The following is a 72089-nucleotide window of genomic DNA, read 5'->3' on the forward strand; positions in this document are numbered from 1 at the left end:
AACTGCTTAGTCACCAAAATCCACTGCTATGAAATACGATGCTCCTCTAGATCAATAAGGAGATGTGTCAAACTTAATTGAGCGAATTATTTCGGATGTCAAAATTGGTTCTGATGAAACCAAAGGTATTTTAAATATTTCATATCCTGATTTCAAACAAGTGTGAAGAGGAATAGAAAGCCATGTTCCTCTAACCCAACACATCCACAATTCTCTAAAACATACTTTAAAAGATATCTTCTGATGATAGTACGACCAACAGAGATCATACCTCACCCCAAAAGCAGACTTGAGCCAGCTCTTCATCGTGTTAAGTCAGCGCAGGTTATCGCACATAGCAAATAACTTAGATAATGTAGAGAGTCATGCTATTACATCTAAACCTGATAAAGAAAAGGAAGAGAACTGGGACTGTGTAACAACCCTACTTTTTTCATTACATCTATTTAACTTTCTGATTGTTAATCTTAACGGTGTTTACTTGAATTTTATGTGTTTAGCTTAATAGATACATATTTAATCCTTTGAGGGTTAATATAATTAATATGATTACATATTAATTGATTAACTTATTTCAGATATTGAAATACGAATAAAACGATACGGTTTTGATCACTACAAAAGTTATTTTTCGGATTAACCAAACATTCGGAGTAAATATTAATAATTAGTTTAATAATTATTAACTTAGTAAAATATTATTAGTTTATTAATTGTTTTAATAAATCAAACTTATTAATTGTTTATTAAACGATTCGGTTCGCGTTTTTGGCTAATGACACTTAATAAGTACACTTGGGAAACTTGACTAGCAAGTTTTGTGAGCCCAAGGAGCCCTTTTTCAGCCCTTGGTCGAAATCCACAAGAGGGGGATCTCCCTTGATTGAATTTTGGGTCATTACTTGGTTACTAGTGGTCCATTAGCTTAATTAGGCCCTAACCAATTTAATTAAAAGACCACCACATGCTCATAACCTAATTAGATAACTCAACACAGCCGTGATTTCTTCTCCTTCTCTCTCCAACTAGTCATTCATCAACATTCATCAATTCATCATCAATTTTTGTGATTTTGCTTATGCCTTCTTCATCAAAGTTGTTCCCCGCATCTTTCTCTACACATTGATATAAACAACTTGATTGTTGAGGTATAAAACATGTAACCCTAGCTTTCTAATTCAGTTTTATTGATGATTACATATGTATTTAGTGTCTATTGCTCAAGTCCACGTTTGTATGTATGATTTTAGTCGATAATTTGTTCGGTTGGTGTGTTAGGGTTAAATCCCGAATTTGAATCTTGACAAAACAGAAACTTGGACTTAGAATTTGTAAAATATTATTACATATTTTAAAAGCCCTCAAAAAATTATTAGTTTTAGGCTCTAGAATCATGGACTTTCATTATGTTATGCTCACGTTATGATTAGTTAAATTTTTGACTTGTTTAGACTAAAATATCACTTGAATTGGATTTGTAAATCTCGTTTTCTGCTCAAATGATTATTTATGACAACGGTTGTCGTTTGTGACTTTAAATAGACTTGTATGATTAAATGTTTTAATTTATGGAGTATATGCTTTTGCGATTTGGAAAATATGGTTTTAGTACTTCACTTTTCATGACGATATTGCATGCTAATTGTTCTTAGATGTCTAGATATATGCATTCGAAAATGGCCACCAGAATATGACCAAATCTGTCTCATGTGCACATAGAATGGCCTAACATAAAATAGAAGTTGTTTTGAGACTTAGCCTTCTGATATATTAATATTTGGATATTAAGAAACAAATCACATTTGTATCTCAACATGTAAAATCTTATGCATTTTGTGTACATGCGTCGTAGAATGCTATGTCTAGATCCTGTCCAAATCAGAACATCCTACTTTCATTACAAAACTGTACAAATTGGCTAAACCAAAATCTTAGATCTTTTTACCACTGAAACTTTGAGAATTTAGTGATCATCTCCCATTGTCCATGCATCGTTTTCATTTTTCTAGAATAAATGATAAATGATATAAAACTGGTGCGTGAGCAGAGACTGTTGTGTGCAAATTGGACTATATATACAAATCTATAAATGATAAGATATGATGGCTTACTTTTGTGAATATTTAATTAAATGATCTAAACATGTACCAAGTTCCATGTTTCCAGGTTGTATGAATTTTGACTTGTGTGCAATATTTTGAGCAACTTTAACATGAAACCGTAGGACAATTATTCTAGAAATAATTTAACAATGAATTGAGGTCTGAAACTTGTATATTGACCTTGGTTTGACTTCATGACCTTTATAACATGACCCACTAATGTGTTTGACTTAGGTTGACCATCATTGACCAAGTTTGATGTTTGTTGACTTGCATGTACTTGTTGACTTGTGTTGACTTTTTACTACTTAATCGAGTTGATCTGAGCAATAGGACATCTAATACTATGGATCAACATCTATTTTACATAGACTTATGTGATAACCTATATATGTATCTAGGTTTCTTTTTACGGGTTTAAGTATCTTCCTTACTTGTGCTTACCGCGTCATTTGTTAAGCACTAAAGGTGAGTCTACAGTCCCATTTTCACTTATATTTTTGGGATGAGATAACATGTTGTTTTCTTAAAATGTTTTGTAATTTAGTCATGAGTACTTCAACTTATAAAGATGAGTTAATTTTTAGAAAGCCCTTAGCTTGAATACTTTAATTGCCTTTTGGTAAGCGCGAACTAGATGGATGGATCCATTAGGTTAGACAAGCCTCACCCTAATTAACTTGGGTGCATGTTCTTTGTACAATTTTACACTCGAATAAGTGTATGCTGTATATGGGGTAAAGGATAAGCGTAGTTCTAAACTACTCGTGGTGTTAATCTAGTATTCAAGTGCTCATTTTGTTGTATATACTAGCGGAGTCACGTGGTCACATACGTTACATATGGTTACTTAAACTTGTGGCTTACAAGCAGGAGAAACAAAATATTTTGATGTCTTACATAGTTAAAACTTGACATTGTTGTTTACAAACAGTTTAAAGAACTTGACATTCGTTGTGTACAAACTTTTGATACTAAACCTCTGTGGTCTTACGCTAATAAATATTTTCTAAAAACTATTTCTTAAACATACTGTGATGTTTACTTAAACCTATAGATTCACTCAACATTATTGTTGACCCGTTTTGCATGTTTATTCTCAGGTATTTATTGCTTCAGCTGTAGAACTTTGTTGTTACATAGAAGTCAAGCCATGCACTGAGACCAGAGATAACATCACCGTTAATGGACTTTGATGGGGTGTTAAAGTTGGTATCAGAGCCTCGGTTATAGGGAACTAGGATGCATTAGTGTGGTTAACCGTAGGGCGCATTAGTGGGTCCAGTCTATAACTGCATACTTAATGGATTATTATACGCCATGCTTACACTGTTTGCTTGATACCGTGTTGAATGTACATCTACATATTATATCATTTACATGTACACACCTATATCCCTAATGATCTAGACTTAGACTAAACATACTATATCACGAATCATACATACGCATGACACAAGACCTAAAGTGTATTAAGTTGATCACGCTATCTTGAACTTATAGTGTAATGTCAAATGGAAATATGAGTTAGGGTAATATAATGACTAGGATTATATTACGATAACTCATATAGAAGTTCTGACATCGCAATATAAGGTATTGGAAGCGAGTCAAGTAGTTTATTTGGATAAATACCGCTTAGAACATAAATCTGATAATCTCAAATATGATTAGAAATATACACTGTGAGAATTAATTGTTATTATAACCTATTGATAGCACGTATACATGTCACAACTCGTCACTACTAGACACTGTCTGTCACCACCGATCACTACTTGGCACTACGAAGACACTTATTGGGCATACTCATCATCTCATACCATTACTCGTTACTACTCGTTGCTAACTATTACTCAACACCGCTTCTCACTGCTAGTCACGACTGATCACTACTTCTCACTCCTTATCATTACTAGTTACTACTTAATGCTACTTATTACTACTTACCACTACAAAGTACTACTCATTACTACTAGAATCTCTACGATCTAGTACTACTTATTATGTATCACTACTCGTTACTGGTATATTTTTAGAAGTTGAATCTCCTGTAACAACCGGCGCCACCCATAGTAGATATCCTCTGCTTTGACCTCCGACTTACTTATCATTCAGCCATCTGTGGTCTCAGGGTTAACCTTTCTAATACATGTCTACTAAGAGAGGTATCCACACTCCACCCTCATAAAGGGTATTTCGTTTTTCTACCCCACCGATGCGGGAAAAGTCTTATAACTCACCCCGTTTTCAACATCAACTTCAATGAAGCTCGTGATGACCCTAAGCTAGTCATGGGTACATTCTTACTCAACGATCATAATGTCTATGTACTATTTGACGCTGGTGCTGATAGAAGCTTTTAGCTAGAGATTTTTGTCATAACATTAAGAACCCTATATCTTCCTTAGACAACGTGTACTCGATAGAACTATTAACCGAAAGTTTTGACCTTGTGGTTGGAATGGACTGGTTATCTGACAATAAAGCTGAGGTTAAAAGGCTATTCGAATTCCTCTTGTCGACGGAGAATCTATGATGGTGTACGATAAGAAGAACAGTACACCGTTGCATTTCATTAATTGCTTGAAGGTCTAGACATACATGAGAAAAGGTTGTCTCGCAATTCTGACACATGTGAGCAAAGTTGAATCAGAAATTAAGAGACCCAAAAATGTCCCAATTGTTTGAGATTTTCTTGAGGTCTTTCTGGAAGAGTTACCTGGTCTTCCACCTTATCGTGAGGTTGAATTTCAGATTGCTTTGGTGTCAGGAGCTGCACCAGTTACACGCGCACCTTACAGATTTGCACCTCAAGAACTACAAGAATTATCCATTCAATTGTAGGAACTTTTGGACAAGGGTTTTATATGACCGAGTTCTTCACCATGAGAAGCTTCGATCTTGTTTGGGAAAAAGAATGATGGATCTATGAGACTTTGCATCGACTACAGACAGTTGAACAAGTTGACTGTAAAGAATAGCTATCCACTTCCAAGGATCAATGATTTGCTTGATCAGTTATAAGGGTCCAGCTGCTACTCCAAGGTTGACCTGAGATCATGTTATCATCAGTTGAGAGTGAAGGATGTTGATATACCCAAAATATTGTTTAGAACCGCTGTGGGCATTATAAATTTACAGTGATGCCATTTGGTTTGATGAACGCACTGACAGTGTTCATGGATCTCATGAACTGTGTATGTAAGCCATACCTTGATAAATTCTTTATTTTATTCATTGACGACATTTTGGTGTATTCAAAGAATAGAGTAGAGCACGAACAACATCTGCGTTTGGTTTTGAAAATGCTCAAGGACGAGTAGTTGTACGTGAAGTTTTCCAAGTGTGACTTTTGGTTACAGGAAGTCCAATTCATGGGCCATATTGTAGATATCAATGGTATTCAAGTTGATCCTGCAATGATAGAGACAGTCAAAAACTGGGAAACTCCTTAGTCATCGATGCAAATCCGGTAGTTTCTTGGTCTAGTCGGTTACTACAAGAGATTTATTGAGGGTTTTTCTACTATTGCACCACCATTTACCGCATTGACTCACATGGGTAAGAAATATAAATGGACCGAGCAAAATGAGTCCGCGTTTCAGATGTTGAAGCAAAAATTGACTACTGCTCCAATTCTATCTTTACCTGAGGGAAACGAAGATTTTGTGAAATATTGTGATGCTTCAAGGGAAGGGTTTGGTTGCGTGCTGATGCAACGAAACAAAGTAATTGCTTATGGCTCAAGACAATTAAAGATTCACGAGCAAAACTATACGACACATGATCTAGAACATGGTGTCGTGGTCTTTGCACTAAACATTTGGAGACAATACTTGTACGGTACTAAGTATACAATCTACAACGACCATAAGAGTTTACAACATATTTTCAATTAGAAACAACTCAACATGAGGCAGAGACGTTGGGTTGAGCTATTGAATGACTACGATTGTGAAATTCGCTACCATCCTGGTAAGGAGAATATTGTAACTAATGCTCTGAGCAGGAAAGACAGAGTTAAGCCTCTCAGGGTTAGAGCGCTGAATATGACTGTACGTATGAATCTTACTTCTCAGATACGTGATGCACAACTTGATGCCATGAAACCCGAGAACATTGTCACCGAATCTATCAAGGGGTTAGATAAATAATTTGTCACAAGAGAAGATGGAACTTGGAACTTTGCTGATAGACTCTGGGTGCCTAAGTTTGGCGGATTAAGGAAACTTATGCTAGATGAGGCGCACAAATCAAGATATTCGATTCACCCTGATTCCGACAAGATGTACCAAGATCGTAAGGCGCTGTATTGGTGGCCTAATCTGAAGGCCGACATTGCAACTTCTAAAGTCAAGGCTAGACATCAAATACAGTCAAGGCTACTAACATAATCGGAAATTCCCCTATAGAAGTTGGAATGTATTGCCATGGATTTCATCACTAAGCTACCTAAAATGGTGGGAGGTTATGACACCATCTGGGTTGTTATAGATCATCTCACTAAATCTGTTCATTTTTTTTCCGAATCAGAAAAACATACAAGATGGAAAAGTTGGCACAGACTTATCTGAAGGAGGTGATTTCTCGACACGGTGTGCTTGTATCCATTTTTTCCAACCATGACAGCCGGTTTACTTCTACATTTTGGCAAACATTGCAACAGGCAATGGGAACTCGCCTCGATTTGAGTATCACGTATCATCAACAGATAAATGGTCAGAGTGAAAGGACCATACAGACTTTAGAAGAGATGTTGAGAGCATGTGAGATTGACTTTGGAAACGGATGGGATCATCATCTACCACTGGCAGAGTTCTTGTATAATAACAGATATCATACGAGTATAAAAGATGCACCTTTTGAAGCATTGTTCGGAAGGAAGTGTAGATATCCCCTATGTTAGAGTGAACTGGGGGTAGTCAATTGACAGGTCCAGAAATTATTTAAGAAACCACAGAGAAAGTAGAGCAACATACCTATCGTGAAAATTTGGTGGAACGCCCATAGAGGGCCAGAGTTCACGTGAGAATAGGAAGATCACATGAGACAGAAGTATCTGTAACTGCTTTCCGACGAAACGACTTTAGCGGTCGTACACTAAAATTTTGGGACGAAATTTTTGTTAACAGGTAGTTAATGTAACAACCCTACTTTTTTCGGTTACTTCTATTTAAGTTTCTGTTAGTTAATCTTAACGGTGTTTACTTGAATTTTATGTGTTTAGCTTAATAAATACATATTTAATCCTTTGAGGGTTACTATAATTAATATGATTAAATATTAATTGATTAACTTATTGCGGATATTGAGATACGAATAAAAAGATACGGTTTTGATCACTACAAAAGTTGTTTTTTAGATTAACGAAACACTTGGAGTAAATATTAATAATTAATTTAATAATTATTAATCTTGTAAAATATAATTAATTTATTAATTGTTTTAATAATTAAACTTATTGGATTTGTTTAAACGTCTGGTTAACATTTCGGGATTTCGGTTTCGGTTAACAGCAACTAGAATCGAACCACACTTAGTGTATTAGCAAGCCAAAACGTAATATAATTCACTTTTAATAATTATACTATATAATTATTATGTTTTAAGACACTTTCAATTTATTAGAATTTTTATAGACTAAAAACGCGAGAAATAAACGTTTAGCGATTCAGTTCGCATTTTCGGCTAACGAAACTTACTGGGTCCACTTAGGAAACTCGACTAGCAACTTTTGTGAGCCCAAGGAGCCCTTTTTCTAGTCCTTGGTAGAAATCGACAAGAGGGAGATCTCCCTTGATTGAATTATGGGCCATTACTTGGTTACTAGTAGTCCATTAGCTTAATTGGCCCTAACCAATTTAATTAAAAGACCACCACATGCTCATAACCTAATTAGATAACTAAACACAGCGGTGATTTCTTCTCCTTCTCTCTCCAACTCGTCATTCATCATCATCCATCAATTCATCATCATTTTTTGTGATTTTGCTTATACCTTCTTGAGTTATAAAACATGTAACCCTAGCTTTCTAATTCAGTGTTATTAATGATTACATATGTATTTAGTGTCTATTGCTCAAGTCCATGTTTGTGTGTATGATTTTAGTCGATAATTTGTTCGGTTTGTATGTCAGGGTTAAATCCTGAATTTGATCTTGACCTAACAGAAATTTGGACTTAGAATTTGTTAAATATTATTACATATTTTAAAAGCTCTCAAAAAATTATTAATTTCGGGCTCAAGTATCATGGATTTTCGTTATGTTATGCTCACGTTATGATTAGTTGAATTTTTGACTTGTGTATTGCATGAATCTGAAATCTGGGAAAATTTTGTTATGATATGGAACATGTATGCATTACCATCATATAGATAATTAAATGTTACACAATTTAGACTAAGATATCACTAGAATTGGATTTGTAAAACGTGTTTTATACTCAAATGATTATTTGTGACAACAGTTGTCATTTGTGACTTTAAACAGACTTGTATGATTAAATGCTTTTATTTTTGGAGTATATGCTTTTGATATTTGGAAAATAAGGCTTTAGTACTTCACTTTACATGTAGATATTGCATGCTAATTGTTTTTAGATGTCTAGATATATGCATCCTAAAATGACCACCTGAATAGGACCAAATCCGTTTCGTGTGCACATAGAATGGCCTAACATGAAACAGATGTTGTTTTGAGACTTGGTCTTCTGATATGATAATATTTGGATATTAAGAAACAAATCACATTTGTATGTCAACATGTAAAACATTATGCATTTTGTGCTACATGTGTCGTAAAATGCTATGTCTAGATTCTATCCAAATCAGAACATCCGACTTTCACTGCAAAACTGTACAAATTGGCAAAACCAAAAGCTTAGATCTTTTTACCACTTAAACTTCGTGATTTTAGTGATCATCTCCCACTGGCCATGTGTCTTAATCATTTTTTTAGAATTAATGATAAATAATATAAAACTGGTGCGTGAGCAGAAGCTATTGTGTGAAAATTGGACTATATATACAAACTGATACGTTTGTGAAAAGTTAATTGAATGATCTAAACATGTACCAAGTGTCATGTTTCCAGGTTGTATGCATTTTGACTTGCGTGCAATCGTTTGAGCAACGTTAACATGAAACCGTAGGACAATTATGCTAGAAATAATATAACGATGAACTGAGGTCTGAAACTTATATATTGACCTTGGTTTGACTCCATGACCTTTATAACACGACCCACTGATGTGTTTGAATTAGGTTGACCATCATTGACAAAGTTTGACTTTTGTTGACTTGGATGTACTTGTTGACTTGTGTTGACTTTTTACTACTTAATTGAGTCGATCTGAGCAATAGGATAGCCAATACTAGGGATCAACATCTATTTTACATAGACTTATGTGATAAACTATACATGTATCTAGGTTGCTTTGTACGGTTTTAACTATCTTCTTTACTTGTGTTTACCGTATCATTTATTGAGCACTCAAGGTAAGTCTACAGTCCTATTTTTACTTATATTTTTGGATTGAGATAACATGTTGATTTCTTAAAATGTTTTGCAATTTAGTCACGAGTACTTCAACTTATACAGATGACTTATTATTCAGAAAGCCCTTAGCTTGAATACTTTAATTGTCTTTTGGTAAGCGCGACCTAGATGGACTGATCTGTTAGGTTAGACAAGCCTTACCTTACTTAACTTAGGTGCATGTTCTTCGTACAATTTTGCACTCGAACAAGTGTATGCTGTATATGGGGTAAAGGCCTACTGTGAGGATCTAGCCGTTGCTTCATGCTCACCTTCCTTCAAATAGGCTAGTTGCTTGTACTTCTCTTTTTTTGTCGAGATCAACGTTTTCGTTTGAGGACCCCGTTAGACTTACCAGCCCTTGACATAAGTCAATCATTAGTGATAGGGTTGGGACGATAGACCTAGTGCTTCCTAAAATCGAAGAAGTCAATTTGGAATGAGAAAATTGGTTTATGGTTAGTTCTAAACTACTCGTGGTGTTAAGCTAGTATTCAAGTGCTCATTGTGTTGTATATACTAGCGGAGTCTCGTGGTCTCATACGTTACATTTGGTTACGTAAACTTGTGGCTTACAAGCAGGGGAAAAAAAACATTTTGATGTTTTACATAGTTAAAACTTGACTTTGTTGTTTACAAACATTTTAAAACTTGTCACTTGCTGTCTAAAAACTTTTGATACTAAACTTTTGTGGTCTTATGCTAATAAATGTTTTCTAAAAACCGTTTCTTAAACATACTGTAATGTTTACTTAAACCTGTAGATTCACTCAACATTATTTTTGACAAATTTTGCATGTTTATTCTCAGGTATTTATTGCTTCCGCTGTAGAACTTTGATGTTACATAGAAGTCACGCCATGCACTGGGACCAGAATTAATATCGCCGTTAATCGACTTTGACGGGGTGTTAAAGACTGGCACCACATTCACCAGAAGAGAACCAAGCATATTGCCACCTAAGATACCTAAGCTAAGATTGGAAGATCTCTCAGAACTCTTCCCAGATATTAAAATATAGTAAGAAGAGGAATGGTTCTAAAATTTTAACTATTTTATGGTATTTTATCATGTAATAGTATACAATCTCTTGTACTCTGTATGAATGTATATTATTGTTGAGTTAATCTTCAAAAGTATATCAGTCTATAAGATATAGATAACTCTACAAAAGATCCCAGAAAAATTAACCTAAGGGGCATTTTTTATTGTTTATTTTTTAAGTCCTTTCGTACGGAGCTTTAGTGCTGCCTTTTCATGCTGCGGTTTTGCAATCATTAAATATGGGGAGATTATCGAGTCCCCTACAAAATCAATGATTTAATTATGACAAAACCACCAACAGCACTAAGTTGTTTCACAGTCAGGATAGGTTATTTTATGTAACCATCAATTATGTGAGTCGGTCCTTAGTGTTAGAAGTGTGTTGTCTTAACTATTAGCTCAAGATAAGTTAAGTATAAGAGTTCTTCATAGCTAGCATGAGGGATAAATGCTGACCCAGCAGAAGACCGAAGAAGAACCGGTGAAAGATGCAGAAGCAGAACAAAACACTTAGTCAATTTATGCTGTTTAGAAGCATAAATGTTTCCAGTGTTGTCCACATCACAAACATGCTATTCAAATGACATTGAAGACTAAGTTAAAGAGAAAATGACACCAGTCGGCGGTTGACTAGGGACCTTACAAGACAACGTGGAATGCAGAGGTATACCCCATGCACATTTCATGGTTATACCGAATGTCAACGCCTTGGGAACTCAACATTCTATTTGTTTATTCAAATAGTATGTATGACTAAATAAGTCAGTTCCAGATGTAGCTTATAAACAAAAGATAGCCACGTGCTTTTTTACAGTGTTGTCTGCAAAAGTACAAGCATTCCTTTAACCAACAGAAAATAGCTCCATATATTACACGGTTATTAGACTTTTTATAAATAGACAACTCCGCTCATATTTTATATTCTAGTGTAGGATTATAAATCACTAGAGTCTGTAACCTGTATATGCTTAATAGTTTTGCAAGCTATCAAGGTGTAACCGATTATTTTTTCCGCTATAAGATAACCATGATTCTTAGAGATTATATCAATAAAAGAATAGTTGAAAATTAACTTTGACTCTGTTTTATATTATTCGCTTACTATATGCTTAACAGTTTAAAATATTTTAATTAGAAAAACAATTGTATTCACAACCCCCTCCTCAACAATACTTCCATACTTCCGTTGTTATTTTGAGACTAACGATAATTTTCGTTTTATTAGTGATCACTATATTAGGGCACATTCTATTTCATTCAATCAAAACACACTTTTTATAATTTTTCTTTGCTTGTCTTATGGTCGTGTCCTACACACGACACCATCATATCATTTCAAAATTCTTCATCTTTAGCAAGAACTAGTGTTCGAACCCTCGCTTCGCGCCGGGGCTCGGTTTTCAATGTATTGTATTGCGTTTAGTTTGTAAAATTATTTCGTGGCTAACGATGATATCGTTGAAGCGCAACTCGAGTCGAACTAAAAGGTATAATCCGTGAAAGATTTAAATGTTATTTTAAATTAACAATATATGTACATCTCCGCGTTTCACTATGGAATTGTCGACTTTTAAAAATTTAACGCAAAATTGACGTGTATGAGAAGTACCTCAAATATTTAGCGTTTTTTAAAAAGCGTCCGATTTGCTTATAGTTAGTGACAGTGTGCTCCTAAAATTGTTTCGAGTTTAACGATGGTGTCAGAAAAATTTAACTCGGTGCGAGCGAGAAGATATGGCCCGTTGAATATTTGGGTGTAGTTTTTTTAAATTTTTTTATGAAAATGAGTATTTGACACTTTACCCCCTGTTTGGGGGTCGATTTTAATATTTGAACAAACAATGGGGGCTTTTTAAAAAAAAGGTGGAAAAGGGGGAAAAAAGTGAAAGAACGAAAGCACCCCTGGTGACTGTTAATCGTTTTTGTCTATTAGGTAGTATATAAAGTATGTAGTCGATTTATAATGAATAAGAAGTTTAATGGTTAAAGTATAAAATCTTAAAAGTTTGGGATAAGGTTGTAAAAAACCATAAAGTTAACTATTATATGTTTTTTTGGGTCTAAAATGTAAGTAAAAGAGTGGGGGTAGTTTGTGAAAATTTTGGGGTTACTATTCACTTGGACGATGCATTTAGATATAAGGTATAATTAGACCTCGTTTCATCAATTGATCGTATCCATACATCTCTAGTTGCTACAATTCTGCGATTTCTTGCATATATGTAAGGGTGACATAAACCTTAATTTTAAATTTATGTGTATTATCATTTATTTATATTACAATCGTGATTATTTCTCAAGTTATGTTAGATATATGTGCGGATCGTAGTTAGATTTACGTTATGTTTAATTTCATAATTTTCGAATTTGTATATGATGATTTCTTCCATTAAATTCTGATAAGTTAATATTTAAATTCCTTATGTCGATTAGATGAATTTTTATGTATAATATGTAATTTTTCGATGAACGGTTTGCAAGTTATGGTCAAAACAAATTTTGTACATGTTGCTGAAACTGAATTTGACCTTCGGGTGCGTTTGTTGCTGCTGCAATTTTTCTAGGTCAAGTCAAGTTATGAGAATTTTTTCTATAGGTTCTTGACTTAAGAAAGAAACTTTTCCAATTGGCCTCTACTAATTTGGAGCTATTGTGATTTTTCTATAAAATTCGAACATTGCTACTGTTATGCTGAATTTAAACAGGATTCAGTTGTGAACAAAATGTGACTTGAAAATACTGTTATATAGTAAAGGTCTGATTATTATTTTTTTACATGGAACTTAAATCTAAACTAATCCAATTGGATTCATGTCATTTGGAGTTGTATTGATTTAATTATTTATTTTACAATAATAGTGTTTTGAAATCGACTCGAATTCTAAAGTCTTTAGAACTTGAATTTACTACACTAATAAGTAACCCTTCTGAATCAAATGAACTTTTAGAGAGTTGCCTCCCTCGCGTTTCTTCGGTTATATTGGTTTTCGGTGTATTATCTATCGTTTTGTTACTTCGTGGCTAGATATGAAAGCATCGTGTATACAAATACCAATTAAGATTGTATAGTTAAACATATTGTTTGCCAAATTTTAACATACAATGACCATTGTTTAAGACATAAACATAGTCTGTCATAATGGCCATGTTTCATGTTCCATAATAGATGGATGTGCATACAAAATAAAGCCTAATAAATATGTAGACTATTTAATTATGCAAATAATACCTTCAGACAAAGGTGTTATGATAGGAACGTTTAAACTGTTTAATCTGTTACTGAAACTAAAAGCATGGCGTAATTAAGGGCTTTTGGTCCAGCGGTATCGTGGTTGCCCTCTAACCAAGAGGTTGAGGGTTCAAGTCCCACCTGGGACATATACGTGATTGTAAATATTCGTGTTAATGAGTGTTGTGAATTTGCCTTTCAAAAAAAATAACAATACAAACAACAAATACAATAAAGATAGCAAGCAAAATATAAAAATATGAAGTATCAATTATATTAGGAAGCAAAGTAACAATCTATAGTTTATATTGAAATCCTATAATGATAATTTCATTATTAGGCTAATTTCTTTGTTAAAAAAAAAAAAAATCTAAGCATGGTGGATAATGTCATTAATCTAATTAATTAGAATTAAAATTAAATCTTATTAATTAATTATTAATATTAAATCTTATTAACAATTATTTAATTATTAAAATTTAATAATTTTAAATTATTTTAATTAATTATTTTGAATTGAGTACGAGAAGTTATAAAAACTAGGCATAAGGAAACCAATTTTTAAGTTTATATTTTAATTTACACTTTTAAAACAAAAACCCTAACCCTAATATTACCAAACTCAATTCTTCTTCCAATCTCATTTATAATCACTTTAAGCAACGAGAATCTGCGAGAAATCTCATCAACCAATTTGGTAACATGAACCCTAACACACCTGCACCTCTTAAACCGATTGATAAGAACCGTATTACCTCTTATTTGTTCTATAATTTCCCTGATAATTGGTCTTCCGTGGATCTTTGGACTGTTTTTAAAAGATATGGAAATATACATGAGGTTTACATCCCAAAGAAAACCCTAAAAAATGGAAAAAGATTTGGTTTCGTTCGATTCATAGACGTTCCTGAGTATCATAAGGAATCCTTGGCCAGAAGACTCAACCTTGTAGTTGCTGGCGATTATCTTCTTAAGGTATACAAAGCATGGGATAAGAAACCGAGTGACACCTCTAAACCTTCTCCTCAGCAAACACCCATACAAAATAACACCCATGCTCCTAATTCTAATATCTCCAAAACCATTGATGATCGAAGTTTTATGAAGGCATTTTCGAATAAGAAATCAAACGGTTCAAAAATTCCATCTATTATGGTAAATCCGAATGAACCTTTACTTGATTTACTTGGTCATGCTGTCATCGGTAAGGTGAAGGACCTTGAATACCTCAAATATTTTCATGAGATATGCCGAAGCGAAAACCTTGAAGGATTCACGATCAAATATCTTGGTGGTCACGACATTATGCTTATCTATGATGACAAAAGACCGGCCCTCGAGATGCTTAACAACCAAAGCCATCCTTTATGGAATTGGCTCGATGATATCAACCCATGGGACCCTGAAGAATATTCTTCTTCAGGTCGTTTAGCTTACGTTAACATCTTCGGGGTTCCGATAACATGTTGGTTAGACTCTACCTTCCGTGATATTGCAAACAATTGGGGTCAAGTTATCGATACTTTTAATTGCTCAATCACCAACGATGATAACCAAGACCTATCACATGGTTCGGTAATCATTAAAACCAATGATTTTAAACCCATTGACTCGCATGCTTTGATTTGTCACGATGTTTCTAAGCAAACATTGGTATTTATTAAAGAGGTCCAAAATTTCTCATTGTTTAATTGTCATGATATCACACCCTCTGATTACTCCACAAGCGATGTTTCGGATAACGATGATCCGATCTCGGATGAAGAATCTAACATAGACGACGAGGAGTTGATTGAAGGCAACCCTCCTAAAGATCACTTGCAACAAAACCGCAACACTTCAAACAACGTTAACATGTCTGATCAAAACTCCTCGTATCCTAAACCTGGCAACTCCAAACGTATGGAATCCAAATGTTTTGACACTAATGACAATCCTAATTGTGGCAACGGATCGAAAAATACATATAATTATGGCTACGATTCTAGGGAAGTTGTCCCCGATTCTCCTTTTGTCGAACCCTCTCCATCTCCCACTGTACAACCGGCCCCAAATGACTCTATTGACCCTCCTGACCAAACAGCAAACTCAGATTCACCACCTGTTCAACTCGCAAACTTATTTTCACCTCCTGATCAACACACGGCTGGCCCATCATCTCCCCAGCCCAACACCTTTTCCAACCCGGTAACAGCAAGCCCAGCTCATAACAGCCCGATCACTTGCCCAACAACTCAGCAGCCTGTTAACCTTGGTTTAGCAGATTCTGACTCGACTCCTAATTCCCCACATTCGAACAGACCAATTTCCCCCATGAACCTCATGCCTGACCCACCCCCACCCCATAACACAACCGCATCCTCAGACCCTTTCAACCTCAACGACCTCCTCCATATCGGCAAGAACAAACCCAAAACAAAACGTAAAACCACCTCTGAATTTAAACCGAAACTGATTCCTAAAGAAAAAGAGCATCCTTTTAAGAGAAGCTCGAAAGATGATCTTTTAAAACCTAAACCCTCTTCCCGAAGCTCTACCGAGGTCCCTATCCCTATTCCGAAAAACAGGCCAAGATCTAACATGCTATATATCAAACATCTAGCAAGGAGTGGCCAAAAACTACGTTTTTCACAACTCTCTAAATGTGACAAAACATCGTATTTAAATGATGAAAATGCATCAAATCATTCTCATGTTTCTGCCGCGGCTATTGGACGAGGTATTAATAAGAAAAAATCAAGCTCATCTAAAGATAAAAGCTTGGACACACAGGAACTTGGACAAAGCATCGGCATCCAGTGGAATACCCGGTAACATCCTTCCTTTTACCTCGTTTTTATCTTATCTTTATAATGTGTACGATATCTCTTAACATTCGGGGTCTTGGGCAATTGGGTAAAATTTCTTGGCTTAAACGTATTTGTAGTAAAGAGAGACCAACAATACTTGGTTTACAAGAAACTAAAAGTGAACAAACTCAAGACAACATCATTGAATCATTCTGGGGAAATTCTAATTTCAAATTCGTTCAAAAAGACTCGGTTGGGGCATCTGGGGGAATCATCACTATTTGGGACTGTAATTCATTCATCTTCGAGCACGCCATTGAAGGTGAATTTTTTCTTGCAATTTGCGGATCATGGGCGGGTTATGATTCTCAGATTACTTTCATAAATGTATACGGTCCACACTCCTCCTCCAAAAAACTAAGACTTTGGTCTGAGTTATCATCCCTTATAAACTCCCTCACAACTCCTTTCATCTTATTCGGTGACTTTAATGAAGTTAGAAATGCCTCAGAACGCATGAATTGTGAGTTCAACCAACAGTGGGCTACTAATTTTAATAACTTCATTAACAACTTCGGATTAATTGACATCCCCCTAGGCGGTAAAAAATTCACTAGAATCTGCATTAAAAGAATGAAATTCAGTAAATTAGATAGATTCCTTGTTTCTGATGATATTCTAAAATTATGGCCTAACATCTCCTCCAAAACACTCGATCGTGACCTGTCTGATCATTGTCCCATACTCCTTAGGAACACCTATTTCAATTCTGGACCTAAACCCATTCGTGTATTTAACACTTGGCTTGAACTCAAAGACGCTGATTCGATCATCAATCGGGCCTGGTCTATCCCCATGACTGGAAATCGCCCTGATTGTATCCTCCGTAACAAACTGAAAAATGTTAAATTGGAACTTAAAAAACATAGTGCACAACTCGATAATCTTGACACTCAAATTCTAGAACACCTAAATAAGATTAACGAATGGGAAGCTTTAGCTGAAACTAGACCTCTCTCCGAATCCGAGAAAAACAAATGGCTTGATGATAAATTCTCACACCTTGATAAAGAAAAAAAGAAAGCTAACATGTTAAAACAAAAATCCAGAATAAAATGGGCGCTAGAAGGTGACGAAAACTCGAAATATTTCCATAACTTCATTAAAAACGTAATAGTAAAAATAACTTACACGGTTTGTCACTTAATGGAACATGGATTGAAGACCCCGACATCATAAAACAGGAAACATATTTATACTTCAAAAATCTATTTAAATCCAACAAACTTAACAATCACTGTCCCTTCGATAATGCACCTCACCTTGAATACATTTCCACACAAGACAACCTCTTCCTTGAATCCAAATTCCTAGAAAAGGAAATTTGGGATGCTATTCATGACTGCGAAAGTTCGAAAGCACCTGGCCCTGATGGTTTTAACATGAAATTCTTCAAAAAATACTGGGACCTCATAAAACACGATCTTATCAAAGCACTAGATTGGTTTTGGTCCAACTCCGAAATCTCCAAAGGCTGTAACGCTTCCTTCTTCACACTCATCCCCAAAAAATCTAACCCTATTGGCTTGAACGAATATCGCCCTATATGTCTAATTGGTAGCTACTATAAAATCCTCACCAAAATCCTCTCTAACCGTCTTGCCAAAGTTATTCATAAGGTCATTGGGGCTGAACAATCAGCCTTTCTCAAAGGACGCAACATCCTAGATAGCGTGCTAATCGCAAATGAAATCATAGATGAACTTAAACGAGAAAAAAAAGTAAAGGCCTCATTTTCAAAGTAGATTTCGAAAAAGCTTTTGACTGTATCGAATGGGACTTCCTATTTAATACCATGCACTACATGGGGTTCGGTAATAAATGGATTAGCTTCATTCGTGCTTGTCTTTCCTCCTCATCTATTTCCGTTCTAATCAATGGCTCTCCCACTGACGAATTCTACCCCGAAAGGGGTATTCGCCAAGGTGACCCAATCTCACCTTTTCTTTTCATCATTGCCGCAGAAGGTCTTAACATCCTCACCAAACGTGCCTTATCTAATGGTCATCTGCGGGGCATTAACGTTGGCAATGACAATATCTCTATCACTCACCTGCAGTACGCTGACGACACAATCTTTTTCGGGGAATGGAGTAAAAGAAATGCTAAACACATTTCCAAACTCCTCAAATGCTTCGAGAAAATCTCTGGTCTCAAAGTTAACTTCCAAAAAAGTAAACTATACGGTGTCGGCACTTCTCCCCAAGAGACTGAAGACATGGCTAACTATATTAGCTGTTCTTCTGGCACCTTTCCATTCACTTATCTTGGTCTTCCCATCGGTGTACCTTCATCTCACCCTTCCTCCTGGCAACCTATTGTCGAAAAATTTGACAAAAGGCTTTCTGATTGGGCTGCTAAATCGATCTCTTTTGGAGGCCGGCTTACACTAATTAAATCTATCCTAAGTAGCATACCACTCTATTATTTTTCTCTCTTTCATGCTCCCTCCTCCATTCTTTGCCTCCTTGAATCTAAAAGACGAAAAAAATTTTGGGGCGGGTCATCAAATGAAAATAAAATTAATTGGATAAAATGGGATCAAATTATTTTACCCTACGAGAAAGGCGGTCTAAATGTTGGTTCTCTTTTTAGTAAAAACATCGCGCTACTATGTAAATGGTGGTGGAGATTCAAAAATGAGAAACACGCACTCTGGGTTAAAATTATTACTAGTATTTACGGGGGGGATGGGGGGTTGGACTCTAACGTTTCTTGCAGGAATATCTCAGGTCGGACGGTTTGGAAAGAAATTATTAAAGCCGGAAAAATTGCAGATAAGACAGGTGCCGCATTCTCCTCTTCCATCTCAAAATGTCTCGGAAATGGCACGTCCATTAAATTTTGGAATGATACATGGTTTGGCTCGGAACGTTTTAGCACACTTTTCCACAGATTATACATGCTTGAGACAAATAAAGATGCTTCTGTCGCTGAAAGAATTACACATTGCAATGGGTCCTCATTTGGTAATTGGTGTTGGTTAAGACCTCCCAGTGGTCGGGCTACCAACGAACTTAGGGAAGTAAATAACATTATATCTTCCATAACTTTATCCGACAGACAAGACTCCTGGAAATACAGTCTTGACCGCACAGGAATTTTCACTACCAAATCCTTGACATTCTTGATTAACTCTCTAAAGCTTGGGAGCAACGCTTTAAGCTTATCGATTCCCCGTAACAAACTTATCCCTCAAAAAGTATATATATTCATCTGGCGAGCAATTCAATATAAGATCCCGGTTCGATTTGAAATCGATAAAAGGGGCATTGATCTCGATTCTACTTTATGCCCCCTATGTGAATCGGCTCTCGAAACCACCGAACATATCCTATGTTTATGTCCAAAAGCTGCACTCATATGGAAACTTGTTCTTGATTGGTGGGCCCAAGACGCCTCGTTAATTTCCAATCTCGGAGATGCCATCATCAATAAGCAACCATTCGCACTCAGCAATTTCGGCTCTTCAATATGGCAAGCTACCAAATGGGTAACTTGCTACATAATTTGGAAACATAGGAATCAGAAAGTCTTCTCCAAAAAAACGTGGTCTCCTGGTTCGATTTTATCCGAAATTCAAACCCAAAGCTACTGTTGGATTTCTAAAAGATCACGCAAAAAGAAAATAATCGAATGGCATCAATGGCTAATAAATCCTTCTTTCTTCGTTGTAGATTCTCCCCAGCGTGTTGGGATTGGCTAATCTTCTACAGGCTCACACACGTAACTTACGTGTAACCCATGGATTCCATTTTCTCTATTGAGGGTTTGATTAATCGGGCTAGTTTGTGTAACTTTGTAGGCGCTAGATCGTCACTGTTATCCTCTCTAGTCCGGCTTGTTTATTTCAAGTTCTTATTCTCTCTTTAGTTTCTATTGGAATTCGTTGGTTACTCGCAACCTTATAGTTTACTTGTAACTCCGTTACCTTAATGTATAGATTTGTATAGGGCCTTGTAACTCCTCCTTATTATTAATAATACATCATCTTGCTTTTCAAAAAAATAAAATAAAATGACAACTAATATTATCTCTATAATTAGATGTGGATTATTTAATATGCATTTTAGGTGTTTGATGAAATGTTCAGCTGACGAGTTTCTTAGTCGGACTCTTCGATTCCATGGGTCATTAAACTAAATGACTTTAGCATTTACGTTCACTTAATAACTAAAACATATCTTTAAACTGTTTCGTTTAAACAAACCATTGGTTTCACGGGTCATTTCACTAGTAGATAACTAAACGTATGATGTATTGTTGTATTCAAAAAGCGACTGCGTTACGAACACCGCATTTGGAAAAACGATTATCCATAATAATAATAAGTAATAATAAGTTCGACAAATGTTTTTTGAATCAACCTAACGCATACCGGAATTTCACATTTTGGATCAATATTATTATACAGTTCAAGGTGAACATCTTACCCCAAATGCCCAAATGACATCAAAGGAGTCGGAGCATATTCGAATTCAGGTGTATACACTTCCTTCTTGACAATAATCATCTCGCAATTACCATATCCTACACTTGTTGAAGCTTTGTTTTCATGGCTAGACATCATAACACAATAATAACAGACAACAAACAAAATTAACACTATTACCAATTGAATTATTTTATATTTAAGTTTAAAATTAAAAGCTTACACTGAATTCCCAAATGACATCAAAGGATTCAAACTTAAATTCGTATCCAGGTACTTTCACTTCCTTCTTCACAGTCTCATCGATGGCTGCAATTGTTAAGATTCCAGATGCAGTATTTTCATTTTCCTCTGCATCAATTATACAAATATCTCACTGATACATACTTAACATAATCATAATATACAAATATGTCACTGATGAACTGTTCGAATACATCTAAAACTGGTATACCTCCTCTTTTGCCATAAATGTTTTCACATTCTTGACATGCACATTTATTTTTGCATCTGGCTTTAGTCCAAAAACACATGCATCGACCTTTAACACACTTTGTCGACCTACACTTACAACCCTGTTTTTTTTTGCTACAATACTTGTCAATTGATAGATACCCTCCTGTTAACAAAAGAATCATTATTCAAAGTTGATTCTATAGATTGATGGATATAGCACACTATTGGGTGAAAACGCATGCCGGTTTCGTATTAGTTTATAATTCGGATTTTGAAGATGATGAATCACGGGATACGTACACCCATTTTACAAATGCGATTTAGGTGCCAGCAAAATCCACAATAGGTGATGGCAGCGAAGCGAAGCGAAGCATACGAAAACACATACAAAAATAGACAAACAAATGTCAAATCCATCTTATAACCTTTGGTTGAAAAAAATCAACAACTTCAATAAGTAAAAACATACCACTATTTGGTGATGAATGTTGAATCGAGCTGAGCAGAAGTATACTTACAACATTCAGCAGGATCTGAAAACACACACAAAAATAAACAAAGGAATTTGCCAAATCCATCTAATAACCTTTGGTTGAAAAAAAAAATCAACAAACTCAATAAGCAAAAACATATCACTTTAATATTAGTTAAATGTGTTCTTAATCACTTACAATAAAGATTAATTTAACATACCTGGGATCATTTTTATTCATTCTCACAAACTGATTCTTGTATCGAAGTTTCTCAACACGGCAACCATCCTTGTATGTAACTACTACTATTCATACTTGGCCCTGCCCATGCTCTTTGATACCTAAAATTCAAGTGCAACATTAAATCACAATTTTAACCGTTCGTTTAAATACGTATAGGACAAAATTTGCACGTTTAAGGTTGTACTTACAGTGACAGTTTCAACGAAATAATAGACTCGGTCGACGTAATCCCTCATAAATAAGTAATTTGTATCCGGGCACTTCCATGGCGTTAAAGATGTACAGTATATTAATATAATTATTCCGTATAAATAAAATAATAAAAAAAATGCAAGAACACTATTATAAAATGTGCTCATTCTCTTAATCAAATCCTTATTAATATTTATGCAAATGTAACGGCAAAGTATTACCTTTCCTCTTCAGTCTTCAAAACAGATATAAATTGTTTCAGTTTGAGCTGGAAAATAAGAACGACCACCTTCGAAGCAACGTTTAAAGTTCAGGCTGTTAGTAGTTGATCTTAGCCGTTCTTCATGCCATAAAACAACAACGCAATAATGGCAGGCACGACTACGGTCACCAATATCGTTATAAACATGTGTGTGGAACACCTGAAAAAAATAAACAAAATATACTAAAAATAGCAGTCGTAAAGAACTTGTACGAACATTATTCCAAAAATAAAAACAATACATGACAACCACTTCGGAGATTACCAAGCATGTGAAGTGTGGTTCTGAAGAGTGGCTGCTTCATAACATCATGAACCCTATTGAAATGTAAAAATGAGATACACATGCAATCACCATCGTCGTGCTAAGAATGTGATACACCTGCAATCACCATCACCGTGGTAAAAATACGATACAACTGGTAAATGACTAACATGTGTAGCAAAATTTTGATAGGTGTGTAGTAAAGTAAATTAGCACTCTCAATATACCTCAGGGAAATAAGAGTTTCTTCTTGGCAATCTGATTAGCAAGTTTCCATCATCATGATTACAATTACTAAATCGGTGAAACAAATAGATGCACCAAATGAATTTTGTAAGAAATTTATCGAATACATACAGTGTTGGATGTGAAGGGTATCAAAATAAAGGATTCGGACGAACAGGGGAGCCGCACCGCGGCCTTGGAAGGCGCGACACGGCTAGCGTGTGATCAGAGCATCAAATTTGGGAACCTACTGTCCGGAAAATAGCCATTGAGGCGCGCCGCAGAGCCTTGTGGAGCGGCGCGGCTTCGTCTGGCGAGAAGTTTTCAAATTTAAGTTTTTTCTTGTTCTCCAAGGTGTTTTGGCCTATATAAAGCATCCTAATGTAACCCTCGGTTGTATCTACGAATTATATCAATAAAAATCTCTCTAGTTGGTCCGTGGATTAAAGTAATCGACATTCGATTGCATATAACCACGTTAAATCTCGTATTCTTTAATTTTTCTTGTTTTATTGTCTTTCGTTTGTCGAAGTGGGTGATTAATCTCAGTGATTAATCTTATGGTTTGGGTCCTATAATCCTTACAATTGGTATCTAGAGCTCAAGGTTCGAGTTGGGAACGATGGCGGAAGACGGTAAATTAAAGATCGAGCGGTTTGATGGTAAAGACTTCGCCTTTTGGAAGATGCAAATAGAAGACTACTTGTATCTAAAGAAACTTCACCAACCTTTGTTGGAGACCAAACCCGAAGGCATGAATGATGCCGATTGGATGCTCTTGGATCGTCAAGCTTTGGGTGCGATTCGTCTTGCACTCGCTAAGAACGTTGTAGGTAATATCATGAATGAAAAGACAACGTTTAATTGTTTGAAGGCGCTCTCCAACATGTATGAGAAACCTACGGCGGCGAATAAGGTTTTTCTCATGCGACAATTGTTCAACACAAAGATGAAGGAAGGTATGAGTGCAATGGATCATATCAATGAATTCAACAATCTTGTCTCAAGATTAGAGTCGGTTGAAATCAAATTTGATGATGAACTAAAAGCACTAATCTTGCTTTCATCATTACCGGAAAGTTGGTCGGGTACGGTTATCGCGGTTAGTAGCTCTACCGATACTACTAAGCTTGCGTATGAAGGAATAAGGGATTTAATTCTCGGTGAAGACACTCGTAGGAGAAGTTCGGGAGAATTGTTATCCGGTTCTTTGTTAAGTACCGACAACCGTGGTAGGAAAATTGATCGCGGTGTGAAGAAGGGTAAAGGGAAGTTCAAGAAGAGGTATCCATCGAAAGACCGAAGTGACGTTATTTGTTGGGGTTGCAATCAAAAGGGGCATTATCAAAGATATTGTAAGAATGCTCCGGTTAAAGATGTTAAATTGACCGCGGAAGATACGGAGGATGCACTACTATGTAGTATTGAAAGTTCGGTGGAGTCTTGGGTCTTGGATTTAGGAGCCTCGTTTCACGCTACTCCCACTAAGAGCGTGATGAGGAATTTTCGAGGGTATCAAGGTAAAGTTAGATTGGCAAACAACAAAAGTCTCGAGATTAAAGGTATAGGACATGTTATATTGAAGACTACTCTTGGTTCTAATTGGACTTTGAAGAACGTGAGGTTTATTCCTAAGTTAAAGAGGAAGTTAATCTCGGTTGGTCAATTAGATGAAGAAGGTAATGGGGTTACTTTCAAGAATCGCCAATGGGATGTGATTAAGGGTAGTAGTGTCGTAGCTCGTGGACATAAAAGGGGAACTCTTTATATGGTTGAGGTGTTTGAAGAAGACACGGTGATTGCTACGGTTGACGTTGAGGCTAGTTCTACTCTATGGCACCGAAGACTCGGGCATATGGGTGAGAAGGGTATGAAGGTTCTTAGTTCGAGTGGTAGGATTCCGGATTTGAAAAAGATAGAGCTTGGGTTTTGCGAACCATGTACTTATGGGAAGCAAAAGAAGGTAACTTTTGTTAAATCGGGGAATTCACCAAAGTTGAAGAAATTGGAGCTAGTTCATACTGACGTTTTTGGGCCAACGAATGTAGAATCACATGGAGGTTCTCGTTATTATGTCACCTTCATTGACGACGCCACTCGAAAGGTATGGGTTTACTTTCTTAAAGCTAAATCCGAAGTTTTTGGTACTTTTGTGAAGTGAAAAGCTATGGTTGAGAATGAGACCAATTTAAAGGTCAAGTGCTTAAGGTCGGACAATGGAGGAGAATATGGTAGTCTTGAGTTTAAAGACCATTGTGCAAAGTTCAGTATTAGAAGGTTAAAAACGGTACCGGAGACACCGCAACACAATGGGGTCGTCGAACGTATGAATCGTACGTTGAATGAAAGAGCTAGGAGTATGAGACTACATGCCGGTTTTGAAATGTCCCGTTCATATTGATTATAAACGTTCCATATTAATTGATTTCGCTGCGAGGTTTTGACCTCTATATGAGACGTTTTTCAAAGACTGCATTCGTTTTTAAAACAAACCATAACCTTTATTTTATTTTATCGACAAGGTTAAAAAAGTCACCACCTAGATTATCCAGAAATGATAATCTAAAATATCACACTCACACAATACCAATACATATTGGTTTACAATATTAATATGTTACAATAAAGTAAATCTCGAATGTAGTTTTAATAATATTATACAAGCATGCTGACACCAAATCTTGTCCATATTTTAACATGCAACAGCGGAAGCTCTTAATAATCACCTGAGAATAAACATGCTTTAAACGTCAACAAAAATGTTGGTGAGTTATATGTTTAACCTATATATTTATAAAATCGTAATAATAGACCATAAGATTTCATATTTCAATACACATCCCATAGATAGAGATAAAAATCATTCATATGGTGAACACCTGGTAACCGACCTTAACAAGATGCATATAGAATATCCCCTATCATTCCGGGACTACCTTTGGACATGATGAATTCGAAGTACTAAAGCATCCAGTACTTTGGATGGGGCTCGTTGGGACCAATAGATCTATCTTTAGGATTCGCGTCAATTAGGGTGTCTGTTCCCTAATTCTTAGATTGCCAGACTAAAAAGGGGCATATTCGGTTTAATAATCCAGCCATAGAATGTAGTTTCATTTACTTGTGTCTATTTTGTAAAACATTTATAAAACTGCATGTATTCTCATCCCAAAATATTAGATTTTAAAAGTGGGACTATAACTCACTTTCATAGATTTTTACTTCGTCGGAAAGTAAGACTTGGCCACTGGTTGATTCACGAACCTATAACAAATATGTACATATATATCAAAGTATGTTCAAAATATATTTACAACATTTTTAATACGTTTTGCTGTTTAAGTTTATTAAGTCAGCTGTCCTCGTTAGTAACCTACAACTAGTTTTCCACGGTTAGATGTACAGAAAATAAAGCAATATATATTATCTCGAATCAATCCACGACCTCGTGTATACAAGCCTCAGGCTAGATCACAACTCAAAGTATATATAATATTTTGGAATCAACCTCAACCCTGTATAGCTAACTCCAACATTACTGCATATAGAGTGTCTATGGTTGTTCCGAAATATATATATAGATGGTGTGACGACCCGGAGATTTCCGACCAAATTTAAACTTTATCTTTACTTACTTTCGACACGATAAGCAAAGTCTATAATGTTGAGTCTCGAAAACTTTGAAACTATGTTCATGGATTCAGTTAACCTTTGACTATTTCCAACGATTCACGAACAATCGTATGTAAATAGATATATATATATATATATATATATATATATATATATATATATATATATATATATATATATATATATATATATATATAATAAAGAGTTATAACTATAGACATAAGTGTATATATAATAAATAAGATACGTTTTAATCGATTAAAAATGTAAAATATTAAACAGAATAATCAAGTACTACTAAAAATAATATATATATATATATATATATATATATATATATATATATATATATATATATATATATATATATACACAAACGTATGCAAGATATTATTATAAATCGATGTGTATATATATGAATTCTATGCATGATTATTATTATAGATATGTAGTAACATGTATAAAATTATAAATAATAAATATTCAACAAAAGTCATTATATAATACATCATATAATTATTAAATATTAAATAATTAAAATATCGTTGTTATAATATTACTATTTTCATAAATATCAAAATTGATATTAATATCAGTTCTATGTGTATTATTAATTTAATATAATATATAGATATAAAATTTGATGCCTCTAAATTAAAATTTGATACCTCTAAATTGTTACTAATATCATTGTTATCTTTATATCATGTATTATTATTATTATTATTATTATTATTATTATTATTATTATTATTATTATTATTATTATTATTATTATTATTATTATTATTATTATTATTATTATTATTATATAGTTATATTCAATAATTAATAAAAATTATATATTGTATATAAAAAGCCAAGAAGAATTGTACAAAGCAGATTCTAATTTCGATTGCAAATCCAATTTTAACTGTTATAAAATCTGTTTTGGTCTGTTAATTATAGAAAACTGATGTCAAAGTAGTACCATTCTGTTGTATGTCTCGATCACTCCTATTATTTATTTATTTATTTATTATTTTTTTTCTTTTCTTGATTAATTATTTCATGATGAAACCTGTTGAACCCGTTTCCACTATAAAACAATCGAATTCTGGTTGTTATAGATCAAGTCACACGAGCTTCTTATCCTCTAAAAACAATTATAGCTGTATCAAATTATTGAAGTCTGTTAAATTAATCTATGAAATTAAAACAGGCTCGATACCTCTGTATTTTTTTTTTTCATCAAATGTCTGAATACCAATCAATCTCAAAAACTAGAATTGCAATCTTGTTAGGAATCATCTTAACGAACTTCCTGCAAAGTTTCAACTTCTAATTCTTCTTATCCATTTCAAATTTAGAAGTCAAAGTTTTGATTTAAAAAGTCAAACGAATCGTTCTTCATCAAATTCATGATTGTTTCGATGTTTCAAGTCCAATTGACGAATCCAATAGTTTCTAGGATGGATTTGCGATGTATTTTGTGTTACAACTTTTATCTATTACGCTATAAAAATTAAAAACCGAATTTTTTTTTCTTTAAACAGCGACTGCAGTGCAGTCTCATTTTTTTATATTTTTTTTCAATTTATATTATTGAAAATTCTTGATAATGATTAGTTCTAAATATATTGGGGAGTTTAATTAGGCTTGGAATTAATGAAAACGTTACTGGTTTGGGGCATTGATCGAACAAAATAAGTGAAGAAGAAGAGGAATTAGGGAAACTGTTAGAGAGGAGTTAAATAAATAAACGATTCGTATAATTTCAGAAAGACAGAAATTGTTGGGTGGTAATGAGTGTTTGTGAGTATACAGGAGGTTTCGGGTTCGAGCCCTGCTCGGGACATTCTTTTTAGGAACGCATTTTGAAAGGGTATACACTTTAATTTTCATTTCTATTATTATTATTAGGAACGCATTTTGAAAGGGTATACACTTTAATTTTCATTTCCATTATTATTATTATTATTATTTTTATTTTTATTATGATTATTGTTATTATTTTTATTAGTTATTATTATTGTTATGACTATTGTTATAATTATTACTAGTGCAAGGACCCGTGGATTCACGGGATTTTAAAGAAAAATTATTAAATGATGTGTTATATTTGAATAATAATGTTATTTAACCATGATGTAAATGTGGATGTTATATAATCAACATGTACATAAAATAGCATAATTCATCAAGTGAGACGAAAATAAAAAAATATAACAATATTTAACCGAATAACTTTGATGTGTAAAGATCTAAACATAAGAAACAAATGACATATAAATGGTAAGACATTTCATATAAATGACAAATCTTTAAATAGAATAGTTTAGATGTACAATGTTTTCCCTTCAAAGGGTAACAATATCAATAAAAGTTTGGCGTATTGAACTTTCGATTCGAAATCATTGCATCTATTATTATTATTTAGGGGTTTTCCAAAGCTTTATTTGCATATAATCATCTTAAAACTACGTAAAATAGAATTTTGAAAATAGAATTTTGAACGACTAAAACCCTTGGAACCAAATGGACCAATACACTCAAATGACACCAGAACCCATTACAACAATACCCATTAGAATGGGATGAAAAGGACTCCAACTCCAAATTTATGTACAAATTAAGTACATACTATGTCACTCAAAACCCCATTTATCCAAAATCCATCAACATATTAATATCTTCCCATGACTCCATTTTCTACTTCTTAACTGTTATCAACAACTGATTTTGGAATCCAATCTCCATTTTTGAAAGTCAACCTTCATTTTTGGACTACGATTTGAATACCAAAAATGAGACATCACTTTAACATTTGCAAGGATGTCTTCCTTTAGCTTGTTGCGCCATCTCCATATACTCGATAACAAAACGTACCTTGATGCTAAGTTAAGTGTGTTTAGCTCCTGAGAACCCACCAAATAGTTTCCCTAACTAATAGAATTTGCTACATTATTAGAAATCGAAGACGATATATTCCACCACGCTAGAAAGGCCCGTCATAATGGAGTTGTGTACCTGCATTCCGTAAACCATCAAATACAAGATAAACAAAAAATATCATTCACTTCAAGAATCAATTGCTATATAGGAACTACAAAAATATCATTCTTCAATCAGCCTCCATTTTTGCAGACTTAATTGCACCTATAGCATATAAAACTACAAAATTCATAATCATAATCGATCTTTAAGGAGTAGCAAACTTACCTCTCTACATTAATCGACGTTGAAGACACTAAAATATAATAAGCTCCATCGATGATATATAAGTGTACATTATTAAATAGTCATATCAATGCCTCTTTGAATATTCATTGTAAAGTAGTTAGATATAACCATAAAAATTACAGAGTTAAATAGCATACCAAAAAGAAACAACACTAAATATGAGACCAGTCTCAAAACATGCCAAATCAATTGTAAGTAAAACTATGTTAAGTTATGGAACTGTTTAAGAGGGTGGGAAAGAAGCACAACTTCAAGAAAAGAGAAATTGTTAACTTACCCCTACGACACCATTAACACCACCTTGGAAACAATAATTATACCTCCGACTTGCATCGTTTACTAATCGATCACCGATGTATTAGTTACTAATTCAGGGACAGTAGCATCATCTTTCCAAACATCTGCAAAACATGAAATAAGAAGGAATGGAAACAACTACATATGCATAGTGAAGAAAGACAATACCAGTTAGAAGTCGAACATGTTATTGATATCAAATATTTTTGACTTACTTGGACTATTGTACAATTCCCCAAAATTGCAGTGGAGCATCGGTGTTAATGTAACTCTCTGCAAGGCCCAACAACGTTTAGTTCACTTCATTATCTACCTACAATGACACCAGCAACATACATATGAAGATAACCATCCAGGCATAGCCTGGATGGCCACCGACACTTCCAGTGAAGGGAGCCACCCGGGTTCGATTCTTGGCACTGCCATCTCGTTCAAAAAGGGAGCTCACCTGAGGTTGCTTTACCTGGTAACCGTGAGGGTCGGCTTGCGGTTTACCCGATGGTTTACTCGCTGCGTTGGGGCCAATGTGCCTGCTTCGTAGTTGGGGTTCCACCGTTACCAAAAAAAAAAAAAAAACATACATATGAAGATGTAATGTTCATTTAATGATAATACATATACATATACATACATAAACCAATATTTAATATACAACTGAAACATAGTGCCCATGTGGAGATAGTTTCCATGTGATATTACAGACATTTAGCAAACAATTGGATTGAATTCAAATTCAAATATCATATAAACCTTAAATTTTAAAGAAACACAGCCAACAATCTAACTTTAATTTCAAACTGTCCAGGTTTAACAAAATTCATACCATACAACTCCATTTCTCTCCGACATTTCATCGAACACCTCTTATGCACTTTCATAATTACTATATAACGTTAAGTTGTGAAGTATGCAACTGATCCAAATCAAAAGATTATGAAATCTAAGCTTAGAAACAAAAAATCAACAATCTATAATTATTTATATGATGTCAAGCAGTGTCAAAATAAAAATTCATGAGTACCTTCATGTAAAATAACTAACCATAATATAAATAAATAAAAAATCCATGAGTACCTTCATGTAATATGTTGCATAGTTCCATGCTTCCGTGAACCTGTGAAGGGCTATAAATTCCTTCACTATTAACCACAAGGTCAAGATTCATATTCATACGATTTTCAGAAAACATTAAGAAATAGAGATGGAAATAAAAGAAGGTAAAGAATCCCAACGAACCTTAAGGTTTACTAAAATTTTTAATAATAGACACACACACATTTCATAGAAGAACAAAACGGAAAAGAAATCATACCTTCATAGAAATTTCATATGAACCTGATAATCTGCAGAAAACACCACACACACTATCATTTAGCAGGTATAACTAAGCTATAATAATCCTTATTAAGCAAATTAATTAACTGATAAACACCCAAAAAAATAATAAAGAACACATTAAACCCTAAAGTAATACAACTAAATACCCTAATATGCATCAACCGATAACTAAAAAATTTCAGTATAAAAATGAAAAAAAAAAACTTAAAATACTAATCTTAATGATGCAAGATTATGTTAAAATGAAAAAACAAAAAACCCTAACAGAGGACTACACCCAACAGAACCATCGGCAAGAATTATGTAAAATTAATTTAACACAAATAGATGACTAAAACCTTTTAACATCGCAATTACCTCTTATCACTAACCCATAAAAGATGCATATGAAAATTAAACCCATGAAGATCAATATTTGCGAAAGTAGATGAAAACCATTATAAAATGTCTGCAAAATAAAAGAAGAAAAATATTACCATACAAATACAAAGAAATTGAAGTACAGATACTAACCTTGATAAGCAGAAATCAAAGGAACCTTAAAAATCGCATCGAATAACAAAACTGGTAAGATCGAAGTAAGAATGCAACCCTAATTTCTCTCCGTGGTTAAACTTTTTAAGGAAGTTCAAAATCAAATGATGAAAACAATATACGGAGTAATCTCAGTGAAAATGGGTATTTCTATTTTAGAAGATCCAGATCTAGGATTGAAGAGGAAGTGAATGAGGGATTATTTTGAATTTTTGATAGGGAGAAGTGAATGACTGAAGCGTGCTATACATTTTTCAAGATATGCAGCTTTAATTTAAAAATATTACTGATTACTAAAGCGTGCTATACGGAGTAATTTTTTTGTTTTATTTTTTTTAATCCGAATTTGATTAATTAATTTATTAAGATGTTTTTTTTTAATTTAAAAATTGAGGATAAGTGATGTCATCAAAGTGTGGTGAGGGAGTGACATGTGTCCTTATAATTTTTTTAAGGTATGGTTTTTATTACAAAGTGATGTCACTTAAGTGGGATTTTCATAGAATTTAATAGATTATAAACTCAAATTATTATTAATAGAGTTAATATCATTATATAATTATTACTATCTTTGTTATTACTATTATTATGAATTATGAATATGAATTATGAATATTACTATAAATAGTATTAATGTGATTAATAAGATTTTTGTTATTATTATCATTTTAGTTAATATTATGTAATATCATTAAGTATTAAAAATATTATTATTATCATTAATATTAGTATTAGTATCAAGTTATTATTATTATTATCATTATCACTATTATTATTATTATTATTATTATTATTATTATTATTATTATTATTATTATTATTATTATTATTATTATTATTATTGCTAGTATTATTATTATCATTACGATACCAAACATATTATTAACATAAACACATATTAAAAGATAATAAGATAGAAATTACAGAAATTAGTTATAGGTATACGAATACTTGTAAAAATTATGATTTTAGTACAAATTAATGTATTACAAAACTATAGGCAGTAGCGTAGAAAGTTGACACGAAGATTATGATGATTAGGAATATAAAGCTTTTAATAATATTATTATTACGATTATAAATATAGAAATCTTGGATATAAAGATTAGTAAGAAAATGGGAAAAATTAAAATTTATTAAATTATGATTTAAAGGAATTGTTAAAATTATTATAACTATTGTTATCATAATACAATTTAGTATTATTATCATTATTAATATCATTAATTCTATTAACATTATTATTATTATTATCACTTTTATCAATATAATTATATAATATCATTATTTTACTAACCGTAGTATTATCAAAATTAATAAATTCATAAATAAATGATCTTTATATAAAAGGTATATTTATTATACTTAACTTAACTATATTAATATTACTATATATAAAAATAAAGATATAAAAATAAATAATGAAACATATAAATTATTAAAAATAACAATTATATCACTAATAATAATAAATAAAGTTATTCGGTTACAAGAATATGTTTTAATACATATATAAATGATATAGGTTCGTGAATACGAGGTCAACCCTACTCTTGTTAAATGACGTCATATGTATTTTTACTACAAAATACATTGGGTGAGTTTCATTTGCCTTTTTACCCTTTATATTTTTGGGCTGAGAATACATGCGCAATTTTTATAAATGTTTTACGAAATAGACAAAAGTAAATGAAACTACATTATATGGGTGAATGATCGAAGCCGAATATGCCCCTTTTGCTTGGTAGCCTAAGAATTAGTAAACCGATCTACTAATTGACGCGAATCCTAAAGATAGATCTATGGGCCCGACGAACCCCATCCAAAGTACCGGATGCTTTAGTACTTCGATGTTGTTTTATATCATGTCCGAAGGATTTCCCGGAATGATAGGGGATATTCTTATATGCATCTTGTTAATGTCGGTTACCAGGTGTTCAATCCATATGAATGATATTTTTGTCTCTATGCATGGGACGTATATTTATGAGAACTAAAAATGAAAATCTTGTGGTCTATTAAAATGATGGAAATGAATGTTTATGATAAACTAATGAACTCACCAACCTTTTGGTTGATACTTTAAAGCATGTTTGTTCTCAGGTATGAAAGAAACCTTCCGCTGTGCATTAGCTCATTTTAAGGATATTACTTGGAGTCATTCATGACATATTTCAAAAGACATTGCATTCGAGTCGTTGAGTTCGTCAAGATTATTATTAAGTCAATTATAGTTAAATATATTATAAAATGGTATGCATGCCGTCAACTTTCGATGTAATGAAAGTTTGTCTTTTAAAAACGAATGCAATGTTTGTAAAATTGTATCATATAGAGGTCAAGTATCTCGCGATGTAACCAACTATTGTGAATCGTTTTTAATCGATATGGACTTCGTCCGGATGGATTAGGACGGGTCATTTCAGATGGGTTGATATGATATGTCAAAACATTGTATTCGTGTCTATGGTATCCCAAGATTACATAATATATTAGAATACATGTATAATACAATATAAGTTAGCTAGGATATGATCAATATAGATTTGTTACCAATTTTCACGTAGCTACAACAAGAAAAATTATCCAATCTTGTTTTACCCATAACTTCTTCGTTTTAAATCCGTTTTGAGTGATTCAAGTTGCTATGGTTTCATATTGAACTTAAGTTTATGAATCTAAACAGAAAAAGTATAAGTTTATAGTCAGAAATACAGGTTACAAGTCGTTTTTGTAAAGGTAGTCATTTCAGTCGAAAGAACGACGTCTAGATGACAATTTTGGAAAACATACTTCCACTTTGAGTTTAACCATGATTTTTGGATATAGTTTCATGTTTATAAGAAAAATCATTTTTCCAGAAGAATAGCTTTTAAATCAAAGTTTATCATAGTTTTTAATTATTCAAACCAAAACAGCCCCCGGTTTTACTACGACGGCGTATATCCGGTTTTACTGTTTTTTTCGTGTTTTCAAGTTTTAAATCATTAAGTTAGCATATAATATATATATATATAGAACATGTGTCTAGTTAATTTTAAAAGTTAAGTTAGAAGGATTAACTTTGTTTGCGAACAAGTTTAGAATATACTAAACTATGTTCTAGTGATTACAAGTTTAAATCTTCGAATAAGATAGTTATATATATATATGAATCGAATGATGTTATGAACATCATTACTACCTCAAGTTTAGTAGGTAAACCTACTGGAAGTGACAAGAAATGATCTAGCTTCAAAGGATCTTGGATGGCTTGAAAGTTCTTGAAGTAGGATCATGACACAAAAACAAGTTCAAGTAAGATTTTTACTCGAATTAAGATAGTTTATAGTTATAGAAATCGAATCAAAGTTTGAATATGAATATTACCTTGAATAAGAAAGATAACCTACTATAAATAACAAAGGTTTCTTGATCTTAGATGATTACTTGGAATGGATTAGAAAGCTTGAAAGTAAACTAGTAAACTTGAAAGGATTTTTGAAGTGTTCTTGAAGTGTTCTTCCTATGATGATTATAGCTTGATTCTTGAAGTAATTTTTACTGAAGATGATGATTAGTTTACTGGAAAAATTCGTTCATAAGTGTGTGTAGGTGTTGAGAGAGAGTTAGAAAGAGAATTGGAAGTGAAATGGATTGATTGGTGAGTGGTGAATGATGAGTGGTGAGTGGGGTTAAAAGGAGTTCTAGTTGGTTGACTAGTTCATGGTAGAAGTTAAATTTGATTAGTCATGCATGACATAATCAAGAGTGGAATCCCATGCTAGTTCCTATTGGTATATACTCATAGTAATTACGTCTAGAAGCTGTGTATAATACGGATACGAATAATGAAAGACTACGAGTAGAATTGCTGATGAAAATGAATGAGGATATAATTGTAAGCATTTTTATTAAGTAGAAGTACTTTGATAAGTGTCTTGAAGTCTTTCAAAAGTGTAAGAATACATATTAAAACACTACATGTATATACATTTTAACTGAGTCGTTAATTCATTGTTAGTCGTTACATGTAAGTGTTGTTTTGAAACCTTTAGGTTAATGATCTTGTTAAATGTTGTTAACCCATTGCTTATTATATCTAAAGAGATGTTAAATTATTACATTATCATGATATTATGATATATTAGTATATCTTAGTATGATATATATACAGTTAAATATTGTTACAACGATAATCATTACATATATATCTCGTTTCGAAATCATTAAGTTAGTAGTCTTGTTTTTACATATGTAGTTCATTGTTAATACACTTAATGACATGTTTTGTAACAACCCAACCCAATATACAATCGAACACGCATAAAATAAAAAAAAAAAATTTTACATGGGAGTGCGCCACGCGCACCACCTTAGGGTGCGCGGCGCGCACATGCCTATTTTCAGTTCTGTCCGAATTTTCAATTTTTCAAATAAAAAATCCCACTTCCCGACATATTTAGACGAAACGCTTTTCACAACATGTTCTAATATGAAAAACTCATACGATTCAAACATAAAATGAGTTTTACAAAATGGGGCCCACATCGGCCGTTTTACGAGTTTCATACGAAAGTCCGAGTTTCGACCACACTAGTTTAAATTTCAAACGACACTATGAGCATGGTGTTTGGGGTTAAACTACCCATATCTTGGTCATACTCCAAAAGCTATCACATCCCAAAAGCGTCCCCTAAACAACAAGCGGGATCTCTAATCCAATCGAAGGCCCTTACCTTTGTCGACGCCGGAGCCTATAAAAAGATAAATAACGAGAGGGTAAGCAAAGCTTAGTGAATGAAATAATTATACGAATACATATATAATTATACCTACTTGCATACACTTACACACCAAACCGCAAACACGCTAGCATACGCATTTAGCTTATCGTCACAATAGCAAGCTATAAATCTCCAATACCACAAGCTAGCATAACAACCGCATATGAATATAACTCGAATAATATAATATGCTTACAACACAAATAACCATGGTTAACCAATAGTACAAGGGAACGGCGCTCGCGAAAACGCCATCGGTGTTCACAACATCCGTTAGGGCACTTAACACCTCGCACCACTAACCCCTAGGGTGGCACCTTAACACCTCGGCACATCACCCCGAGTGGCATCTTAACACCTCGATGCATCACTCATTAATTTACGGAGTGGTGTCTTAACACCTCGACACTACACTCCTAGGTGGCATCTTAACACCTCGATGCTACACCCGAGTGGCATCTTAACACCTCGATGCTACACTCTTCGCGTGAAACATGGTGTCTTAGCACCTCGACACTACAAATTTCATGCTACAACAAATAGATACATTATATACATACGCATATAATTATTCCACTCACCTCAAAGTCTTGTGAAAAGATACCCGAGCTTGCAAGACCTCAAAGTAACGTACCTATCATATTATACACCTCATTAAATGCAAACTCAAGTCGGTCAACCAAACTCTTTCACCATTCTAAGCCATTTTGACCCAAGGTGCAATTTCAACCCATTTGCACCCTTAACCCTAATTTGGGTCAACACCCACCAAAACCCTAATCATTCGTCAAGATGGGTTTAAAACACATTTAGGTCACAAGGCTAACTCGTTTTCATAATTGCTAGGCCACTTAGGTCATTAAAGACTCATTTGACCCATTTCAAGGTCAACACACCCATTTGGGTCATCCATACCCAATAACACCCATTTACATATTATTAAAGTGTTCTAGCACTAACTAACTAAATTTAAGACTCAAAAGTCCAATTAACACATTCAAACCCTAGGTTAGTCATCAATGAGCCTTCATAACCCATATTCACCCAAAATCCCCAAAATACTAACAAAATGGGTCTTTGGTTCATCACTAGCCCAAAACCTAACCCTTAAAGCAATTGAAGTAAGAAATTGGGTTTTATAACTTACCAACACAATCACCACGTAGCTATCGACTAGATGAACGACTTTAAAACTTACACCAAGACCCGATTCAACCTCTTTCACCCTTTAATGGAGCTTTCTCTCTCAAGGATTGCACTCTCTCTCTAGTGTTTAATTGGAGAAGATGAGGTTATTGTGGGAGTAGTAAATGAGCTCCCCAAAACTGATCTAGGATATTAAATTCGGCCCCAAAGTGAAATTACACAATTGCCCTCAAAATATCTCATTAAAACAGCAAAAACCCGGCTACAGTTGGGAGTGCGCGGCGCGCTCCCTTTGGTGTGCGCGGCGCGCACTAAGCTCAGATTGCTCTCTGACTTCTGTTTAACTGCACAATCATTCCCACACTTTATGTACTCTATATACTCTGCTGTACAATGAAGATTAGGGTCTTACAACTCTCCCCCACTTGAATCGGAGCGCGTCCTCGCGATCCAAGCCGCATGACAAGAGGGAAGATAAACCAACTCGAATTCTTCGGGCTCCCAAGTAAAATCGGAACCCTTACTACGACGCCATTGAACTTTAAAAGTCCTAACCTCTTTATGCCTCAACCTTTTGACCTTCTCATCGAGTATGGCAATCGGCTCCTCAATATACTCTAACTTATTGTTTAGCTCAATTTCGTCTAACGGCACCCATGATGAATCATCCGCAAGACACTTACGGAGATGGGAAACATGAAATGTATTATGAATCCCCGCAAGCTCTTCGAGTAATTCCAAACGATACGCGACTTCACCAACACGAGCTAAAACCTTAAATGGCCCAATAAACCGAGGAGCTAACTTTCCCCGTTTTCGAAACCGAATAACACCTTTCCATGGCGAAACCTTAAGCATCACCATGTCACCTACTTGAAATTCGATCATTCGTCTACGTTTGTCGGCATACGACTTTTGTCTATCTTGAGCCTTTTTCAAATGATCCCGAACCATATCAATCTTGCTATTCGTTTCTAAGACCAAATCGGTACTCCCGATTTCCTTTTGGCCAATTTCACCCCAACAAATCTGAGTTCGACACCTCCGCCCATAAAGCATCTCGTAAGGTGGCATCCCGATACTAGTATGATAACTATTATTGTACGAGAATTCCACCAAAGGTAAGTGCTCATCCCAACCACCACCGAAATCAATAATACAACATGTCCTCCAATGTTTGATTCGTACGTTCGGTTTGACCGTCCGTTTAAGGATGATACGCCGTGCTCAATTTCAATTGCGTACCCATATCTTCATGAAACTTTTCCCAAAACCGAGATGTAAAACGGGTATCTCGATCCGAAATAATAGATATAGGAACCCCATGTCACGAGACCACTTCCTTGATAAACAACTTAGCCAAGGTCTCCGACGATATCGCTTCTTTAATGGGAAGAAACAAAGCGCTTTTTGTCAATCGGTCAACTATAACCCAAATCGAATCGAATTGGGTTCTCGCCATTTTAGGTAACTTTGTAATGAAATCCATGGTAATGTGCTCCCATTTCCATTTCAGGATTTCTAACGTTTGCAACTTACCATACAGCTTTTGGTGTTCAGCTTTTACTTGTAAACACGTGACACATTGCTCAACATACTTCACAACATCACGTTTCATGCCCGGCCACCAATAATCTTTCTTCAAGTCATGATACATTTTTGTCGCGCCCGGATGAATGGAATATTTTGACTTATGTGCTTCATCAAGTAGCACCCGTCGGTAATCACCCATCTTAGGCACCCACACCCTTCCTTGAAAAGACAACAAACCACGCGGGCCCATAGTAATGAACTCCGATTGGCCCAAGATTCGTTCCACATGCTTATTGTGAACGTAAGTCTCTATTTGAATCTCGCCAAGCTTCTCAAGAAAATCGTTGGAAATAATCAAACGTAACGACCCCACTTTTATCGCCGGATGTTGACTCTTTCAACTCAACGCATCCGCGACCACATTCGCCTTACCCGGATGATAAAGTATTTCACAATCGTAGTCTTTCACCACATCCATCCACCTACGTTGGCGATAATTCAAATCTCGTTGATTAAAGAGATGTTTCAAACTCTTATGATCCGAATAAATCGTACACTTGACACCATACAAGTAATGGCGCCAAATTTTCAACGCATGCACTACCGCCGCCAACTCAAGATCATGAGTCGGATATCTTGTTTCGTGTTCCTTTAATTATCGAGAGGCATAAGCGATGACTTTACCTCTTTGCATTAGAACACACCCGAGCCCATTTAGCGAAGCATCACAATAAACCGTCATATCTTCGACACCTTCTGGTAATACTAACACCGGAGCTTGACACAACTTCTCTTTTAACAATTGAAAAGCAATTTCTTGTTCGTTCTCCCAATTAAACTTAGCATTATTTCTCGTCAACTTCGTTAATGGAGAAGCAATCTTGGAAAAGTCTTGGATAAACCGACGATAATAACCGGCCAATCCGAGGAAGCTTCGGATTTCCGTAGGCGTAGTCGGTCGTCCCCAACTCTTCACCGTCTCGATCTTCCCCGGATCTACTTGAATACCGTCTCTGTTCATAATATGACCAAGGAATTGGACTTCCCTTAGCCAAAATTCACATTTGGAGAACTTAGCATACAACTTCTCCTTTTGTAAAGTCTTCAATACTTCACGCAATTGACGTTCATGTTCGTTCATACTTTTCGAGTAGACTAGTATGTCGTCAATGAACACGATCACCGACTTGTCCAACATAGGTTGGCACACCCGGTTCATAAGATCCATGAATGCCGCCGGTGCATTCGTAAGACCAAAAGGCATCACCACAAACTCAAAATGCCCATACCGCGTTCTAAAAGCCATTTTCTCAATGTCTTCCTCACGGACCCGTATTTGGTGATAGCCGGACCGTAGGTCGATCTTAGAGAAATACGTTGCACCTTGAAGTTGATCAAATAAATCGTCAATCCTAGGTAATGGATAATGATTCTTGATCGTCACTTTATTCAACTCACGGTAATCAATGCACATACGCATACTACCATCTTTCTTCTTCACAAATAACACCGGAGCGCCCCATGGCGAAGCACTCGGTCGAATAAAACCCTTCTCGAGCAACTCTTGGGTTTGATTTAACAACTCTTGCATTTCCGTTGGTGCTAATCGATAAGGAGTTTTAGCAATGGGAGTAGCTCCCGGAACCAACTCAATACTAAACTCAACTTGTCTTTCCGCCGGAACACCCGGTAATTCGTCCGGAAAAACGTCTTCGAATTCACTAACAACCGGAATTTCACGAATAGGTGGTGGCTCATTACGAGTATCAACAACATGAGCAAGGAAAGCCATGCCACCACTAACAACAAAACGACGTGCCCGTGCAAAAGTGCATATCGGCACCGGTCTCCTTCGCTTATCACCATGAATAATTAACTCTCCCCCACTTAGGGTCTTCACACGAATAAACTTATCATGGCATGCAATATCGGCTCTATAACGATCGAGCCAATCCATACCAACGACAATATCAAAGTCGCCCAAGGTCATTGGAATAAGATCAATTTTAAAGGTTTCGGCACCAAAAACAACATCACAATTTTCACACACATCAACCACTAGCACCGTCTTGTCGTTCGCTATTTCGACTTCTATCGGACGACTTAACTTAGCTAACGGTCTATTAAGTTTAGGCACAAATTTAGGAGACACAAACGACAAATTTGCACCGCTATCGAAAAGAATCCTCGCCGGATTAGAATTAACCATGAAAGTACCTGAGACAACTTCGTTCGATTGTTTGGCTTCATCATTAGTCATCAAGTAGTTGCGACCCCTAGCCATACCCGTCGCCTTCTCTAACCGCTTCACATTGTCGTTTCGCAAGTCGGGACACTCCGGCTTCTTATGCCCTTCTTTGCCGCAATTAAAACAAGTGACTTTGTTTCCAGAAGATGGTTTCGGACACTCACGAGCCATATGACCCGGTTGCCCACAATTGTAGCACGTATAAGAAAACCCACCGGTAGTGCCCTTCTTTGCACTATTGACACTTTCGGCCCCCCTCTTGCTCTTGCTCTTCTTGCTTGAGGCGTTAGAGTAACTAAAACCTGAAGGTATTTCGTATGCCCGAGAGACATATTAAATTAACGTGGCCACTATGTTACGATCCAAGTCGGGTCATACCCAATAACAAGCTTACCAACACTTTATATGTATTTATTTTAACGGTTGGATTGTTAAATGAATACGCGACACTTGAACTTTAGAAAATCGGTTTTCTAAATTATAATCACTTGAGATAAATTATTTGGATAATTTATATATGATGTGGATTTAATTATTTATAGGTTTAAATAATTATGTTGTGTTATGTTTTATAAAATGGTTTATAAAATTATTACAAGTTAAAAATACATGTGTATTTTATACAAGTTTTATAAAATTAAATCTTGTTATAAAATATTAAGAGTGTGGGCAGTTTTGGGACTCCTAGGAGACAACCCATGCTCATTTTGGAACTTCCAACACATACACAACTTCATAGGTGCATGCTATATACTTGTACCTAGGCTTGACCACTTGAATACAAGTGAAAGAGAGATAAGAAAGGCTTGAAAAAAACTGCACAGAAAGATTCTGCTGAGCTGCTGGCCGTGGGTCTAAGTGACTCAAAAGAGGGTTCTTAATTTAGTTTACATGCTTAATTCAAGTGTAAAAACAAATCCTAACTAAAGGCAAGTGTGTTGGAGTTATAGCTTGGGGTATTACACACTTGAGGCTTCAAGTTAGAAGCTACATTCTCATCATCTCCTTCATTAGTTTCTGCACTTTTCAGAGGTGCTGCTGGTCGGTTTTTACAAAGAGAAGAAAGAGGGTTTGAAGCTAGGATTCAAGGTGATTAAAGTCTAGCCAATACAAGGGTGTGTTGGTACTTTGTTTCATCATCTTTCTCATCATCATTCAAGCAATTTTCAGCCCTTAAACTTAGTTTAAGGAGGTATAAAACTCTATCTCTTCTTGTTAATTAGTAAGCATAATATTCACAACTTGATCCAAGAAGGGATTTAGCTTTAATTGGTTTAAAGATAACAAGTTTAAATTGGTAAATTACACGCTTCCGATTATAATGATTCTTAAAAGGTTTTAAGACTTATGAACTTGTTAAATCCCAACAATGGTATCTAGAGCCGAAGTTGTTGAAATATGCTTCGAATTGTTGTTTTAAAACCCATCAACTTTGCATTCTAAGTACATGCATGAAAGAAGAATGCAAAAATTGTTGGATTTGGGTGGGTATTAGGAAATGGCCGAATTCAAGAGGGCTTCAAAAGTGGGTTTTGGACTCTCTAATTTGGTCATACTTGGTTGCATGTTGAAGTTCACAATCTATGCCTTAACCTTGTGTTTGGTTGAATGTTTGAATGAATTGTATGATTCATATGGTTTGAAATATCATTCATTCATATGGCTTGTAATATTATTCATTTGGCATGTAATAATTCATTCATAAGGCTATGTAATTTATTTTATATTTGGTATGTAAAATAGGTTAGGTTGTATTTTCATTTTCTAGATAAAATGTATTAGGATACATATTTTGTAAAAATGAAGATACAAGATGATGAAGACTTGAAGAACACAAGGAGCATATGGATGCAAGGTTAAGTGGGAGATTGTTATCTCCTACTTTATATTATTACCCCTTAACCCGGTGACATTTGTTTTCGGCTAAACAAATGTCCACCAAAATGGCTAGATTGTGAACACACTTATTTTGCATGTGTGGTTGTTTGTATCATTATTGTTTTGTATGTTTGGTTGATACAATTAATCACAAGATAACATCAAACAAAACGACAATTTAATTGGTTAAATTAGACGTACTAAGTACATGCAAAACGACAATTTAATTGGTTAAATTAGACGTACTAAGTACATGCAAAACGACAATTTAATTGGTTAAATTAAAAGCATCTAAAGACCTTAATAAATGGTTATTAAGAACAAGAAAAGGATCACATATATATAAAATGGTTTATATCAAGTAATTGGCATATTACAAGACATGAAATTGGTTTTTCATAAGTACCATACACTAAATGCATGTTGGTGTATGACATAATAGTTTTCTCAAACTAGAATTAATGAAAACTTAAAATCCCTTATTACAAGGCAAACAAGTTAAACGCCATCCTATTGTGTGACACTTAAAAGTACTAGGGAACTCATAATGGGATAAAGGTCACCTAACCGTTATGAGCAAACTAATATGATTAAGGTAAATTTCGCATGCTTGTGGGATAAAGGTCACCTAACCACATGTATGCTGAATTTACAAGTCTATACAAGTAGGACGACTTGATTTGGGAATCATGAACTTAGGGTCACCGAAGCATGAGGAACAAATAGGCGTTGATGGGATAAATATGCCATGCAAAAGGATTGCATGATCCCATACTCTAGAAGTTGCAAATGGATTGCAATTGTCATTTATTGACTACCTAGCTAAATCAAATTGCGGGATAAAGGTCACCTAACCGAAATTTGGTTTACCGTTGGATTCTAGAATTTAATAGTTCAATTTGATTTAAAGGGTATTGAATGTTAAATTAAAATCGATACTTAAACGAACTTTGTTAAATTTTGTAGATGGCCGCCAATAACAACAACAACATACCAAACGCACCACTTAACCTAAACAACCTATCATTAAGGTCTCTCTTAGAGAAAGACAAACTCAACCATACCAACTTTATGGATTGGTTCTGCAATCTTCGGATTGTCCTCAAACAAGAGGATAAAGCGTATGTACTTGAGGACCCCATTCCCGATCAACCGGATGAGGATGATGAGGAGGCAATGGCCTTTTACGATAAGTATTGCCGCGACTCCCTTCAAGTCTCATGCCTAATGCTTGGGACTATGATTCCTGAACTCCAAAAGGATTTCGAGCATCATAGTGCATACGACATGATAACGCAATTGAAGGAGATGTTCCTTCAACAAGCGCGTGTCGAGCGTTTCGAGACCGTTCGGGCGCTACATGCTTGTCGTATGGACGATACCCAATCGGTTTCATCTTATGTGCTTAAGATGAAAAGCCTTATTGATCGTGCTAACCGTCTTAACCTAAACATATCAAATGAGTTAGCCACCGATCTTATCCTTAACTCCCTATCAAAAAGGTTTGATCAATTTGTAATTAATTACAATATGAATGGGATGGATAAAAGCATAGGTGAGCTTCACGGTATGCTTAGAACGGCGGAAACTAGCACGGGTAAAAGGGCTTTACCCGTGTTAGCAATCGATCAAGGTGGATCCAAAGGTAAGACCTCTAAGCCAAAGGTGGCTAAGAGAAAAGGACCCGCCTATCAAGGCAAAGGGAAGGGGAAGATGGTTACCCCAACCATCAACAAGGCTAAGAAGCAAAAGGTAGCTGAGAAGGCAAACCCCAAAGAAGACCCGTGTTTCGGTTGCGGTGAAATGGGTCACTGGAAGCGAAATTGCCCGGTCTATCTTAAGGAGTTGAAGGACAAGAGGGATGCAGGGCAAACCTCAGGTAACATATATATGGTATATGTTGAGCTTAATATTACTTCTTCTAATACATGGGTATTAGACACAGGATGTGGAACTCATATTTGCAATTCTTTGCAGGGGTTCAAAAGAAGTGATCATATGGCGGGAACATCAAGTCTCTATATGGGCAATGGTGCAAAGGTGCATGTTAAAGCTCAAGGAGATTTTGTTTTGAAGCTTCCAAGCGGATTGGAAATTATTTTAGAAAATGTTTTGTATGCTCCGGATTTGTGTAGAAACATTATTTCTATTTCTCGCTTAAAACAATGTGGTTTTAATCTTAATTTTGTTAATGATGATATCCATGTTTATTTAGATAATGTATTCTATTTCAAGGCTTCGCCTTCAAATGGAATTTATGAATTGGTTCATGATGATGCATCATCTAGTAGCTCAATGTACCATACTAGCACCAAGAAACTCAAAAGGGATTTGAGTGATTCCTACTTATGGCATTGTCACCTTGGTCACATAAACAAGAATCGTATGCATACACTTCAAAGGAATGGACTTTTGAAATCAAATGAAATGGACTCGTTTGATGTATGTGAATCTTGTTTACAAGGCAAAATGACTAAAGCGCCTTTCAAAGGGACCTATGAAAGGGCTAAAGACTTATTGGGATTAATACATTCGGATGTATGTGGACCCTTTAAGCCCATGACTAGGAATGGTGAAAGATACTTCATTACTTTCATTGATGACTTTAGTCGTTTCGGATATGTCTACTTATTAAGACACAAGGACGAAATGTTTGAAGCATTCAAAGAATATCAAAACGAAGTACAAAATCAACTCAATAAGACAATTAAGGTACTTCGTACCGACAGAGGAGGTGAATGCCTAAGCGATGCTTTCCAAGATCATCTTAGGAGTTGTGGGATTATCTCACAACTTACTCCACCCGGAACACCCCAACTTAATGGAGTTTCCGAAAGGAGGAACCGAACCCTAATGGATATGGTTCGATCTATGATGGCAAGAAGCTCGTTACCTCTATCATTTTGGGGTTATTGTCTAAGCTCCGCGGCTCGTATTTTAAATATGGCCCCAACCAAGAAAGTGGAACGAACTCCTCACGAGATGTGGTTTGGAAAACCTCCTTCTCTATCATACTTAAAGATATGGGGATGTGAAGCTTATCCTAAGCGTTACGTCCCTAATAAGTTGAATGCTCGATCCACGAAGTGTATCTTCATAGGATATCCCAAGGATGATATGGGATACTATTTCTATGATCCATCTGAACAAAATGTATTTGTTGCTCGGAAGGCGGAATTCCTTGAAACTAAGTTCCTAATGGAAGGAAATAGTGAAAGGAAGATAGATCTTGAAGAGGTTCAAGATCAAATAGATGATACACAATTGGTTGACACTAGCACTCAACATGAAAATGTTGATAGTGATCAAATGGATGATCAAAATACACAAGACATTCGTAGATCTGGTAGGATTAGCAATCCTCCTGAGAGATATGGTTTTCTCATAGATGGTTGCTATACGGTTGATTTGGATGAACCAACAAACTACCAAGATGCTTTATCAAGGATTGATAAAGATAAATGGCAGGAAGCCATGAAATCTGAGATGCAATCCATGTATGACAACCAAGTTTGGGAACTTGTTACGCAACCTCCTGGCTCTAGGCTAGTTGATTGTAAATGGCTTTTCAAAATGAAAACCGACATACATGGAAACTTGGATACATACAAAGCTAGACTTGTAGCAAAAGGTTTCACTCAAACTCAAGGGATTGATTATGATGAAACTTTCTCGCCAGTGGCAATGCTAAATTCTATTAGGATATTATTTGCCATTGCTGCTCACTATGACTATGAAATATGGCAAATGGATGTCAAAACCGCTTTCCTAAATGGATATCTTGAGGAAGATGTTTATATGGTACAGCCCGAAGGTTTTGTTGATCCGAAAAATCCTAAAAAGGTATGCAAGTTAAAGAAATCAATCTACGGATTGAAACAAGCATCTAGAATATGGAATCATCGTTTTAATGAAGAGGCAAAGAAATTTGGCTTCATTAAAAATGGTGATGAAGCTTGTGTATACAAGAAGGCTAGTGGGAGCTCTATAATGTTCCTTGTGCTATATGTGGATGATATATTATTGTTTGGGAATGATATAACCACAATGCAAGAGGTCAAAACTTGGCTAAAAGGTTGCTTCTCCATTAAGGATCTTGGAGAAGCACAATACATATTGGGGATTGGGATCTATAGGAATAGATCCAAGAGATTGATAGGTTTAAGTCAAAGTACATACATTGACAAAATCTTGAAAAGGTTCAAGATGGAAAACTCTAAGAAAGGTTTGGTACCTATTCAAAGAGGAACCGTTCTCAGTTCATCTCAGTGTCCTACCACGAAAGATGAACAAGAGAGAATGAAGAAAGTCCCATACGCATCTGATATTGGGTCTATCATGTATGCAATGATATGTACTAGACCGGATGTGTCATGCGCTCTAAGCTTGACAAGTAGATACCAGAATAACCCAGGAAACAGTCATTGGATTGCTGTTAAAAGTATATTGAAATACCTTAGGAGGACTAAGGATATGTTTCTAATATATGGGTCTGGTGAGGAGGAACTCGCTGTAAAAGGTTACGTGGACGCGAGTTTCCAAACTGATCGAGATGACTCTCGATCACAATCCGGTTATGTCTTCATGTTAAATGGTGGTGCGGTCTCTTGGAAGAGTTCGAAACAGGAGGTTGTTGCGTTATCCACTACAGAGTCAGAGTATATTGCCGCCTCACTGGCAGCTCAGGAAGCTGCATGGATGAAGAAATTCATAGACGACTTAGGAGTGGTCCCTTCCATTCAGGACCCTCTTGAGATCTTTTGTGACAACGAGGGTGCGATTGCTCAAATCAAGGAACCTCGTGCTCATCAAAAGACTCGTCACATTGAGCGGAGATTCAACTACATCAGGGATGAGGTTGAAAAGGGAAAGATATGTATTCACAAAGTTCACACAGATCAAAATGTTGCGGATCCACTCACGAAGCTTTTACATGGGCCAAAACATGAGGGACATGTTTGTGCATTGGGGCTTCGATATTCTAGTGATTGGAAATGATCTATTTTATGTATTGTAACGGAACGAATTAGTTCAAACTCATTAATATAATTATGGTATTAATTTAATTATGAGTCATGTTCCAATTTTGCATATTTTATCCATGAATAAACTATTATTCTAAATTCCATAGTCGATCACATTTGTGGGAACAAGTGTGAGGTTTAGACTATTATGAACTCGGATTGGTATACATTCAGGTTGAATGTGGGGCAAGGTTGCAACCAAGGTTCATAGATATTTGTGGGATACAAATATTGGAAGACCCGCTCTCAAGAATTACTGTATAGAGCCTTTGTGGTTGATCACATGTAATCTTGAGTAAAGGAGAATATCATTGTATCCTCTGACCTGAGATACATATTGGGTTCGGATATTCACCAAATATTGTGCCTTGATTCTTTCCTTCGCTATTCTGAAATATGGTAGTACATAAGGGAGAACTCAGGTATAATGTAAAGTGTATATCTTGGACGTATGTAGTCAAGATGGAATTTGTCCCTCTTATTCGTTGAGAGTCAGATGTCTAAGGCCTGATAAAGTTAAATCTATAAGAGAGTGATCACTCTGTATCTCTTGGATTTAACATGACATCTTGAACGAAAGGAAATAATGAAAGATTCACCTATTCATGTTCGAGACGGGAACTCGAAAAGGATGATGTTATTGAATGGCACAAAGTCATAACATATTGGGGGTGATGGACGGTAGTTAGGTGGTATCCATCACTTGCATTAATTTCTTATGTTTCTCTTGCAAGTGGGAGATTGAAGGTATTTCGTATGCCCGAGAGACATATTAAATTAACGTGGCCACTATGTTACGATCCAAGTCGGGTCATACCCAATAACAAGCTTACCAACACTTTATATGTATTTATTTTAACGGTTGGATTGTTAAATGAATACGCGACACTTGAACTTTAGAAAATCGGTTTTCTAAATTATAATCACTTGAGATAAATTATTTGGATAATTTATATATGATGTGGATTTAATTATTTATAGGTTTAAATAATTATGTTGTGTTATGTTTTATAAAATGGTTTATAAAATTATTACAAGTTAAAAATACATGTGTATTTTATACAAGTTTTATAAAATTAAATCTTGTTATAAAATATTAAGAGTGTGGGCAGTTTTGGGACTCCTAGGAGACAACCCATGCTCATTTTGGAACTTCCAACACATACACAACTTCATAGGTGCATGCTATATACTTGTACCTAGGCTTGACCACTTGAATACAAGTGAAAGAGAGATAAGAAAGGCTTGAAAAAAACTGCACAGAAAGATTCTGCTGAGCTGCTGGCCGTGGGTCTAAGTGACTCAAAAGTGGGTTCTTAATTTAGTTTACAAGCTTAATTCAAGTGTAAAAACAAATCCTAACTAAAGGCAAGTGTGTTGGAGTTATAGCTTGGGGTATTACACACTTGAGGCTTCAAGTTAGAAGCTACATTCTCATCATCTCCTTCATTAGTTTCTGCACTTTTCAGAGGTGCTGCTGGTCGGTTTTTACAAAGAGAAGAAAGAGGGTTTGAAGCTAGGATTCAAGGTGATTAAAGTCTAGCCAATACAAGGGTGTGTTGGTACTTTGTTTCATCATCTTTCTCATCATCATTCAAGCAATTTTCAGCCCTTAAACTTAGTTTAAGGAGGTATAAAACTCTATCTCTTCTTGTTAATTAGTAAGCATAATATTCACAACTTGATCCAAGAAGGGATTTAGCTTTAATTGGTTTAAAGATAACAAGTTTAAATTGGTAAATTACACGCTTCCGATTATAATGATTCTTAAAAGGTTTTAAGACTTATGAACTTGTTAAATCCCAACAAAACCTTCAAACTTTCTTTTGGAAAACATGAAATCACTCTTTCTTGGAACCTCCGGCTCAAAACCCCGAGCCAACTCGAACAATTCATCAAAAGACTTAGCCATACCCAGACTAATCTTCCCCTTGTACTCATCATTTAAAGTACGGTAGAAATCCTTCATGAGCTTATGATCATCACCAACATATTCCGGGCAAAAACGAGTCTTTGCCAAGAATGTGGACTTGAGGGTAACCAAATCCATGAAACCTTGTTGCAAATGGTGCAACTCGTCCCGGATTCTATCGAGGTCGGAAGAAGTTCGGTATTCTTTGAAAAATTCTTTCTTGAACTCTTCCCAAGTCAAGCCCATATATTGTTCTTCGCCATATAAGTTGATCTTATCGTCCCACCACAACTTAGCTTCCTCCCACAACATGCTTGAACCAAACCTTGTTTTCTTCTCAGGAGGGCATTCCGCGGTACGGAAAGCTCCCTCGATATCGGAGACCCAACATGTACTCTTCAAAGGATCTCGCACCCCATTAAACATCGGGGGTTGAGTGTCCTTGAAATTCTTATAATGGAAGTCCCGCCTTCCCTCACCTCCTTCACCGCGAGGATAAATGTTCCTAGCATCAAGGGCCTCTTCGATAGTAGCCTTCATTCGTTCATTTATCAAATCGGTCACTTGCCCATCGACCGAATCTTGGAAGACTTTTCGGACGTCCGTAAGAAAATCCGCTTTTAACTTTTTAAAGATGGCCTCAACCTTGGCCGAAAACTCGGCGTCTTCACTTGTACTTCCGTTATCATGATCGGGTTCGTTTTTCGTCTTCATTCTATAAAACGAAGTAGGTTAAGCGGCGAAACAAAAGGACATAACACGTATGTATATACATATACACCACACTACCCCATCTTGCTCAACAATCATCGTACATTACTTGTTCGACACGATTTGCGCCCGTAACAATGGTAGCTAATCATTGTTATGCGAGCACGTCGCATTAACTTGCTAGTACAACGTCCATCTCGCTCGATGCCCGCTAAACATACATAACAAATAGCGCATGATTAGTTTACATAAACCTATGCACAAACCAATCCCGATCCGACCCAAAGTCCTACAAGTCCCGCATAACGAACACACAAAAAGTCTAAGTCTAGGAGCCTATCTCAAGTCACCTAAAACCCTTAGACCATGCTCTGATTCCACTTGTAACAACCCAACCCAATATACAATCGAACACGCATAAAATAAAATTTTTTTTTTACATGGGAGTGCGCCACGCGCACCACCTCAGGGTGCGCGGCTCGCACATGCCTATTTTCAGTTCTGTCCGAATTTTCAATTTTTCGAATAAAGATCTCCCACTTCCCGACATATTTAGACAAAACGCTTTTCACAACATGTTCTAATATGAAAAACTCATACGATTCAAACATAAAATGAGTTTTACAAAATGGGGCCCACATCGGCCGTTTTACGAGTTTCATACGAAAGTCCGAGTTTCGACGACACTAGTTTAAATTCCAAACGACACTATGAGCATGGTGTTTGGGGTTAAACTACCCATATCTTGGTAATACTCCAAAAGCTATCACATCCCAAAAGCGTCCCCTAAACAACAAGCGGGATCTCTAATCCAATCGAAGGCCCTTACCTTTGTCGACGCCGGAGCCTATAAAAAGATAAACAACGAGAGGGTAAGCAAAGCTTAGTGAATGCAATAATTATACGAATACATATATAATTATACCTACTTGCATACACTTACACACCAAACCGCAAACACGCTAGCATACACATTTAGCTTATCGTCACAATAGCAAGCTATAAATCTCCAATACCACAAGCTAGCATAACAACCGCATATGAATATAACTCGAATAATATAATATGCTTACAACACAAATAACCATGGTTAACCAATAGTACAAGGGAACGGCGCTCGCGAAAATGCCATCGGTGTTCACAACATCCGTTAGGGCACTTAACACCTCGCACCACTAACCCCTAGGGTGGCACCTTAACACCTCGGCACATCACCCCGAGTGGCATCTTAACACCTCGATGCATCACTCATTAATTTACGGAGTGGTGTCTTAACACCTCGACACTACACTCCTAGGTGGCATCTTAACACCTCGATGCTACACCCGAGTGGCATCTTAACACCTCGATGCTACACTCTTCACGTGAAACATGGTGTCTTAGCACCTCGACACTACACATTTCATGCTACAACAAATAGATACATTATATACATACGCATATAATTATTCCACTCACCTCAAAGTCTTGTGAAAAGATACCCGAGCTTGCAAGACCTCAAAGTAACGTACCTATCATATTATACACCTCATTAAACACAAACTCAAGTCGGTCAACCAAACCCTTTCACCATTCTAAGCCATTTTGACCCAAGGTGCAATTTCAACCCATTTGCACCCTTAACCCTAATTTGGGTCAACACCCACCAAAACCCTAATCATTCGTCAAGATGGGTTTAAAACACATTTAGGTCACAAGGCTAACTCGTTTTCATAATTGCTAGGCCACTTAGGTCATTAAAGACTCATTTGACCCATTTCAAGGTCAACACACCCATTTGGGTCATCCATACCCAATAACACCCATTTACATATTATTAAAGTGTTCTAGCACTAACTAACTAAATTTAAGACTCAAAAGTCCAATTAACACATTCAAACCCTAGGTTAGTCATCAATGAGCCTTCATAACCCATATTCACCCAAAATCCCCAAAATACTAACAAAATGGGTCTTTGGTTCATCACTAGCCCAAAACCTAACCCTTAAAGCAATTGAAGTAAGAAATTGGGTTTTATAACTTACCAACACAATCACCACGTAGCTATCAACTAGATGAACGACTTTAAAACTTGCACCAAGACCCGATTCAACCTCTTTCACCCTTTAATGGAGCTTTCTCTCTCAAGGATTGCACTCTCTCTCTCTAGTGTTTAATTGGAGAAGATGAGGTTGTTGTGGGAGTAGTAAATGAGCTCCCCAAAACTGATCTAGGATATTAAATTCGGCCCCAAAGTGAAATTACACAATTGCCCTCAAAATATCTCATTAAAACAGCAAAAACCCGGCTACAGTAGGGAGTGCGCGGCGCGCTCCCTTTGGTGTGCGCGGCGCGCACTAAGCTCAGATTGCTCTCTAACTTCTGTTTAACTACACAATCATTCCCACACTTTATGTACTCTATATACTCTGCTGTACAATAAAGATTAGGGTCTTACATGTTTACTTATCATTTATCATGATTAACTTAGTGTATCAATATCTTAATATGATTTATATGTATTTAGTAATACGTTGTTATAACGATAATCGTTATATATATATATATATATATATATATATATATATATATATATATATATATATATATATATATATATATATATATATATATATATATATATTGATTTCGAGTTTCTTAACTCAATAGTCTCATTTTTATGTATATAACTCATTGTTAAAATACCTAATGAGATACTTACTTATCATAATATCATGTTAACTATATATATAACCATATATATGTCATCATATAGTTTTTACAAGTTTTAACGTTCGTGAATCACCAGTCAACTTGGGTGGTCAATTGTCTATATAAAACCTATTTCAATTAATCAAGTCTTAACAAGTTTGATTGCTTAACATGTTGGAAACACTTAATCATGTAAATATCAATTTTATTTAATATATATAAACATGGAAAAGTTTGGGTCACTACAGTACCTACCCGTTAAATAAATTTCGTCCCAAAATTTTAAGCAGTTGGAGGTGTTGACGTATCTTCTGGAAATAAGTGCAGGTATTTCTTCTTCATCTGATCTTCTCATTCCCAGGTGAACTCGGGTCCTCTACGAGCATTCCATCGAACCTTAACAATTGGTATCTTGTTTTGCTTAAGTCTTTTAACCTCACGATCCATTATTTCGACGGGTTCTTCGATGAATTGAAGTTTTTCGTTGATTTGGATTTCGTCTAACGGAATAGTGAGATCTTCTTTAGCAAAATATTTCTTCAAATTCGAGACGTGGAAAGTGTTATATACAGCTGTGATTTATTGAGGTAACTCAAGTCGGTAAGCTACTGGTCCGACACGATCAATAATCTTGAATGGTCCAATATACCTTGGATTTAATTTCCCTCGTTTACCAAATCGAACAACGCCTTTCCAAGGTGCAACTTTAAGTATAACCATCTCTCCAATTTCAAATTTTATACCTTTTCTTTTAATGTCAGCGTAGCTCTTTTGTCGACTTTGGGAGGTTTTCAACCGTTGTTGAATTTGGATGATCTTCTCGGTAGTTTCTTGTATTATCTCCAGACCCGTAATCTATCTATCCCCCACTTCACTCCAACAAATCGGAGACCTGCACTTTCTACCATAAAGTGCTTCAAACGGTGCCATCTCAATGCTTGAATGGTAGCTGTTGTTGTAGGAAAATTCTGCTAATGGTAAATGTCGATCCCAACTGTTTCCGAAATCAATAACACATGCTCGTAGCATGTCTTCAAGCGTTTGTATCATCCTTTCGCTCTGCCCATCTGTTTGTGGATGATAGGCAGTACTCATATCTAGACGAGTTCCTAATGCTTGCTGTAATGTCTGTCAGAATCTTGAAATAAATCTGCCATCCATATCAGAGATAATAGAGATTGGTATTCCATGTCTGGAGATGACTTCCTTCAAATACAGTCGTGCTAACTTCTCCATCTTGTCATCTTCTCTTATTGGCAGGAAGTGTGCTGATTTGGTGAGACGATCAAGTATTACCCAAATAGTATCAAAACCACTTGCAGTCCTTGGCAATTTAGTGATGAAATTCATAGTAATGTTTTTCCATTTCCATTCCGGGATTTCGGGTTGTTGAAGTAGACCTGATGGTTTCTGATGCTCCGCTTTGACCTTAGAACACCTCAAACATTCTCCTACGTATTTAGCAACATCGGCTTTCATACCCGACCACCAAAAATGTTTCTTGATATCCTTGTACATCTTCCCCGTTCCAGGATGTATTGAGTATCTAGTTTATGAGCTTCTCTAAGTACCATTTCTCTCATATCTCCAAATTTCGGTACCCAAATCCTTTCAGCCCTATACCGGGTTCCGTCTTCCCGAATATTAAGATGCTTCTCCGATCCTTTGGGTATTTCATCCTTTAAATTTCCCTCTTTTAAAACTCCTTGTTGCGCCTCCTTTATTTGAGTAGTAAGGTTAGTGTGAATCATTATATTCATAGCTTTTACTCGAATGGGTTCTCTGTCCTTTCTGCTCAAGGCGTCGGCTACCACATTTGCCTTCCCCGGGTGGTAACGAATCTCAAAGTCATAATCATTCAACAATTCAATCCACCTGCGCTGCCTCATGTTCAGTTGTTTATGATTAAATATGTGTTGAAGACTTTTGTGGTCGGTATATATAATACTTTTGACCCCATATAAGTAGTGCCTCCAAGTCTTTAATGCAAAAACAACCGCGCCTAATTCCAAATCATGCGTCGTATAATTCTGCTCGTGAATCTTCAATTGTCTAGACGCATAAGCAATTACCTTCGTTCGTTGCATTAATACACAACCGAGACCTTGCTTTAAGGCGTCACAATATATCACAAAATCATCATTCCCTTCAGGTAATGACAATATAGGTGCTGTAGTTAACTTTTTCTTTAACAATTGAAATGCTTTCTCTTGTTCATCCTTCCATTCAAATTTCCTCCCTTTATACGTTAATGCAGTCAAGGGTTTTGCTATTCTGGAAAAGTCTTGGATGAACCTTCTGTAGTAACCAGCTAGTCCTAAAAATTGGCGTATATGCTTCGGAGTTTTCGGGGTTTCCCACTTTTCAACGGTTTCAATTTTTGCTGGATCCACCTGAATACTTTCTTTGTTCACTATGTGACCGAGGAATTGAACTTCTTCCAACCAAAATGCACACTTTGAAAACTTAGAGTACATTTTTTCTCTCCTTAACAACTCTAGCACTTTTCTCAAATGTTCTTCGTGATCTTGGTCATTCTTTGAGTAAATAAGTATGTCATCGATGAAAACAATGACAAACTTGTCAAGGTATGGTCCACACACTCAGTTCATGAGGTCCATGAACACAGCTGGTGCGTTAGTCAACCCAAACGGCATAACCATAAACTCGTAATGACCGTAACGCATCCTAAAAGCAGTCTTTGGAATATCATCCTCTTTCACCCGCATTTAATGATACCCAGAACGTAAATCAATCTTCGAATAAACCGACTAGCCTTGTAGCTGATCAAATAAGTCGTCGATTCTCGGTAGTGGGTAGCGGTTCTTGATGGTAAGTTTGTTCAACTCTCGGTAGTCAATACACAACCTAAATGTACCATCCTTCTTCTTGACAAACAAAACAGGAGCTCCCCACGGTGATGTGCTTGGTCGAATGAAACCACGCTCTAAAATTTCTTGTAACTGACTTTGTAATTCTTTCATTTCGCTGGGTGCGAGTCTGTATGGAGCACGAACTATTGGTGCAGCTCCTGGTACAAGGTCTATTTGAAATTCAACGGATCGATGTGGGGGTAATCCCGGTAATTCTTTCGGAAATACATCGGGAAATTCTTTTGCAACGGGAACATCACTGATGTTCTTTTCTTCAAGTTTAACTTTCTTGATGTGTGCTAGAATGATGTAACAACCTTTTCTTATTAGTTTTTGCACCTTCAAACTACTAATAAGATTTAATTTCGCGTTGTTCTTTTCTCCGTACACCATTAAAGGTTTTCCTTTTTCTCGCACAATGCGAATCGCATTTTTGTAACAAACGACCTCTGCTCTCACCTTTTTCAACCAGTCCATGCCAATTATTATATCAAAACTCCCTAACTCGACTGGTATTAAATCAATTTTAAACGTTTCATCCCCCAGTTTAATTTCTCTATTCCGACATATATTATCTGCTGAAATTAATTTACAGTTTGCTAATTCGAGTAAAAATTTACTATCCAAAGGCGTCAATGGGAAACTTAATTTAGCACAAAAATCTCTACTCATATAGCTTCTATCTGCACCCAAATCAAGTAAAACATAAGCAGATTTATCGTCAATAAGAAACGTACCCATAACAAGCTCCGGGTCTTCCTGCGCTTCTGCCGCATTAATATTGAAAACTCTTCCGCGGCCTTGCCCATTAGTATTCCCTTGGTTTGGGCAATTTCTAATAATGTGGCCCGATTTTTCACATTTATAACAAACTACGTCGGCATTATTTGTTCCGACCTTATTTGTTTCTTTATATTTGTTGTTCTTTGGTCCGTAAACCTCACATTTTGCCGCGCCATGACCACTTCTCTTACACTTGGTACAAACTGTTGTGCAAAACGCATTTGGATGGTACTCTGCACACCTGAAGCATGGTTGTTTCTGTTGTTTGTTGTTATTGAGGTTGTTGTTGGGATTGTTATTGTTGTTGAAATGGTTGTTGTAGTTGTTGTAGTTGTTGTTGTTGTTGGGACGTTTGTTATAGTTATTATTAGGATTGCAGTTATTGTTGCGATTGTTGTTGCGGTTGTGGTTGTAATTGTTATTGTTGTTGTACTGGTGACTCTTGTCACCGTTTTCCTCCCACTTCCTCTTGAGTTGTTTCGTGTTGGCTTCTTCAGCCGCCTGCTCTTTAATTCTCCCCTCAATCTGATTTATGAGTTTATGAGCCATTCGACTTGCCTTCTGTATGGAAGCGGGCTCGTGTAAACTCACATCTTCTTGAATCCTTACTGGTAACCCTTATACAAACGCGTCGATCTTCTCTTCTTCATCTCCGAACGCTCCCGGACACAATAGGCACAACTCTGTGAATCGTCGTTCATATGTGGTAATGTCAAACCCTTGTGTTCGTAACTCTCTAAGCTCTACCTTGAGCTTATTGACTTCGTTTCTAGGACGGTACTGCTCGTTCATCAATTGCTTGAATGCCGCCCACGGTAGTGCGTAAGCAGCATTTTGTCCTACCTGTTCAAGATAGGTGTTCCACCACGTTAACGCAGTAGCTGTGAAGGTATGCGTAGCGTACTTAACTTTGTCCTCTTCAGTAAACTTACTTATGGAAAACACCGATTCAACCTTCTCGGTCCACCGTTTCAATCCAATTGGTCCTTAGGTTCCATTAAATTCCAAAGGTTTGCAGGAAGTGAATTCTTTGTAGGAGCATCCTACACGATTTCTTGTGGAATTAGTTCCACTGCTAGATCCAGAGTTATTGTTATTTTGCATCGCAGCCTGTACTGCGGCTATGTTTGCTGCAAGGAAAACACGGAAGTCTTCCTCACTCATGTTCAAATTCTGACGAGTTTCCGGTGCCATTTCCTTCAAAAATAGCCCAAAGAATTAAGTTAATCATATAGAATTTTAAGAATATTCAATAGTATTTCGTAGAATAGTATGAACTCATTTATAAAAGCTTTTTCTTCATATTAGCGTTTTATAGTTTTAATTCGGGTAGTACATACCCGTTAAGTTCATACTTAGTAGCTAATTTACAATTCAACTACTATAATTCTATATGAAAAAACTGAGTATAATAATATTTCGCGTTCAAATTTTATACAATATTTACAAACTTATAATAACGCTATTATACATATAGGATGAAATATAACACATAATAACTTTGCTACTCGACAGCTATAAAGGCAATTCTAGTTAATACGTAAGTCGTTCAGCAAAAGAAATAAAGACACGTAATTCATAAGTCCAGAAACAAGTCATGCATTCTGGTTTTACAAAGACGACTTCCCATCATTGGTCTTGTGGAAAGTAACCGTTATGACCATTGGCTAGGCAGCATGTTGTAATGTCGTCAAAAGGACGAGAGTTTCGTAATGTCCAACAACCCCGTAATAATCTAAAAACCTTGTTTCTCACCCCAACTACTGAATCCGTCACTTGTGGGAAGGTTTTATTTAAAAGTTGTAATCCGATATTCTTTTTCTCACTTTGGTAAGAAGCGAACATCACTAACCCGTAAGTATAACATGCTTCTTTATGTTGCATGATGGAAGCACTTTCTAACTCACGAAATCCTATGTTGGGATATGTTGAGTCAAAATAGGTTCTTAACCCGTAGCGTAAAATTGCATTTGGGTTCCCTGCATTTAACGCTTTAAATAAAACACGGCGTAACTTACGGTCTCCCCAATGTGATATACCCCACCTATCAAAGGAAAGCCTTTTATAAACTAAGGCATTTCTAGAAAGTCTTTCAAATGTTTGACAAGTTAATTTCACCATAACTAAATGTGCTGATGAATTCTGACCGACTCTAGATAAGATTTCCTCAATCATATCCTCTGGTAGGTCTTCTAAAATATTCGGTTGTCTACCCTTAACGTCCATTTTGTTTTTATACTATAAAATAGACAAGGATTAGATTCGTAAAAGATAATTAACAAACAATACAAACAATTTTTACATAGAACATAAAAATACAAGCACACTACAATACATATAATACACAACATGATTACAACCCTCTAATCCGAATCACTGGTTTCATCTTCTTCGAACTTGGTTCATTTTCCTAATTTTCTAGGGATATATGGTGTTCCACTAATACGAGCCGTCATTTTCCACAATGGTTTAGAAAAACCTAGTGGTTTAGAGGTTCCCGGGTTATTGTTACATTTTAGGAAATTCGGACGTTGTCGGTACATATAAAGTTCATCAGGGTTGGAATCAGGTTTCTCTATTTTTATACCTTTTCCCTTATTATTTTCTTTTGCTTTATTAAATTGGGTCGAGATAATTTCTATAACATCATCGGAATCCTCATCGGGATCCGATTCATCGAAAAATTAGTAATCTTCCCAATATTTTGCTTCCTTGGCGGAAACACCATTGACCATTTTTGACTTTGGTCCGTTGGTTGAGGATTTTCTTTTATTTAATTGATTTACTGTAGGTATCAATATTTCTTCCTCCGGAACCTCTTCTTCTTCCGGTTCTTCCTCTTCCGGTTCCTCCTCTTCCGGTTCCTCCTCTTCCGGTTCCTCTTCTTCCGGTTCCTCCTCTTCCGGTTCCTCCTCTTCCGGTTCCTCTTCGGGAATTTGTGAATCTTCCCAAAGTATATTTGACTATTCATTATTATTAGGTGAGTCGATGAGATTTGTACTAGAGGTAGACATCTATCACACAATATCAAACACGTTAAGAGATTAATATATATCACATAATATTTACATGTTAATAATATATAGTTTCCAACAAAAAATGTTAAGCAATCGTTTTTGAAGAAAACACGGTCGAAGTCCAGACTCACTAATGCATCCTAACAAACTCGGCAAGACACACTAATGCAAAAATTCTGGTTCTCTAAGACCAACGCTCGGATACCAACTGAAATGTCCCGTTCATATTGATTATAAATGTTCCATATTAATTGATTTCATTGCGAGGTTTTGACCTCTATATGAGACGTTTTTCAAAGACTGCATTCGTTTTTAAAACAAACCATAACCTTTATTTTATCGACAAGGTTAAAACGTCACCACCTAGATTATCCAGAAATGATAATCTAAAATATCACACTCACACACTACCAATACATATTGGTTTACAATATTAATATGTTACAACAAAGTAAATCTCGAATGCAGTTTTAAACAATATTATACAAGCATGCTGACACCAAATCTTGTCCATATTTTAGCATGCAACAGCGGAAGCTCTTAATAATCACCTGAGAATAAACATGCTTTAAACGTCAACAAAAATGTTGGTGAGTTATATGTTTAACCTATATATTTATAAAATCGTAATAATAGACCACAAGATTTCATATTTCAATATACATCCCATACATAGAGATAAAACTCATTCATATGGTGAACACCTGGTAATCGACCTTAACAAGATGCATATAGAATATCCCCTATCATTCCAGGACTCCCTTCGGACATGATGAATTCGAAGTACTAAAGCATCTGGTACTTTGGATGGGGCTCGTTGGGCCCAATAGATCTATCTTTAGGATTCGCGTCAATTAGGGTGTCTGTTCCCTAATTCTTAGATTACCAGACTAAAAAGGGGCATATTCGGTTTAATAATCCATCCATAGAATGTAGTTTCATTTACTTGTGTCTATTTTGTAAAACATTTATAAAACTGCATGTATTCTCATCCCAAAATATTAGATTTTAAAAGTGGGACTATAACTCACTTTCACAGATTTTTACTTCATCGGGAAGTAAGACTTGGCCACTGGTCAATTCACGAACCTATAACAAATATGTACATATATATCAAAGTATGTTCAAAATATATTTACAACATTTTTAATACATTTTGCTGTTTAAGTTTATTAAGTCAGCTGTCCTCGTTAGTAACCTACAACTAGTTGTCCATAGTTAGATGTGTAGTGACCCGAACTTTTTCATGTTTATATATATATTAAATGAAATTGTTATTTACATGATTAAGTGTTTCCAACATGTTAAGCAATCAAACTTGTTAAGACTTGATTAATTGAAATAGGTTTCATATAGACAATTGACCACCCAAGTTGACCGGTGATTCACGAACGTTAAAACTTGTAAAAACTATATGATGACATATATATGGATGTATATATAGTTAAAATGATATTATGATAAGTAAATATATCATTAAGTATATTAACAATGAACTACATATGTAAAAACAAGACTACTAACTTAATGATTTTGAAACGAGACATATATGTAACGATTATCGTTGTAACGACATTTAATGTATATATATCATATTAAGAGATATTTATACATCATAATATCATGATAATATAATAATTTAAAATCTCATTTGATATTATAAACATTGGGTTAACAACACTTAACAAGATCGTTAACCTAAAGGTTTCAAAACAACACTTACATGTAACGACTAACGATGACTTAACGACTCAGTTAAAATGTATATACATGTAGTGTTTTAATATGTATTCATACACTTTTGAAAGACTTCAAGACACTTATCAAAATACTTCTACTTAACAAAAATGCTTACAATTACATCCTCGTTCATTTTCATCAACAATTCTACTCGTATGCACCCGTATTCGTACTAGTACAATACACAGCTTTTAGATGTATGTACTATTGGTATATACACTCCAATGATCAGCTCTTAGCAGCCCATGTGAGTCACCTAACACATGTGGGAACCATCATTTAGCAACTAGCATGAAATATCTCATAAAATTACAAAAATATGAGTAATCATTCATGACTTATTTACATGAAAACAAAATTACATATCCTTTATATCTAATCCATACACCAACGACCAAAAACACTTACGAACACTTTCATTCTTTAATTTTCTTCATCTAATTGATCTCTCTCAAGTTCTATCTTCAAGTTCTAAGTGTTCTTCATAAATTCCAAAAGTTCTAGTTTCATAAAATCAAGAATACTTCCAAGATTGCAAGTTTACTTCCAAGTTTTCTAAATCCATTCCAAGTAATCATCCAAGATCAAGAAATCTTTGTTACTTACAGTAGGTTATCTTTCTAATACAAGGTAATAATCATATTCAAACTTTAATTCAATTTCTATAACTATAAACAATCTTATTTCGAGTGGAAATCTTACTTGAAATTGTTTTCGTGTCATGATTCTGCTTCAAGAACTTTCAAGCCATCCAAGGATCCTTTAAAGCTAGATCTATTTTTTTCATTTCCAGTAGGTTTATCCAAGGAACTTGAGATAGTAATGATGTTCATAACATCATTCGATTCATACATATAAAGCTATCTTATTCGAAGGTTTAAACTTGTAATCACTAGAACATAGTTTAGTTAATTCTAAACTTGTTCGCAAATAAAAGTTAATCCTTCTAACTTGAATTTTAAAATCAACTAAACACATATTCTATATCTATATGATATGCTTACTTAATGATTTAAAACCTGGAAACACGAAAAACACCGTAAAACCGGATTTACGCCGTCGTAGTAACACCGCGGGCTGTTTTGGGTTAGTTAATTAAAAACTATGATAAACTTTGATTTAAAAGTTGTTATTCTGGGAAAATGATTTTTATTATGAACATGAAACTATATCCAAAAATTATGGTTAAACTCAAAGTGGAAGTATGTTTTCTAAAATGGTCATCTAGACGTTGTTCTTTCAACTAAAATGACTACCTTTACAAAAATGACTTGTAACTTATTTTTCCGACTATAAACCTATACTTTTTCTATTTAGATTCATAAAATAGAGTTCAATATGAAACCATAGCAATTTGATTCACTCAAAACGGATTTAAAATGAAGAAGTTATGGGTAAAACAAGATTGGATAATTTTTCTTGTTGTAGCTACGTGAAAATTGGTAACAAATCTATTCCAACCATAACTTAATCAACTTGTATTGTATATTATGTAATCTTGAGATACCATAGACACGTATACAATGTTTCGACCTATCATGTCGACACATCTATATATATTTCAGAACAACCATAGACACTCTATATGTGAATGTTGGAGTTAGCTATACAGGGTTGAGGTTGATTCCAAAATATATATAGTTTGAGTTGTGATCAATACTGAGATACGTATACACTGGATCGTGGATTGATTCAAGATAATATTTATCGATTTATTTCTGTACATCTAACTGTGGACAACTAGTTGTAGGTTACTAACGAGGACAGCTGACTTAATAAACTTAAAACATCAAAATATATTAAAAGTGTTGTAAATATATTTTGAACATACTTTGATATATATGTATATATTGTTATAGGTTCGTGAATCAACCAGTGGCCAAGTCTTACTTCCCAACGAAGTAAAAATCTGTGAAAGTGAGTTATAGTCCCACTTTTAAAATCTAATATTTTTGGGATGAGAATACATGCAGGTTTTATAAATGATTTACAAAATAGACACAAGTACGTGAAACTACATTCTATGGTTGAATTATCGAAATCGAATATGCCCCTTTTTATTAAGTCTGGTAATCTAAGAATTAGGGAACAGACACCCTAATTGACGCGAATCCTAAAGATAGATCTATTGGGCCTAACAAACCCCATCCAAAGTACCGGATGCTTTAGTACTTCGAAATTTATATCATATCCGAAGGGTGTCCCGGAATGATGGGGATATTCTTATATATGCATCTTGTTAATGTCGGTTACCAGGTGTTCACCATATGAATGATTTTTATCTCTATGTATGGGATGTGTATTGAAATATGAAATCTTGTGGTCTATTGTTACGATTTGATATATATAGGTTAAACCTATAACTCACCAACATTTTTGTTGACGTTTTAAGCATGTTTATTCTCAGGTGATTATTAAGAGCTTCCGCTGTCGCATACTTAAATAAGGACAAGATTTGGAGTCCATGCTTGTATGATATTGTGTAAAAACTGCATTCAATAAAATTATTTCGTTGTAACATATTTGTATTGTAAACTATTATGTAATAGTCGTGTGTAAACAGGATATTTTAGATTATCATTATTTGATAATCTACATAAAGCTTTTTAAACCTTTATTGATGAAATAAAGGTTATGGTTTGTTTTAAAATGAATGCAGTCTTTGAAAAACGTCTCATATAGAGGTCAAAACCTCGCAACGAAATCAATTAATATGGAACGTTTTTAATCAATAAGAACGGGACATTTCAGTTGGTATCCGAGCGTTGGTCTTAGAGAACCAGAAAATTTGCATTAGTGTGTCTTATCGAGTTTGTTAGGATGCATTAGTGAGTCTGGACTTCGACCGTGTTTTCTTTAAAAATGATTGCTTAACATTTTTGTTGGAAACTATATATTATTAACATGTATATATTATGTGATATATTAATCTCTTAACATGTTTGATATTGTGTGATAGATGTCTAACTCTAGCACAAATTCCATTGACTCACCTAATAATAACGAAGAGTCGAATATATATTGGACTGATTCACAAGTTCCCGAAGAAGAACCGGAAGAAGAATCAGAACCGGAAGAGGAGGAACCGGAGGAGGAAATAGAATCGGTGGGGGAAATAATAAAACGGTTAAGTAAAAGAAAATCCTCAACCAACCGACCAAGGTTAATTATGGTCAATGGTGTTTCCGCCAAGGAAGCAAAATATTGGGAGGATTACCAATTCTCCGATGAATCGGATTCTGACGAGAATTCCGATGATGTTATAGAAATTACCCCAACTGAATTTAAAAAGGCAAAAGAAAATAATAAGGGAAAGGGCATAAAAATAGAGAAATCTAATTCCAACCCCGATGAACTTTATATGTATAGTCAACCCCCGAAGCCCTTAAGTTGTAACAATGACCCGGGAACCTCTAAACCACCAGGTTTTTCTAAACCGTTGTGGAAAACGACAGCTCGTATTAGGGGAACATCATATATCCCTAGAAACTTGGCAAAACGAACCAAAACTGAAGAAGAAGAAGAAGAAACGAGCGAGTCGGAATAAGATAGTTGTATTCGTGTGGTGTAATATATGTAATATAGTGTGCTTATGCTTTATGATATATGTAAAAATTGCTTGTATTAATAAGTATTTTTTTTATGAATCTAACTCTTGTCTATTTTACAGTATAAAAACACAAAATGGATAGACAACCCAATATTTTAAGAGACCTACCCGGAGACATGATTGATAAAATCTTGTCTAGAGTCGGTCAGAATTCTTCGGCACAACTATTTACGGCGAAATCAGTTTGTAAGACATTCGAAGAACATTCCAAGAATGTCTTGGTTTATAAGAGACTTTCGTTTGAAAGATGGGGGATATCACATTGGGAAACCCATAAGTTACGATGTGTTTACTTTGATGCATATATTGCGGGGAACCCAAATGCTATTTTACGCAACGGGTTAAGAAATTATTTTGACTCAATGTATCCGAATATAGGACTTCATGATTTAGAAAAAGCGGCTAACATGCAATATAAAGAAGCATGCTATGCTTACGGGTTAGTAATGTTCGCTTCTCACCAAAGTGAGAAAAAGAACATCGGGCTACAACTATTAAACAAAACGTTCCCACAAGTGATGGAGTCGGTAATTGGGGTAAGAAATGAGGTTTTTAGGTTATTACGAGACTGTTGGACATTACGTAACCCTCGTCCCTTTGACGACGTTACAACACGCTGTCTTATCAACGGCCATAACGGTTATGTTCCACAAGACCAATGATGGGAAGTAGTCCTAGTAAAACCAGAATGCATGACTTGTTTCTGGACGTATGAATTACATGTCTTTATTGCCTTTGCTGAACGACTTGTGTACTAGCTAGAATTATCTTCACAACTATCTTGTATCAAAGTTATTGTGTGCTATATTTCATGCTTTATGTAAAATAAGCGGTATTGTAAGTTTGTAAAATATTGTATAAAAGTTTGAACGCGAAATATTATTATAATCAGTTTTTCATATAGAATTGTAGTAGTTGAATTGTATATTAGCTACTAAGTATGAACTTAACGGGTAGGTACTACCCGAATTTAAACTTATAAAACGCTAATATGAAGAAAAAGCTTTTATAAATGAGTTCATATTATGCTACAAAATACTATTAACTACTCTTAATATTCTGTATGATTAACTTGTTCCATTTGACTATTTTGAAGGAAATGGCACCGACTACTCGACACACCGTGAATATGAATGAAGAGGAATTCCGTACTTTTCTAGCTTCAAACATAGCCGCAGTACAGGCTGCGCTACATACCAACAATAACCTTGGATCTAGCAGTACAGGAAATCGTGTAGGATGCACCTACAAAGAATTCACTGCCTGCAAACCTTTGGAATTTGATGGAACCGAAGGACCGATCGGATTGAAACGGTGGACCGAGAAGGTCGAATCGGTGTTTGCCATAAGTAAGTGTACTGAAGGGGACAAAGTGAAGTACGCTACGCATACCTTCACAGGTTCTGCGTTAACATGGTGGAATACCTATCTAGAGCAAGTGGGACAAGATGATGCGTACGCACTACCGTGGTCAGCATTCAAGCACTTGATGAACGAGAAGTACCGTCCCAGAACCGAGGTTAATAAGCTCAAGACAGAACTTAGAGGGTTACGAACCCAAGGATTTGATATTACCACGTACGAAAGACGATTCACAGAATTATGCCTATTGTGTCCGGGAGCGATAGAAGATGAGGAAGAGAAGATCGACGCGTTTGTGAAAGGATTACCGGAAAGAATCCAAGAAGATATAAGTTCACACGAGCCCGCCTCCATACAACAGGCATGTAGAATGGCTCACAAACTAGTGAACTAGATTGAAGAAAGAATTAAAGAACAGACTGCTGAAGAGGCCAATGTGAAGCAAGTCAAAAGAAAGTGGGAGGATGATATTCCAAAAACTGCTTTTAGGACGCGTTATGGTCATTACAAGTTTATGGTTATGCCGTTTGGATTGACTAACGCACTAGCTGTGTTCATGGACCTTATGAACCGAGTGTGTGGGCCATATCTTGACAAGTTTGTCATTGTTTTCATCGATGACATACTTATTTACTCAAAGAATGATCAAGAGCATGAAGAACATTTGAGAAAAGTGCTAGAAGTATTGAGGAAAGAAAAACTGTACGCTAAGTTTTCAAAGTGTGCATTTTGGTTGGAAGAAGTTCAATTCCTCGGTCACATAGTGAACAAAGAAGGTATCCAGGTGGACCCGGCAAAGATCGAAACCGTTGAAAAGTGGGAAACCCCAAAAACTCCGAAGCATATACGTCAATTTTTAGGATTGGCTGGTTACTACAGAAGATTCATCCAAGATTTCTCCAAAATAGCAAAACCCTTGACTGCATTAACGCATAAAGGGAAGAAATTTGAATGGAAGGATGAACAAGAGAAGGCGTTTCAATTATTGAAGAAAAAGCTAACTACGGCACCTATATTGTCATTTCCTGAAGGAAATGATGATTTTGTGATTTATTGTGACGCATCAAAGCAAGGTCTCGATTGTATATTAATGCAACGGACGAAGGTGATTGCTTATGCGTCTAGACAATTGAAGATTCACGAGCAAAATTATACGAAGCATGATTTGGAATTAGGCGCGGTTGTTTTTGCATTAAAGACTTGGAGGCACTACTTATATGGGGTCAAAAGTATTATATATACCGACCACAAAAGTCTTCAACACATATTTAATCAGAAACAACTGAATATGAGGCAGCGTAGGTGGATTGAATTGTTGAATGATTACGACTTTGAGATTCGTTACCACCCGGGGAAGGCAAATGTGGTAGCCAACGCCTTGAGCAGAAAGGACAGAGAACCCATTCGAGTAAAATCTATGAATATAATGATTCACAATAACCTTACTACTCAAATAAAGGAGGTGCAACAAGGAGTTCTAAAAGAGGGAAATTTAAAGGATGAAATACCCAAAGGATTAGAGAAGCATCTTAATATTCGGGAAGACGGAACCCGGTATAGGGCTGAAAGGATTTAGGTACCAAAATTTGGAGATATGAGAGAAATGGTACTTAGAGAAGCTCATAAAACCAGATACTCAATACATCCTGGAACGGGGAAGATGTAGAAGGATCTCAAGAAACATTTTTGGTGGCCGGGTATGAAAGCCGATGTTGCTAAATATGTAGGAGAATGTTTGACGTGTTCTAAGGTCAAAGCTGAGCATCAGAAACCATCAGGTCTACTTCAACAACCCGAAATCCCGGAATGGAAATGGGAAAACATTACCATGGATTTCATCACTAAATTGCCAAGGACTGCAAGTGGTTTTGATACTATTTGGGTAATAGTTGATCGTCTCACCAAATCAGCACACTTCTTGCCAATAAGAGAAGATGACAAGATGGAGAAGTTAGCATGACTGTATTTGAAGGAAGTCATCTCCAGACATGGAATACCAATCTCTATTATCTCTGATAGGGATGGCAGATTTATTTTAAGATTCTGGCAGACATTACAGCAAGCATTAGGAACTCATCTAGACATGAGTACCGCCTATCATCCACAAACTGATGGGCAGAGCGAAAGGACGATACAAACGCTTGAAGAGATGCTACGAGCATGTGTTATTGATTTTGGAAACAGTTGGGATCGACATCTACCGTTAGCAGAATTTTCCTACAACAACAGCTACCATTCAAGCATTGAGATGGCACCGTTTGAAGCACTTTATGGTAGAAAGTGCAGGTCTCCGATTTGATGGAGTAAAGTGGGGGATAGACAGATTACGGGTCCGGAGATAATACAAGAAACTACCAAGAAGATCATCCAAATCCAACAACGGTTGAAAACCGCCCAAAGTCGACAAAAGAGCTACGCTGACATTAAAAGAAAAGATATAGAATTTGAAATTGGAGAGATGGTCATGCTTAAAGTTGCACCTTGGAAAGGCGTTGTTCGATTTGGTAAACGAGGAAAATTAAATCCAAGGTATATTGGACCATTCAAGATTATTGATCGTGTCGGACCAGTAGCTTACCGACTTGAATTACCTCAACAACTCGCGGCTGTAAATAACACTTTTCACGTCTCGAATTTGAAGAAATGTTTTGCTAAAGAAGATCTCACTATTCCATTAGATGAAATCCAAATCAACGAAAAACTTAAATTCATCGAAGAACCCGTCGAAATAATTGATCGTGAGGTTAAAAGACTTAAGAAAAACAAGATACCAATTGTTAAGGTTCGATGGAATGCTCGTAGAGGACCCGAGTTCACCTGGGAACGAGAAGATCAGATGAAGAAGAAATACCTGCATTTATTTCCAGAAGATACGTCAACACCTCCAACTGCTTAAAATTTCGGGACGAAATTTATTTAACGGGTAGGTACTGTAGTGACCCGAACTTTTTCATGTTTATATATATATTAAATGAAATTGTTATTTACATGATTAAGTGTTTCCAACATGTTAAGCAATCAAACTTGTTAAGACTTGATTAATTGAAATAGGTTTCATATAGACAATTGACCACCCAAGTTCACCGGTGATTCACGAACGTTAAAACTTGTAAAAACTATATGATGACATATATATGGATATATATATATATATATAGTTAAAATTATATTATGATAAGTAAACATATCATTAAGTATATTAACAATGAACTACATATGTAAAAACAAGACTACTAACTTAATGATTTTGAAACGAGACATATATGTAACGATTATCGTTGTAACGACATTTAATGTATATATATCATATTAAGAGATATTTATACATCATAATATCATGATAATAATAATTTAAAATCTCATTTGATATTATAAACATTGGGTTAACAACACTTAACAAGATCGTTAACCTAAAGGTTTCAAAACAACACTTACATGTAATGACTAACGATGACTTAACGACTCAGTTAAAATGTATATACATGTAGTGTTTTAATATGTATTCATACACTTTTGAAAGACTTCAAGACACTTTCAAAATACTTCTACTTAACAAAAATGCTTACAATTACATCCTCGTTCAGTTTCATCAACAATTCTACTCGTATGCACCCGTATTCGTACTCGTACAATACACAGCTTTTAGATGTATGTACTATTGGTATATACACTCCAATGATCAGCTCTTAGCAGCCCATGTGAGTCACCTAACACATGTGGGAACCATCATTTGGCAACTAGCATGAAATATCTCATAAAATTACAAAAATATGAGTAATCATTCATGACTTATTTACATGAAAACAAAATTACATATCCTTTATATCTAATCCATACACCAACGACCAAAAACACCTACAAACACTTTCATTCTTCAATTTTCTTCATCTAATTGATCTCTCTCAAGTTCTATCTTCAAGTTTCAAGTGTTCTTCATAAATTCCAAAAGTTCTAGTTTCATAAAATCAAGAATACTTCCAAGATTGCAAGTTCACTTCCAAGTTTTCTAAATCCATTCCAGGTAATCATCCAAGATCAAGAAACCTTTGTTACTTACAGTAGGTTATCTTTCTAATACAAGGTAATAATCATATTCAAACTTTAATTCAATTTCTATAACTATAAACAATCTTATTTCGAGTGGAAATCTTACATGAAATTGTTTTCGTGTCATGATTCTGCTTCAAGAACTTTCAAGCCATCCAAGGATCCTTTGAAGCTAGATCTATTTTTATCATTTCCAGTAGGTTTATCGAAGGAACTTGAGGTAGTAATGATGTTCATAACATCATTCGATTCATACATATAAAGCTATCTTATTCGAAGGTTTAAACTTGTAATCACTAGAACATAGTTTAGTTAATTCAAAACTTGTTCGCAAATAAAAGTTAATCCTTCTAACTTGACTTTTAAAATCAACTAAACACATGTTATATATCTATATGATATGCTAACTTA

At 35.4% G+C, this 72089-nt stretch overlaps 2 protein-coding genes and 1 long non-coding RNA gene across 4 annotated transcripts; 2 read left to right on the forward strand and 1 right to left on the reverse strand.

Annotated features, from left to right (window-relative positions):
- Positions 1 to 5662: 5662 nt before the first annotated feature.
- Positions 5663 to 7011, forward strand: LOC139849088 (uncharacterized). Its single transcript, XM_071838762.1, has 3 exons — positions 5663 to 5833; positions 6005 to 6246; positions 6639 to 7011. Exons 1-3 carry the CDS (start codon positions 5663 to 5665, stop codon positions 7009 to 7011), a joined length of 786 nt encoding a protein of 261 aa, XP_071694863.1.
- A 9757-nt stretch (positions 7012 to 16768) lies between these two features.
- LOC139849089 (uncharacterized) lies at positions 16769 to 18510 on the forward strand. The gene is made up of 2 exons (XM_071838763.1): positions 16769 to 17834; positions 18080 to 18510. Exons 1-2 carry the CDS (start codon positions 16769 to 16771, stop codon positions 18508 to 18510), a joined length of 1497 nt encoding a protein of 498 aa, XP_071694864.1.
- A 2554-nt stretch (positions 18511 to 21064) lies between these two features.
- LOC139850688 (uncharacterized) lies at positions 21065 to 23377 on the reverse strand. 2 transcript variants are annotated; one of them, XR_011760109.1, is made up of 9 exons: positions 23316 to 23377; positions 23089 to 23205; positions 22783 to 22983; positions 22558 to 22629; positions 22347 to 22467; positions 22123 to 22186; positions 21652 to 21874; positions 21421 to 21548; positions 21065 to 21324 (listed from the first exon to the last, which is right to left on the reverse strand). It is a non-coding gene; the product is annotated as an uncharacterized lncRNA (long non-coding RNA). The 2 variants fall into 2 exon arrangements; XR_011760108.1 differs by having other exon boundaries at positions 21652 to 21816; positions 21954 to 22186.
- Between the last annotated feature and the right edge of the window lie 48712 nt (positions 23378 to 72089).

Source organism: Rutidosis leptorrhynchoides, chromosome 5, assembly GCF_046630445.1.
Source record: "Rutidosis leptorrhynchoides isolate AG116_Rl617_1_P2 chromosome 5, CSIRO_AGI_Rlap_v1, whole genome shotgun sequence".
Lineage (NCBI taxonomy): Eukaryota > Viridiplantae > Streptophyta > Magnoliopsida > Asterales > Asteraceae > Rutidosis > Rutidosis leptorrhynchoides.

Excerpts from the sequence above, each read along its gene's own strand:
- LOC139849088 (XM_071838762.1), top strand. The coding sequence starts at position 5,663 with ATGGGTAAGAAATATAAATGGACCGAGCAAAATGAGTCCGCGTTTCAG. Across the intron at positions 5,834-6,004 it reads TGCTGATGCAACGAAACAAA|AAACAACTCAACATGAGGCA; the intron begins GTAATTGCTTAT and ends ATTTTCAATTAG. Across the intron at positions 6,247-6,638 it reads GTCACCGAATCTATCAAGGG|AAAAACATACAAGATGGAAA; the intron begins GTTAGATAAATA and ends TTTCCGAATCAG.
- LOC139849089 (XM_071838763.1), top strand. The coding sequence starts at position 16,769 with ATGTGTACGATATCTCTTAACATTCGGGGTCTTGGGCAATTGGGTAAA. Across the intron at positions 17,835-18,079 it reads AATAAAATGGGCGCTAGAAG|AAAAGGAAATTTGGGATGCT; the intron begins GTGACGAAAACT and ends CCAAATTCCTAG.